This window comes from Ammospiza nelsoni, chromosome Z (assembly GCF_027579445.1).
Source record: "Ammospiza nelsoni isolate bAmmNel1 chromosome Z, bAmmNel1.pri, whole genome shotgun sequence".
Lineage (NCBI taxonomy): Eukaryota > Metazoa > Chordata > Aves > Passeriformes > Passerellidae > Ammospiza > Ammospiza nelsoni.
The window spans coordinates 28,986,347-29,058,435 of record NC_080669.1 but is presented as its reverse complement, the minus strand read 5'-3'; the positions used below and the strand labels follow the sequence as shown (position 1 = coordinate 29,058,435).

Below are 72,089 nucleotides of genomic sequence, written 5' to 3'. Positions count from 1 at the left end.
TGCTTAGTATATAATCTAAACTATATTGTTTCTGGAATATCTGCAATACATTCTGCAGTACCTGTATTACATATGACAGCACAGCATTCCTCGTGGACTGTAGAACTCCAGGTAAATTTTGTACACATGGTAAGTTCTTTGCCAAAACATAAACATGGTCAAATGCGGAGCTGTTTGGGAATGGTTTTGCTGCTTTTTCTTGAGGAAATACAAATGGACGTTGCAGACCAAAATACCTCTTCGATGCAAGATGGATTAAGTAATCAAAGCAGTAGTTCCTTGGTCCAGAAAAGGCAGCTGGTCAGAGCATCTACCTGGGCTTGGTAAGACAGGGTATGAATTCCTGGCCTTGGTCAAGAAGAGCAGGGTAACACCTGGGTTTCTCATATGCCACATTAGTCCTCTCTTTCAGACATCTTTTCTTCCATTTTTCTGCAGAAAAAGAAATCTTGGAAGTCCAAGGCTTTATTTCAGTGTAAATTGTCTATAATCCCAGATTTCAAGATTTTATGGAGTAAAAAAATCTCTGCTGTCTGGGTTTTGTAGAAGATTGTATACTTTCCCTGGGGTAGTATGAAAGTATTTCAGTCTTAGGGCAGAAAAATGGTTTGGAAGGTTTTGTAGGATCAGTTGATTGTTTTATACTGGCTAGAGAACTCCCAGATTTATTGGTCTGAATTGCTTTCACACTGATGAGTCAGTCTTTTCAACGCTTCACCTTGAGATTGGAGTTTAGAGAACAATTTGTAGTTCCTTTCAAGGTGGCAAGTGTCCCAAGGAATGACAGTTGAGAGTTCACTGGAAATAAAATAATTTTAATTATTCAAAACAATTCCAGTCAGTTTCAACCACTCCAGATTTTCAAACTTGTTCCATACACATGCTTTTATATGCAGAAAGTAAATACATTATTTGTATGTGCATAACTTTGGCTCAGAGTACAAACCTCAGGGATCGTATGCAGCTCTGAATACATAGGTTACAAAAAAATTTAATTTCTAAGCTTTTAAGGCTGTATTAACTCCATATTTGTTTCTTCTGCACTTCTGTCTCTCCAGATGTAGAAGCAGAGGAAACAGTCCAGGAGGAGTTTTGATGTCACCTGTCAGTATTAAGTGATTTGAGCTGCAGCCACAAACTCCACAGGTAAAAGTCTGAGGACCTCTATTTGTGGGTTTGGGGCCCAAGAGAAAGTGGGTTTAGCCTAGACAGTGCAAATATATTCTGCAGTACACATTTCTGCTAAGGTTCAGCACAGCACAAGAAAAAAAACCCAAGCAAGATAACATGTAGGATGAACACAGTGAGATGTAAGAGATGCAACTGTCAGCTGCTTAATGAGATTGTTCCATGTACAGTGATATGAAGGAATAAAACTCTATCTGAGCAAAACAGGTGGACTCAGTGCATACCAAATACCTGGCTGCATAATCATTTATCTTGATAGTCTAATGGCCAGAAGGAGTCAAATCCCAAAATGAAATATGAGTAGAACATTTCCAACACTAATGTTCAAGCATTGAATAATGGAAACTGAGAATTGTTTTGAAACTCACTGTGCCTGAAGACTGAAGATCACAGATTCATTCACAAATCATGGAAGAATGGCAGGCTATATCTGCAGCTGTCCTGCAGATATCAACAGGTCTATCTCAATCTCAGCGAAGAAAATTGTTCAAATATTTCAGTTCCCCCAAGAATGCTGGTATTTTTCCTGTATAGTGTGATAAAGGGTTCATTTCTCACACAAGGAATGGACCATTTTTACAAATTCCATACCAAACAAATTTCCAGGAAAACATTTCCCTGATAACAATTCATCTGCTAATTCTGAACGGTGAGATTTGAATTCAAACATTTTTCTGCTCTGTCCTGCAGTGAAATAAACAGACCTTTATAACTTTTTCTTTTAAAACATCCCACATTCCAGCATCTAGAGCAATCATGTGGCCTTTAAGATATTCCCATTTAAGTTTGGTCATCTTTGTTGGTTTCAGCTAGAGTAAAGTTAATTTTCTGCAGAGTGGCCAATGTGGGGCTGGTTTGGATTTGTGTTGAGCACAGGATTGATAACACAGAGAGGATTTTGCTATTGCTGAGCAGCACTTAGAGCAGAGGCCTTGTCTGCTTTTCACACTGCCTTGCTGGCAAGGACATTGGGGGTGCAAGGGAGGCTGAGGGAAGACACAGCCAGGACAGGTGACCCCAACTGACCAAGGGGTTTTCCAGACCATATGGATCATGCTCAGGATGTGAAGTGGGGGAAGAAGGAGGAATGGAGGGACATTTGGTGTGATGGTGTCTGTCTTCCCAAGTAACCATTACATGTGATGGGGCCCTGCTCTGCTGGAGATGGCTGAATAGCTCCCAGCCCATAAGAAGCAGGGAGTTAATTCCATGTTTTGCTTTGGTTGTGTGCAGAGCTTTTGCTTCCCCTATTTAGGTGTCTTTATCTCAACCCATGAGTTTTCTGCCCTTTACCCCTCTGGTTCTCTCCCCAGCCTTGTTGGTGGAGGAGTTAGTGAGTGGCAGCATGGGCCTGCGTTGCTGGCTCGGGTTAAACCATGGCAACTTCAAATTCTCACATGTACTTTCTATCCTGGAGTGAGTTCCATTTAATATTTTCTTGTTAGAAGCACTTTATTTGGTACAGATAGTTATTGAATTGAGATGAGATTTCAACTTGAGTGCTGTATAAGAAGTACTGTTACCTCTTTTCTTGTAATTTTAATACAAGACTACATCCAATGGACTTTCTGAAAGTTCAGCCACACCTGCTAAAGCCCCATTAAAATGCATTTTGTCAAAATGCATTTTGTCAAAAATACTCATAACCAATTCACACTTTCATTAAGGGGTGCCTCACAAAGGTGTCTAAGATGCATGATGGGAGCCAGACTTGACATGGAGAGAAAATACCAGAGGAAAAAAGGACTCTCAGATATTCAGCAAGGTATTCTCTGATTCCATCTTTTCTATTTTCCACTTAAAAGATGGGGTCAAAAATGTGGAGACTTTTTTTCCCTTCAGTGCCTTGCAGACATACTTAGGTATTGCTGATTGCTTCTTCTTCAGGAGGTAAAGAAATATGGAAGAGTCCTCTGGGAATAAGTCTCTCTATTCCCTTATGAAAGATAACTATTTGAAACTTTTCACTGAGGGAGAAACTTATATAAGGTATTTCATGGTGATTTTGAAAAGTCATGCTAAGAAATAACAATCCATCTGATATTAGAGATCCATCGCCCTAGAAAAGAAGTAAAAAGGGATTCCTACAGGTCTTTTCCTGATTAGGGTCAAAACCTTAGAAACAAATTAATTATCTAAATCTCTGGCACACACTGCTGAAGTGCAGATTATTTCCTTAGAAATAGTCCATGCTCATTCCCTCAAGTCTTCTTCAAGCTCTAAATTTAGAATATTTTGCAACTATAATGCCACCTTTAAATAAAACTGGAAATTCTAAAAAGAAAATTTGACAGCCAGGAGAGGGAGCATTAGCAGATGTTGAACAGCTCAAAAGCAACATGAAGAACAAATGTGTGATTATACTGGAATTTACACCAAAATATTCCCAAAACAAAAAAAAAAAAAAAAATCCAAGGAACTATGAAAGGCGCCATAAAGGCCAGTAAAAGTTCTTAATTCCTTAGAGACTACTGCAATTTTGTTTTTTCCAATAAAACTCAGAAGTCCAGTTGACCAATATTTGTCAGAAAACATACACAGAAAAATTAGTGTATGGGAAATATTCTCTTATTTTTTCTTCCTCAGGATTCACATTCCTGCACTAAAACGTTATTTTTTCAGCTCTTCTAAGGCTATTTCAAGGCTGATTCTAGAAAGACTATTTTGGCTGAAAGACAGCCATTTCCATACCTATGGGTGACTCTGACTGTAAAAAGAAAAGAGACTCAAGTAAGAAAGACATTTCATTCTTGACTGCACAAGTAAGAAAATGGGGCAAAGAGCTCTGTGTGGATGAACAAGGGACCCCAGTCACTACTCAAGCCTTAAGCAGGAAATACACAGGGGATGGAAGCACTCAGGCCACTTGGAATGAATATAGAGAATTTGCAAAGTGGAAAGCAGATGAGGAATGCAGAATTTAATGTCAAGGATGTCAAAGACAACAAGAAAAGCTTCTTCAAACACATCAACAACAAAAGGAAAACAAAAGATAATGTAGTCCTAAATGGAGGGGGAACCCTGGTAACAGAGGGCACTGGAAAGGCAGATACTGAATGCCTTCTTTGCATCAGTCTTCACTGACACGACCAGAGATCAGGAATCTCTGACACGGGAGATGTCAGGGGCGGGTGGGAGGGAGGAACCCACCCCTGGTGAACTTGATATCCATGGGCTCTAAAGGGATGCATCCCCAAGTGCTGAGAGGGCTGGTGAACACAGTAGCAAGGCCATGCACAATCACCTTTGAAAGGTCATGGCAACCACAGGAGGTGCCTAGGGACTGGAAGAAAGCAAATGGCACCCCAGTCTTCAAAAATGGAAGAAGGAGCCACAGGAACTACCAATCAGTCAGCCTCACTTCAGTCCCTGGAAAGGAGGCAGAGCATCTCATTCCGGAGGCCATCTCTATCCACATGCATGACAAGAAGGTGATCAGGAGCAGGCAGCATGGATTCACCAAAGGTAAATCATGCTTGACCAGCCTGATTGCTTCTAAATGAAACAATTACCTATGTGGAGAGCTGTGGATATTCTCTACCTTGACTCCAGCAAGACTTTCAACACTGTCTCCCACAACATCCTCGGAGGTACACTCAGGAAGTGTGGGCTGGATGAGTGGACAGTGAGGTGGATGGAGGATCACAGAGAGCTGTAACTAGTGGCACAGGATCTAGTTAGGGGTCTATTATAAGTGATGTCCCACAAGATGCCACAGTGGGCCCAACATTGTTTACTTATTCATCAGTGACTTGGATGAAGTGATGCAGTAACATCTCAGCAAGTTCCCTGATGACCCTGAGCTGGGAACAGTGGCTGATAATCCAGAGGGATGTGCAGCTCTTCGGAGGGACCATAACAGGCCGGAGAGCCAGGCAGAGAAGAATTATCTGAAATTCGACAAAGATAAATGCAGGGTCCTGCACTGGGGAGGAACAACACCAGGCACCAGCACAGGCTGGGGGTGACCTGCTGGGAAGCAGCTCTGTGGAGAAGGACCTGGGGGTCCTGGTGGACAACAAGCTGTCCATGAGCCAGCAGTGTGCCCTGGGGGCCAAGAAGGCCAATGGCATCCTGGAGGGCATCAGGATGATCTTTGCCAGCAGGTCAGGAGAGGTGATTCTGGCCCTCTGCTGTGCCCTGGTGAGGCACATCTGGAGTGCTGTGTCCAGTTCTGGGCTCCTCAGTACAAGAGAGACAAGGAGGTCCTGGAGGGGGTTCAGTGCAAGGCTAGGAGGATAAATTATTGGACTCGGGAGCATCTCTCTTATGAGGAAAGACTGAGGCAGCTGTTCAGCCTTGAGAAGAGATGACTGAGAGGGGAGCTGATCAGTGTCTGTGAGTATCTGAAGGGAGGGTGTGAAGAGGATGGAGCTGGGTTCTGCTCTGTGGTGCTGTGCAATAGGATGAGAGGCAATGGGCACAAACTGGTCCACAGGAAGTTCCACCTGGAAACAAGGAAGAGTGTTACTGTGCATGTTACAAAGTACAGGTTGGATGTACTGGATGTACTGGTACGGAGAGGATGTGGAGTCTCCCTCTCTGCAGATACTCGAGAACAATCTGGACACAGTCCTGTTCCTTGTGCTCTAGGATGGCCCTGCTTGAGCATGGAGACTGGACCGGATGGCCAACTGTGGTGCCTCTCAGCATGTCTCATTCTGTGATTGTTGTAATCTCAACAAAACCCAGTTCCAGGGTACCAGGTTGAAAGCCTTCCGCAAAGGTGAATTGTGACCAAACCATGAGAACCAATGGTATTTCCAAATGAAGGGAAGTATTCAACAGCAATGTGCCTAAGGAAATTCACAGTGGGAAAAAAATGTTAGATGTGTATGTCCTAATAATTAAAGTTAAAACACTAATTAGAAATCACTCCAATTTTCTTACTAATAGGAAGGAAGGGAGGGAGTAAATTATTATCACTAATAGAGGTATTAAGAATTAAGGCTGATCTCCTGTTTTTTCCTTGATGAGAGATAAAGGCTGACTGCTGCTCTTAAGGTCTTACTTGGTTGCCAGAACTGGAATTCATACACACATCATGGATAAGAAAGCAGGCTCTGCCAACAGCTGCTTGGAGTAGGTGTCTCCAGAGACCCAAGTGATCATGATCTATCCCTAACATATATCTGGCTGCCATTGTGGCCATAGAAGGCAACAGTGGGATAGATGCTGCTGGAGAAGCTGGCCAGTTACAACACAACCCATGAGGAAAACCCTTGATCTTGCAGATGCCAATTCCTCCACAGGGATAGATCAAGCCCAAAATGCATTTTTCCTGATGACTTCCCAAACCAGCTGCAACTGATTTCCAAACTCATGGGCCTCCAGAAAGAGCACACTAATCAAAATTCACTTTTGGCTTAAATTGTTAGAAAGACAGGATTCTCATATTCTGGAAAATAATTTTTTTTAAAAATCTCCCTCTGGGTTTGTATGTGTTCTCTGTATGTGAAAAATAACACTGAGTTTACTCAAAGCAGAAAGGAAAACACCAGTTTTGTTGTTTCTCACAGCTACAGTAAAAGCTTATTCCTCTAGAAATCAGACACAAAATAATCAATACAAAAAACTGCTGCAGTCTGGAAAATACTGTAGGTTGATGGTTTGGTGAGACATTTATTCACAGGTAAAACAGGCAGTAAAGAAATACAGTTTGAAAAGCTTGCAAATTACTATGTGTAATGCACTGGTCTCTTTGGAAGACAGTATGTTTGGGCCTAGAAAAATCTCAAACATCCCACTGTCATTCTTACAGTGAGTCAAATTACCACTCTTCCTATGCAACCAGCAAGAGCTATTTTCTCTGCTTTGTTTAATTCTGTAGTCAAGTTAATGCCATACAAAGAGCATCTTGTAGAGAAAGTCTGCCTTGGAAAACAGATGGAAAAATATTTATGTGCTTTGTATTAATAGTTAATATCAGTGGCTGACTGTTTCTTGGTTTTATGATAACATACTCCTCTAAAATAAAAACTACAATAAATGTAGATCTTATCTTAGCACTGCTATTAGCAGCGTGAGAAAATTTCCATTCATTTTTATTATCTTTTCAGTTAACTTGTCTCACATTATTTTAAAGATCCCAGATTGAGTAGAAGAGCACAAACAATAATTAATACTCCTAATCTTTGATGATACTCAGGATGAACCAAGCAGACCTTAATGTAGACAAAAAGAGGTATTTTGCAACTTCTGTCATCCTAGAGATTACAAAAATATCTCATATATCTTGTAAATACTACCAGAAAAACTACCTTGTATATTGTTGAACACAGTTTCTAAATTCAACACAAAAATCTTTTTTCACTAGAGGAAAGAAAAGAATGTTTTCCCTATCTAAATGAGAAAACTGCAAGGGAAAAAGGGACAGGTTATTCTTTATATTGTCGTAAAATTCACATCACTGTGATCAAATTCATTCCTGATTTCACTAAGCTCTCAAGAGGGATGAATGTGGCAAATGTGACAGTTTAAAAATTATCTTCCAATAGAAATATTTAAAAAATTAATCTTCCCTCTAAAAAAAACCGACAAGATCAAAAGCAAAACAATTACTACTTTTGCATTGCAAAAACAGAGAGTTATTCATAGCTATAATAAAACCCAAAATACATCAATACTTAAAAATCTATGAAATTTTATATTTCAAGGTGAATTCTACATTGCTCTCATTTTTCTACATCTCATGCATTAGAAGGAACAATATAGAACATTCATCTGGAACAGATAAAGATGTACACTGACCAGCAGGATCCCTTAATATATATTCACATCTTTGTTCAAGTTAATGACTTTGAGAGTTTAAGAGTTTGATAAAATATTGTTTGCACAAAATTTATACTTCAATAAATAATTAGGCAAATAGGTATGACCTCTGGTATTCAATTTCAAATGTGAATGCTTGCCTGAATTTTTCCAGGCACAAATGTGAATGCATGCCTGAATTTTTCCAGTAGAGAACTGACCCTCAAAAATAAGTGTACCAAGTATTTTGTAACCATTAATTTCATATCTTTTCACAATTACAAACTTAATTGGAATTATGAGAAGTATAAAATATCTCCTCACTTGTTCCCAGATAAATCAGTCCCATCGGCACCACTGACTTGCAAAACACAAATATTAATTTAAAACAAGGGCTTCTGAGAACCTAATTTCCACAGTAACCCTTAACTAATTACAGAAAATCCTTGCCAGAGCAATAGTGCAAGAAAAAAATAAAATAATACCACCACCAAAAACAACATAAAAAACCCATAAAAACAGGAAACCATTTTCAGTCATAAATTAATTTACTTTTGATCATTTCAATGCATTCAGCAAATAAATTTTAAGCAGTAATACAGGTGCAAACAACTAATAAATATGAAATAATGAAGCCCTTCCAGGCCTTCAAAAAATTTTGCTGACAAAGTCCACATTTCTAGAGGAGATAAAGGGGGGTTTCCATCCTTATCAATGTATAATTGCATCTTTACCCTAGCTATGTGAAAAAATGTTGAGCCCTCATCCCACCATTTGTTTTTTTCAGAATTTCACCTCAGGACGGCCAGGAAGCCCAGGTCCCCAGATGGCTTGTCACAACGGAAAAGCTATGAATAGACTAATGTTTTATTAACTTTGGGGTTGTGTTATGCAAGGCTATCAGCCCCTAAAACAGGATGCCTTTGCCACAGAATCCAGCCCAGGAACCAGACTTAAATCAATGCAAAGGATCTTATGAATTCAGCAATTTTCTACCCTTGAGGGAGGCCACAGAAGAAAAAGTCCTCTTAGAAGCTGTTATCATCTCTCGCATAGGACCCATCATTCAAGCCAAAATGTTGAAAATTCTAAGAGAGAAATTGTTGCCTGGTGTTTCCCCTGCTCTCCACACACTCGGTGGACACAGCTTCAAGAGAAGCCGCTCCTGCACGCTGCAGGCTTGTGCTCATGCCTTCATCATTACTCACACGTGACGACAGCAAAGGTGCTGGAAATCCTGGCCCTTACATTTAATAATAAAGTTGGTTCACCTGGGCTGTGCAGTCCACACTCTCAGTCTGCTGACACAGAGTTTATAATTAAGCTGTGCTATAAAGATTGGCAGCTCAGTAAAATACATCCTGTCCGCACACTGCCCAGATGACAGGCTCTCTTCTTTATCCCACATGTTACACTATGTGGAAATGTATGTTTGAAAGTGCAATCAATACCAGTCCTTTAAAATTTAGCCCTAATAGGGAGTGTTATAGCAAAAAAAAAAAAAAAAAATCAGAAGATAATGACATATTAAATCTTATCTCAGAACTGTAGAGTAGTGGTATTATTCATGAGAAATTTTAGAGCAGAAGGGCAGAAGGAAATAATGAAAGTTACTGCTGTGTTCCCAGATCCTATACCATGGTACAGGCCATGAACCTAAGGGCTCACTTTAATTAAACAACATCAAAAAAAACTTAAATCCCAAACAAATTGAACAGAAAACACACTGTACCACCTACTATCTTGTTCCACAACTTTATTGCCATTGGTGACAATGGCACCAATGGTCTTCATTTTAAATCTGAATACATCTAAATTCAACTCCCAAAACTTGGTTCTTCTTTTATAACTTCAGTCTCTTCTTCTCATATATTTCTTAGAAGACATCTGTCCTTTCTCAGATATCTGTAAATTACAATTCTTTCTCTTTCTCTTTTACCTGCCATATATTTTCTGGAATCTCTCAATTTACAGCAAACTTGTTCTTTTCTTGACTCTTCACTGAATTTTCTCAAACCTAACAACTCCTATTTTGAATTTTGCACACTCATAAAAGATCCAACATTCTGAAAAGAATTGCTCTAGAGCTAAATACAAAAGTAACCTATCTTCTGGTTTTCTTTTCATATATCTCTGATATACACTGCAGTTTAGTTAAAATAATTAGGGATATACAATCAAAGTTGTCAGTACTAATAAGAGACAGAATCAGGATAAAGTGTACTTCATGGGCAGTACTAAAATGATGATTTACACTCTAGACAATAACTTGTTAATTTTCAAGCATCACAGATATTGGTGAAAAGACAGTGGGCCAAGAAAAAAATTTAAAATCATCTCAGTACTTTAGACTCTTGGTTTTTTGGGGGAGAATGGCTGTGTTTGAAGTTTTTTTTGGGTTTTGTAGAATTACTCTTACTAAGGAAAGAATAAATCAGCTATTCTCAAAAGTTCTCTATTTTTAATATGCTATCACTCACAACCTTTTTAAGATACTGATGCACTGTAATAGTGATGAAGAAAATCCTGCTGTATTGCATGCATGTGTGCTCAGCTGCAAGTGAGAAATAAAATAATCCTTAGAAATGCAAAAACACAGAGAAAGTATTAAGTAATCTTAGATTTGAACAGATTATAAAATAAATAAAATGGAAACTGGATAGTCATACCTGAAGACATAATTTAAAATTTCCAATTTTTTTTAGCTGGTAAGTTTTCTGGATCAAATCAAGAAAATTACATTTTCTAATTCTCATATTTTCATGTTCCAAACGGAAAGAACAAGAAGAAAATTCTTATTTCTTTTGCAGGCACAGCAAACAGTTTAATTGCAAATGAAACTTTTTAAATAAGATTTGATATTGCTAAAATCTACTCAGAAACTGATCAGGTGCAGTGAAGCAGAGTGTGGAAATGATAAGACCATCTGAACCAATTACATTTCACAGAAATGACAACCACTAACATAATTTTGTGCCTTGGAACCAGTTTGCTTACATAACTTATGCCTACTGTTGAGGTCTGTATTTCAATAAAGCAAATGTGCAAATGGCATGATTCCTGTTAGAACAGAGTCCTCCATCAAGTTAAATAGCTGCACAACACACTAAAATCCAGATAGCTATCATTCAACATCATTCTTGCATCTGTCTAAATTCTTGTTGCAGTAAACAAGATAAAAAGGGGAAGTGGTTCAGAAATAAACAACCTTTCTTGTTTTTATTCCATTTGTTGGCCTTTCCAAGACAATGTCTACAATAAACATCATCATTAATCATCATCATCCTTACAGTTAAAAAACCCTGACTAACTCCAGAGATATTATAGAAATAGAACTATACTATAATGTGGACTTCTCTGAGAACAGCATGTGTAGACAACACGTTCTTTCTACAATTTTGATAACTTTTTAAATTAAAAGATCCCTTATTGCCACCCTTCCATTCTTCTTTTTTTCCTCAAGAAAGCCAGATGAACATCCACAAAATAATGGAGAACTACAATTAATGTCAAAACAGTAACAGACACTTGTAATTAATCAATGCAACAGCATTCAACAGTTAATCACCATAAATTCCACCCATTTTGTTGTGCCTGTTGGCCCAGCTCTTTGCCAAAATTGAGCACGTCATTTTTGCTAAGATACTTCCAGCAAATTCCTCATTCTTTCAGGAACCTCTCAGAACAAAATCTTTTCATGAACTCTCTGATAAGCTGTCATGCTACTACCATTTCAGAGAAGGTGCTGCCTTAGGGACCTGGCAGAGGAGAGAAAATAGAAATTCAAAATATTAATTTAGCATTAGTAATCTATTTTGCAGCTGCAGTGATCTCAGGAGAAGTAAACTAGAAAACATAGGGTATCAAAGGATGACTAGATTTGCCATTTTATGATGATATAAAATTCCTCTAGCCTGTAATAGCAATTTCTGCCCAGCACACTACTTTAAGAATGTAATTTAGCAACATGTTGTTTAGACTTGATCTCTTCTGTGGTCTGTTCCATGGGAGCAGAACGTTTTAACTTCAAAAACCCTGGAGTATGTGTCTCAGCTTTAAGTGCTGCTATAGTTTGAGATCATTAGCACAGATTTTTTGGACACAGCCAGAAAAAAAATATAAACAAATCCCAGCATCTAGAAATTGAGAAGATTTTTACGTCAGGTGTCCTGGTGTCAGAAAAATCTTTGTAATTACTATAAGTTAAGCCCATATTAAATGTTAGAAAACAGAGTTATGTTATATTAGTAAGAAGGCTTTTCTATGACTTCACTAAAAAGCTTCCCTCCTTTTAATGAATGCTCATGCAGGAAGAAAAGCATACTTTTCATAATTTGAGCTCCAGTTTGTTCCTTTGTTTCTCAGTGAGGACTACCAAAAATTAATCCAGCACAGAAAGATATGGACTGACTTAACAGTCTCCTAATTTCCTAATGCCTAAACATTTCATTAACCTTTCTAAAGGCAACAGTTTCTCCTAAGAGAGAAGGCATGTTTCAGATAAAAGATAAAAGGACAGAGGGAGTCCATGATCGAAGAAAGAGTTTTCATATTAAAGACTGGTTGGCAGGTATCAAAATCAAAACCCAAGAAATATGGAAGTAATTAAATACCACAACCTCAGTCTTCTTGCTAGCATTCCAATTGTAGCCAAGCTCCACTAGGCAAATCACTGGGTGGAAGTCACTTTTTATTTTCAGATAAAAGCTTGCTATGTCTAATGCACAGCTGTACTTTTCACATATCTATTCCCTCTGAAGGTAGCAATTTTCCTAAAGCAGGGAATATTCATGTGTAGAGGAGTCCTTTAGTAGATGACTTCTACTAAAGTCACTGAGGCCCAGATTTCCCCCTGTATTAAGAGGGTGCTGGGCCACCACTTTGGACTAGCAAAGAATTGCGCTCTATGAAATTATTGGCCCTTTATGCTGAACTTATTCCATGCTGAAGCTGAACTTCAAGACATCCTTCTTCTTCACCTCTGCCTTCTAAATGCCTCTGTTTAAATGACTCTATTATTTTTCCTTTTAACATTTCTTTCTTCACCAGGGCCTTGTTCTTTACTTATTTCTCAAGTTATCAAATGGCAGCAGTGACTACAGTAAGAAAAGGAAATAAAAGCCCTGCACAAGACTATATTCTAACTGGACAAATGACAAACAATATGTTCCAAAATCTTACAGATATAAAAATCTCAAAACTCTTCACGCAATAAATGTACATGAAATCATTTCTGACACAAGCATGATTTCTCTTCCATAATCCTCTCAGAATTGAAAGCAGGCATTTATATCACCTTTCTGTTCCCCAGTGTGGCCTTTTCCAGGACAAAATATATTACTTTACAGTGCAAAATACTAAGACCGTTTTTTGTTTGTTTGTTTGTTCGTTTGTCTGTTTGTTTTTAAATCCATTTGCCCAAGTGCTTCATTCATTTACATTTTCTTTTCATATTGGGAAATAATAGATTGTGACCACTGCATTTCATACATGTGTGAGACCACCTACTTACAAGAAAGAGATCTGGCAGCAACGAAAGAGTAGAGTGAATAAAGGGTGTGTATCTGGTGCATGAGCACAGAAATGCAGCCAGCTTGTCCTGCCGTTGGTAGCCACCCTCAGTACACTATTTTGATTGTTTGTCTCCCTTGATTAATAGCCAAAGGAGACATGAAATTATGCCTTAGGAAGCAAAGGATAGTACATAGGCCTTTGAATGTGGGGGAAAGGCACTTGAAATAAGTGCAATGAAGGACACCTACACTGGGGTTTCAAAGAGCTGACAGCACTGTCCAGGCTATTTGCAGATCATTATATAAGCTTCATTTTCAACAGCCTGGATGGTCTGAGGTAAGTGAAAGACATTTAAAATCAAAATTAAAACTAAAAACACTGAATCAGAGAAACAAAAGAAATCCTATAAGAAAAGGTTATTACTTTAGAAACTATTTCTGTCCACTGCCCTTCCTATTTTCTTGCTAATCTACACTGGAGCCTGAGTGGTGAAATATTCAGAAGCGCCCAGCCCCACTGAAATCCATTTTCTTTTTATATTTTTAAAATTAAAGGTCTTGAGTCAAACCATGATGTATTATGCAATGAATCTGTAACAGGAAGAGCTGTATAACATTGCCAGCTAGTGGTCACTTGGCTTCAGAGCACAATAACTCAATTCTAGCACAGTTTAAATATTTTTGAAATGTAATAAAACCTTTTATAGTTGTAGCTTAAGGAAATGACAAATAAATTGCAAACATATTTCAGTACCTTAGCCATCAGAACATAAAATTCTGCATGAAGGTAACATTTAGTTCATGAATATGCTAGTTCTTCATTTAGGTTTAGTTTTCTAGTAGAAAATTACATGAAATTTTTAAGTTCATTTCAGCACTGATTCCAATGGTACAGGAAACTATATGATATTTTCATTAATGTTGTTTAACTTTACTATGTCATCTCTGAGCTGTATCTTCTAACACCTGGATAATAATATGGTTTTGGGTTTTTTACAATTGTTGCTGCTAAAGACTGTTTATTCATTAGAAGTGAAGCCTTACAAAAGCACAGGCATCAGCAAAACAAACATGTAATGGATACAAAAGAGACTAAGAAAATTCAGGAACCTGCATTTATAATGAGGCATGCATTTATAATAATTATACTAAAAATATTAATGATGCATTTTTCTGAATGCTCTCTGTAATCTAAGGTTTAGATTCAAACAAGCTGTTTTTATGAAGATATAAAGCTACATGAACACCAAGTAATGAATAATACACAGTAAGAGGAGAGAAAGAACGGATCCTAACATGAATGTTGTGTCCTGCAAAAACATATACACTTAAATGTTTCTATAGATATCTTCAATAGCTACAGTACATTTGCAAAAATTAAGTCAGCTGGCATTTGTGTGTCAGTACGTAAAGGTCATAGAGCAGAATATACATTCTGGAATGCAACATCTCCTTCAGATTAACGTAAGAAAAAATGGAAATTTTAGGGAATTATAAAAGAAATTAAAGGCAAGCCTAGGATGGTGTAAACAATTATCACCAAAGTGTTCTTATTAAGACATTGTTGGTCTTAATATGTTAAAGGTTTTACCTATGTCATCATTTGAAGCCAGTTTTAAAATTGCACTTTTCACACTTGGATCACAATTGGGAGCAATCATCCCCTTGCGAGAAATCTGTTAATTCATCCTGCCCTGCAGACAGATCTATTGTGTGGATTTCATTCCAGAGCTGGCTGTGGTTTGGGACCCACACAGTTCCGAATGGGAGCACACCATGCTCACACTGGCAGCATGCATCAGGGGAACCAACCTGGTTTTGCCTGTAAAGGACTGGGCAAACATAATCTAAAATCAATCTATTTAAGGTCCTTCTAGCCTCAGGACATCATTCTGCAAAGATTTACATGCCCATTTAATTGTATTTTGACCTCAGCAGGACTAGCCATGGATAAGTACAAGCATGGCAGGCGGCTTTACAAATGACTCTGGGAGTTGGGATAATTCTGAGGTGTGACCTGAGATACTGAGTTTGAGGGCCAAGTCCTCATAGTCTGAAAAATTGCACTGCCATTAAAATCCATGTGAGGATTATCCCTAGAGGAACAGATCTTTCAACAAAGGCGGAGAGCTACCAAAGAGGCCTTACTCAGAATCCTTTAAAATTATCCGCTACAATGGAAGACCTAATTTAGAACATTTTTTTAAAAAGAAAAAAAGAAAGTGAATTTTACCTTTTAATCTGAAAGAGGGCTTAAAAAATGCAAAAGAAAATTTGTTCCCTTTAGGCTAAATCCACACCAGCTATTTCAGAGCAGTTTGGAAGCCCTTCCCTTAGCCCACTCTACTGAAGAGTTTGCTTACACGGGATGGTTTTCCTGTACACTGGACAAATGCCTTGGGCATTGCAATTAGTTCCTCTTTCACAGTAAAGCCTAGTCAGCCTTTAAACATTTCATCTTTAGATATCTCCAAACTACCTGTGTGGTGGAGACTTTTAGCATAGGGGACCAAGCTAGACGTAACTCAGAGTAAATCCCTTGAAAAATAAGTGTAAACAAAACCAGAAGTCCAGAACAAGCTTCCAAATACCAGTCCCTTCCTGATGTACCATATGATCTCCTAATTAAGATATAAAAATAGGTATTGGGTCAACAAAGTCTCCTCCTTCCAGAAATTACTAGTATCAAAACGCATACATATGATTTATTATTTTTTAATATACTTAAAACTTTTGCTGATGTATACTTCCCTTTTGTACAGAAAGTAGCATTCCTAAATCTTCTCTAATGCAGTTGCACAGCTGGATCATCTGCCTGAGATAAAGGAAAGACATTAAAACCAAACTCTCAAAGAACTAGCATTGCCAGCAATGCAAGAAATGGTCCTCTGACAGACTTCCTTCTTGGTAGCACCACTTGCCTTTGACAACACAAAGCAAAGTCCTCTGCAGTCATCATCCACTCTGCTAAAATGCCAACAGCCATGGCAAGGCTTTTAACTATATTTATGAGAGGTCAGTGTAGCAAAACTCAATGCAAGATGTTACAGAAGAGGGAGGCAATTTCATTAAAGAAAATTATCTCAAATACACTGTGCATGCAGCTGCATTCTCTGAAGTACCAAGGTATGGTTTCTCTTTTTCTTTTACAGGCTGGGACAGATGGACAGTAGCCCTGCCCAGAAGGGCTTGGGGGTGCTGGTGGGTGAGAGGCTGGACATGAGCCAGCCATGGGCACTCCCAGCCCAGAGAGCCAAACGTGTCCTGGGCTGCATCCAGAGCAGCGTGGGCAGCAGGGGAGGGAGGGGATTCTGCCCCTCTGCTCTGCTCTGGGGAGAGCCCACCTGGAACCTGCATCCAGCTCTGGGGTCCCAGAGGACAGAACAGGTCTCACAAGAAGGACAGGGACCTGTTGGAGTAAGTCCAGAGGAGGCCATCAAGTTGATCAGAGGGATGGAGCACCTCTCCTGTGAGGAAAGGCTGAGAAATTTTGGGTTGTTCAATCTGGAGAGGAGAAGGCTTCAGAGTAACTGACTTGCAGCCTTTCAGTACCTGACGGGAGCCTTAAAAGAAAGATGGAAAGGGACTATTTACAAGGGCGTGCAGTGACAGGACAAGGGGGAATGGTTTCAAACTGAAAGACAGCAGGTTTAGATTAAACACTAGGAAGAAATTCGAGGGGAGTGGTGAGCACTGGAACAGGTTGTCCACAAAAGATGTGGATGCCCCATCCTTGGAAGTGTTCAAGGCCCGGTTGGATGAAGCTCTGAGCAATCTGACTCAGTGAAAATGTCCCTGCCCATGGTAGGCAGGTTGGAATTAGATGATCTTTAATGTCCCACTCAAGCCATTACATGGTTCTACAGTTCTGTGACACCTAAGCAGCCTGGTAAGAATCCCTTGGGCTCAGCATGTGTGAGAGTCTTGCCAAATTTTTCCTCATCTGCCTCAAGATCATCATTGGGGGACCACTAAAGAGAAGACCCCATTGTCTGAAATTGCTGGCTCAGAAGGAGAAAGTCACACGCCAACAAGGCCCTGAGACCTGAGAGCATTGCTAAGTTATTGTTTTCACAGGTGTGTTTGCTGTATGCTAAGAAGGGGCACCGTGCCCCGTTTGCAACAATAGCAGCTCTGGAAGCTGTCCCACCTCTCAGCCTGGCAGGACTTCTCCTGAGTTTCAGGTGGTCTCTCCCACAGAAGATCCTCACCTGTTTTACAACCACCGTGACAGACAGACTGAGATGCATGAAGCTTCTCCATCAAGGACTGAGACGTGAAACCCCCATATGAAAAGGCCTCTCTCCTCCTTCCAAGGACTGGGACTGAACCCCCCAATCCTGGGAGGTGTGTGTGGGAGAGGGAAGCTGACCAAAGCAAGATGGATGTTCCAGGTGTGAGCATTAGACCACAAAGACTGGCTCTCACCCACCACTGAGAACACAGACTGTGTGTACCCTTTCCAAACACCATTCCCTCCTTCCCCCATCAAAAAAGAGTATAATTAGAGTCCAGATGGACTACACCTCTGAGATCTCCCAGACGTAACAGGCGGATCCTCAACTGGACTGGACTAATGGACTACGTCTCTACGTTTGGTAGCTATCCCTTTCTCTCTCTCTCTTTCTCTATCTTTTTCTCTTCCTTAATCCTGCTATCACATTTTGCTGTGGTCATTTCAATAAAGGCGCATTTGTTTTGATTATTACTGCATATCCCCTGTGCCGTGTTGGTTTTTTGCACCCTGAGATCAAATCCACGAACCATCACGAAATCCGTTAGTAAGGACGGATCGTGACACCATGGAGCACCAACACTTTTCTCTACACAACTCTCATACATTTTGGATTTCTTTTGGATTGACTCCTGCACACTGACTGGGCCATGTGCTAAACATATCCTATTGCTCCACTACTGGAGCAAATGCCCAAGACTTGTGGTTCTTTTCATTTCCTCTAGGAACATTTTGTGGCTCCAGATCTCTCAATTTGCCAGCAATAATATTGCAGGTTTTCCCTTCTTGCTATCTGTGTTGGCTTTGTACAGCCTGCTTTTTTGGTAGCGGGGGGGACACAGAGGTGGGTACTTTGACAAGCTGCTGGAATGTCCAACAGAGCCAGTCCCTGGTGGCTCCAAAGTTGGGTGTGCTGTTGGCCAAGGCTGAGCCAGTTATAAATGGCAGTAAGGCCTCTGTGATAACATACTTAAGAAGAAATCAAAACACAGTTGGTGGAACAGTTTTAGTTGTGAGCAGAAAAAAGCAGAGTGAGAACACGTGAGAGGAACAGCCCTGCAGACCCCAAGGTCACTGAAGAAGAGGCAGGAGGTGCTCCAGGCACAGAGCTGGCATTCCCCTGCCACCTGTAGTGCAGCCCATGGTGAAGTGAAGCAGCTGTGCCCCTGCAGCCCATGGAAGTCCATGGGGATGCTGAGATCCACCCACAGCCCATGGAGGAGCCCCAGGCTGGAGCAGGTGGATGCTAAAGGAAGCTGTGACCCCGTGAGAGAACCGTGGAGAGAGGGGCCCTGCTCCCCTGCTATAGCAGCCTCTCCTTGAGGGACTGTACCCCGTGGAAGAGTGCCCCAGGCTGCAGCAGTTTTGGGAGGACTGTGTGTCCATGGGAGGGACTCACATGGCAGCAGGTCACAGAGAGCTGCTGCCCTTGAGAGGGACTCACATCAGAGAAGTTCAAGGAGAACTGTCTCCTGTGGGAGGGACCCCACGGTGCAACTGGGGAATGACTCCTCCCCCTGAGCAGCAGGATAAACCATGGTTGATGAATTTACCATAATCCCCATTCCCCGTCCTCTGGTACCACTGGGGTAAGGAGGTAGAGCTTGGGAAGGAGGGAGGGGTGGGGAGAAGGTGTTTTCAAGAGCTTTTTTTACTTCTCATTATCCAGCTCTGATTGTGTTAGTAATAAATTCACTTTATGTCTCTAATTTGAGACTGTTTTGCCCTGATGATATTTGATGAGAGACTTCTCCTGGTCCTTATGTCAATTCATGAACCCTTTGTTACATTTCTCTCCCCTGTCCAGAGGCAGAGAGGAGTGAGCAAGCAACTTTTGTGGGTGCCTGGCATCCAGCCAATGTAGACTCATAACACTGTCATGGAATATGAATGAAAAACTATATACAGCATTCTGCATCAACTAACACATACCATACCCCTGGCTCAGCTGTTTCTAAGGTTTTAATACATTCTTCTGTTAATGCTTCAGTTACACCATTCTTAATATTTTTGGTATAAACATCTATACATTCTCTAAGTTAATTATCTTTGTATCCATTTGTTTTTCAATAATGGGGCATGTGCTAAATATCTAGCCATCTAACCTCACAGAGGCATGACTCCTTCTGTGCCTGACTGCTTTCAGTTGCAAGTTTATTTAACACAACAGCTGACTCTTGCCAAAGGTATTCTGATATTTACAACATTTAATTATAAAACAGGAGTCTATTCTACTTGCCACCACCTGCTTCAGCAAACACATTTCTACTGCACAGAGGGTGAGTATTTTTGGATATTATTTAATTAAATTCTTTTTCAAGATTGTGCAGGTGAGGATTTTTATTCTATCCACAGGATGCATTAATGAAACTGATCTCAGATGTCACAATCTTTCAAAGAGACAACAAGGTACTTTCAAAGAGACAACAAAGACTTTTCACTTCCTCAGTATGTCTGTCCTGGGGGTTGTCTTATTTAGCATTAGCACCACAGTTTGCTCTCAGTTGGTAAAGGTTTTTGTGGTCCTTCAAGTTTAATGGTGATGCCAGATATAATTTTATCAGATAGTTCAGTATCTTTTTGATATAACACTGCTGTTCTATCGTCTAAAAAAGCTGACAAGGTCTCAGACTGACATCGAAGAGGCATGTATGATGTTTTACCCAAGTATTTGAAGCTCAGTGCCTTAAGGCACTTTCTAACTCAAATACCACTCTAGGGATTCTGGATGAATGTACTACTTCCTCAGCTAAGATTTTCTTCTATGACTAATTTCTCTTAGGAATAAAGTGGTACTATCTTTTTACAATGACACCTGCACCTTACAGTACTCTTGAGACCACGACGTGAAAGCAGACACTGTGAAAACAAAAGCCAAGATTTTCTGGTATTTTTTGCTGCTAACAGTAGGCTTTCTAGACATCTGCAACTAGCAGTGACAGACACTTTCACTCCCTCCTGCCAATGGCATTATCACCGCAACCTTAGGCAGTAAAGAAACAATGCAGTCAAGTCTTAAGTGATCAGCACATTCAATGCTCTAAATAGAACTGCTGTGTCAGCCTTCCCTTAGACTTTTAGGTGTTTTTTTATGCAGGACAAAAGCTACACAAGACAGCATCAAACTAACATTCCTTTGATAACAAGCATGTGAACGCTCCAATTAAAGCATGGGTGTTTGCTGCTAAACCTGTCATGTGCCAAAAGCTACAAACCTCAAAATTTGCATGGACAGGAAAGAATTGTCATCTAAGGGTGAAAACAATATTGCATCATGAACAAATAAATAAAAGACATTTTTGAAGTACTGTAGTTAAGAAATTGTATCCTACTGGAATTAGTTGCAAAATGGACACTTGAGACTTGCGGCATCTTCCATCTTAAAGCAGCCTTCCATCTTAAAGAACAAGTTATCTAAAGGTGTAAGTTTTCCTCTGTTTCCTGTAAGCTTGTGGCACACAGTATCAGAGGAAAATGGGTATGTCAGATGGGGATGAATTGTCTTCTTTGAAGGCCATTTCTCAGTTTTCACAGATCAAGTTTGCTGTAAAGATTTTCTTATTAGCTTTTGATTCATAGGTATAAATTCAAATGTCTAGGTATATTTCAGATATAACCTTCGCCAAAATCATCGATCAGTGTCATGTCAAAAATATTTCCATTCAAAGCTAGGTCTGCATGGAAAACACCTTTTATCAAAATGATATTAATAAAACTTTCTGCAACCAATGTTAATTTTTTGCGTCACTTTATACAGATAAACCTTGCTTACCTCATGAGGTTTTTTATCAGGTTTGAAAATTCAGTTGGTTAGAAAATCATGCTGTCTTCTTTCCTTCTCTTTCTTCAGTAATACCATGCTTTCTCAAATGCACTTTTAATACACTTAATTATCCTATCTGCACTCTGCTCTAGATAGCTTAGCATTTCTTGTAATCATGCAAGAAATACAATAACATAAGCCAAAACTCTTAGGTTGAGTCTGGAGCCTTTGCAAATAGGGAAAAAAATTTAAACAGAATTTTAAAAATTTACCTAGAAAGGTATACATCTTCACTGTTCCATTTTTATTGCTCTTTCTCCAAATGTGACTATGTTTAACACTGAATAAAGCCAAATAAATTCAAATATATTTACCAAGGGCTCCTTCCATAAACTTAGAGATGAGCTTTTACTTTTGTGTATTTTGTAATAAAGTAAAAGACCTCAACCAACTGCTTGAGGCAACTGTGCAGAACTTTTTAATATGATTGCTACATGGTAGCTTGATGTATTTTTCCCCCTAGAGATGGAAGAAATAGGGCAAATGAGTTGTTTTTACTACCTTCAGTTATTACCTGGAGTCATGAGTTGTTTTTCCTTTTGACAGACGCTGTAATGTCAAGGTGGAACCAAGCCCACCCTTGGCGAGGCTCTATCCTAGGAAAGTGTTTTGTTCATAATAGGCTGCCTGACAGTCTGACCTTTATCACATTTTTCTTTCCTGTCACCTTCAGGAAGGGCAGCTGTGGTGCTGTTGATGTATTTCATACACAGACAAACAATTTCAGAATTATTCTAAAACTCTAAAAATTAAGTTCTTCTCTTGATCTTGCAACATCATCTGGTTTTTGCAATTTGTACTAAAAATAAGGAAAAAATCTGAATTTATTTTTGATTACTTGGTTCCAGGATCATTAAGAGTTTCTAGTGCTGTGTATTTCCCAAGGTGCTTTCCCAAACATGCCTTCATGTCTGAAAAATGAAAGCTAACTCATTGGTAGGGAGAGCTTACTTCTTGAGGAAAAATTGAAATCTATTGTCCAAGAAGATTAAATCCTTAACCACTCAGTAAGACTCACAAATTATCAACTCTGCAAACAGCTTTTTCCTCTAAGGATTGCACAGAGGCCTGCAACATCTCTCCGAGGTCAAAATGTGTGTCTGACAAGGATATGCAGAATGCAATTCACTTCAGGTGGCATAATCTAGTGAATATTTATATTTCTTAATCTTCCCTTCCAGTTTTATTTTTCTTTCAGTGTTAAAAAAATATATAAAGTATACCTTTTGAATGCATCTTTAAATATTGTACCTAAAATATGCTACTATTCTTCTTAAATACATGTTTTGAACTTTCTGGAACCACTAGATGCACTGAAATAACACAAAGCATAGTAGGAGTAGGTAGCTGGGCAAGTTTGATGTCTCAGCTATTTATAAGCCAATTACAGATGATGGCAATGATGAAAAAAATACATTTTGTTTATTATGTAGGCATAAAGAAGTAAGACAGCAACAAAAAGCTACTTTTGGTCTTTAAGCAACAAGGAAGGGTGCTTAGACCTGCACGTGTAACTTTTTTCTTCAGTGCTTAACACTTCAGTCTGTAACTAAAACGATTTTGTCATGTTTTGCTTTTTTCCCTTCACTGCTTTTCAGAGGATATTTGAACCACTACACTGAGAAACAGCATTAAGTTACCAAAAATGGCACCTGCATCTGATAAAGCAGACGCCCCCATATATGATTAAGTTTCTCTTACTTAAAGAGAACTCATCAGGACTTCCAGAAAAGACTGCAGTAAAAGACTACATTTTGACTTGCTTCAAAGTGTAAAATATGCTTAAAAATACTCTTCATCAAAACAGGAGGAGGAGAAGGGAAAAAAAAATAATTGCCTTTAAAACTTCCTTTCAAACAGATTTTCTGGACAAAACAATAAAACCACTGCAAAGTTTTCAAGATCAACACTTTCCACATGTGTAGAAAAGTACTTTGTCATGAATAATGTTGCCTGCCTGTAATTCACCAACAGCTTTTCTTGCATCATCACCAAATAAGGTCCTGATTAGCAGATTTTTGCCTACATTCAGATGATCAGAGCTAGCAGCACAGTTTTCTTTACAGCCTGTTTCTTAACACAATTATATTGACACATAAGCATTAAGGTGTACATCAAGCATCAGTCAAGGGACACTTCAGATACAAGCAATTTTCTGAAATCCATAAGCCTAAGCTCTCACTGGGGTATGCAATCAGAAGTGGCCATTTTTTCATGTCAACCGAAAAAAGGACTATAAAAAATATTGACTTCCAAACTGCTAGCACATAATGCAGTCAATTGCACTTAAATCATGCAGCTCTGTACTTCCCAGAGATTCAGCTGGTGACGCAGCATTTACTTTCAAATTAAGGAAAGATTTTAACACATTTGCTTTAAGGTGCCAGTGCTGAAAATGCAATATGTAAAGGCACTTTTACAGCAACAGAAAATGGACTGCAAGGGCAGCAGAGTAGCAATGCTAGGCCTGGGACTGTACCCTGAACCATGCCTATCTTCCATTCTCTTACTGCAGTGTTCTTTCAGAGAACAGAGCAAGACTACTCTTTTTAGACAATGGGAGGAGACAGCACCTTCTTTTCTGTACGACTTGTTCAAGAAAAATTGTCTAGGAAATAAACTGATTTAATTTAGTTACACATGCTGGATTCAAGATTTTACTCTTAGATCAATCTCACCACTAAGCTCCTGAAATGGAACCCATGAGACAGCATGCCACTAAACAGAGGACTAGAAGTCATGCTCAGTCTCCTCAATCACATAAAAATAGGCTATTCTGCGGATCTACTCGTCCTGCTTCACCAACTTTTTCAGGTTGACCAGGAAGGGTCTCAGGTTAGCCATCCTGTGAGTGAAAGCTTTTGGACCAGAACAGAAAAGCATGACCAAAAATTTTAAACAACTCTTAAAATCAAATTCTCTTCTTGTTAGGAGACATAATGATGCCAGTATATATATAACAGATTGCTTAACATGCCTGTTAAAGCAATCTAAGTATTAAGTTTATTTATCACAGGTTTTATGATGATCTTCTAGTTATTATAATCAAAATACAGTAGCATGTTTTCACAATAAATGCACACACACAACAGAGCAAAATCTCTGAGGACAGAAGTTCCCCAAGTATAGTTTGCCAGATCTTTGTACTGTTAATTCATAATGTCTTTCCCTGCTTTTTTGGTTTGTTTTTGTTTTGGTCTTTTTTGGGGTTTTTTGTTTGTTTGTTAGGTTGTTTTTTTTTTTTTGCAGTGGGGGGGGGGGGGACTGTATTTGTTTTCTTCTGAAAACAAAATAAAAAAAAAAAAAAAACCAAGGAAAAACAAAGGTAAATTTTATCAGAACAACTAGAACTTTGTTTCTCTGGATCAAAAGCACAGCCCCACACACAGATCAGCAGCTGCCCCAAAGAAGCATGCCCATTACTACACTGAGGAAGTGAAGAACTCTTATTGCATGTTGTTACATTGCAATAAAATATGCTCTGGAGCAATGGTCTCCCACATAGACATTAAGCACACCTCAGGGGTACAAGGAGGAAAGCTTTAGTTAAAGGTATTTTATTTACCAACTAAAAGTATTAAGAATTACAACTTTACTAATATATAACATATCTTGACACTGCACTCTCATCTGTGGGTATGCCCGACAGTCAAGGCAGACAGAACACAAGGTACCCTTGGGGAAGACTGGGTGTTTCACAATGCAGAAGGGAGTTGACAGTGATACCCCCACTCCTTCTTTCATTTTCAGTGTATTGACATTTACATGTGCTCAGTAAAGCACATCGGTAGACTGTATTACCTATCTGCAACTAAACTAACTCTCACAAAATTACCTGGTCTCTCAAAAACGGTCTGGAAAAAAAACCAATGCAGATCGAAGGTAACACAAATGATACAAGCACAAACAGACAAGTTCCAGAGGTGATACTTCTGCTTCTAGTCCAAGTCCTTCATCAACCACTTTGCATGGTAATATCACCGACAATGTAGTTGATTTGAGAAAAAGTTGGTCAAAAAAACTGAAAACAGTCAAAGTAAGTACTTGAAATACAAATCTACTAGTGCTATTTCTAACAATGAATGTCTTTTTAAGTGTATATTGTACCTTTAGGCATTAGCTAACAATCGTACAGAGCCACAAGGATTAACAGGGCATTTACAAATTAGCCATCCAGGACATGAAGAACAACCTTTGTAAGTTTTTTCAGCCATGTTTGATGTCCTGTGATATTCAATGCATTATTTCACAGATTTCACAGAAAACACTCTGAAGTTTGAAGAAGAATGCCAAAGACTTGAAGAAACAAATATTAGAACAAGTTATGGGTTGTGGGAGATTTGAAAGTAGAAGTGCTCCTATCCTGTCTCAGTTTAAGATACTTGCTAGATTTTTTTACATTATTAAGCACATAAAGAACAACTTTTTAGTCCCTGATAAAAAGATGTAATAGAAATAGCAGCTGCTCACCAGTAAAGTGTTCCTTTATTTAAAGTTCTGTTTTGTGAAAAAACTGTACAAATGTAACCACTGATGAAGTGGCTGCTTTGAATAGAAACCCTTAGAAAAAAGGGATCTAAGGATAAGGTTACAGCAAGAGTGAAATTTATTCACTGGATCACTCATGTGCAAGCTGGTGTGGCAAAAAAACTGGAGACAAAAGCACACAAAGTCCTACAATGTCATCAGTGTGGTAATTGTATAAAAACAAGACCTTTCAATATTAGAATCTTTACAGTACTTTGGAAATAGATGGGGAGTTATCATGAAAGTCTTTTATGCTACAGGGGTTCACTGGTTATCCCATGTGAAACTTACATTTTTCTTCCATGGAAAGTAAAGCAGTTGCTCCACATCTCCTGACCTTTTCTGTGACAAAAAGGGCCTGCCAGTACTATGCCAATATTTTTGAAAAATAAAAACATTCAAGGTATCTCTTCAAGATAAAGGTATTGTTCTAACAATAAGCAAGAAAAATTTCCTTTTAAAATAAAGGTATTTTATGGAGGGAGCATTTTGAAAACAGATGTTTGGAAGTGTTTCCATCATCATGCAATTTTGTTGCAAAAAGAACCGCAGAAGTTTCAGCCATAAAAACCTCTACTATTTGTACACTTCTATAGGGAAGTAACTTTCTAGCCCATTTAAAAAAATCTTCCAGAGGGAAGTTTTTTAATCAATTTGTAAACACAAAAATTCAAGACCTTTCAATTAGTTTGCAAATCCAACTGACTGACATCAGGGAAAATGGAAACTTCCTAGTTGAGCATTAACCTGAATATTAATACACCTTTGCATAGTGGGCAGGACAGGAAAAAAAGGATCATGATTTCGTAAGCACAGCCTTCAACACACTTTCCATTTGGATAAATATCTTTGTGAGGTATCTATTTCAGTAATGACAGATACTAGAAACAGATATTAAATACATATTGAAGTTTAAAATAAAGATAAATTAACTTAGAACCAAATCTTAAAATCTCTGTACCACCATGTTGAACAAAAATTCCTAAAAACAATGAGGCATCAGGTATTTCTGAGCATCATTAACTAATTTGCTACTGGGAACAGAAAAATACTTTACCACTACTCATAAAAATATTTGAAAATTGTTTATCTCATCTATAACTTACCTTTTTACATTTTTATTGTGTACTTAATTAGCAGAGTAGTACATATAATAATTTATATAGAGTAAGGGTGTGTGCTTAAAATATTTTTTTTGTATCCAGGTCTGGATTCCCCATCACAGGAAACCATAGAGCTGTTGGAGTGAAGAGGCCACAAAGACTACTGAAGGACTGGAGCACCTCTCCTGTGAAGACACGCTGAGAGTTGGGGTTGTTTGGGGTTGTTCAGGGTTGTTCAGGCAGCAGAAAAGAAGGCTCTGGGGTGAGCCCTTCAATATACAAAAAAGGCTTTTAGGATAGGAGGCAGCTTTTCACCAAGGTATGTAGCAACAGGACAAAGAGTAAGAGTTTTAAAATGAGAAGAGTAAAGTTTAGTTTGAACAAAGGGAAGAAAATCTCTGCAATAAAGGGTGGTGAGGCACTGTCACAGGTTGCCCAGAGAAGCTGTGGATAATTAATTCCTAGAAGTCCTGGATATGTTCAAGGTCAGGTTGGATAGGGTGGCTCTGAGCAACCTGCTCTAGTGAAAGATGTCCCTGTCCCACAACCTTTAAAGGTCCCTTCTGACCATTCTGTGATTTTGAGATTCTACTTCAAAAATCCAATCCATTGCAGGGATACTATAAGCAGTAATACATTTGACAACTGCTACTTTTAACACTAATATATCTGTATTCTATTCCATAGATCAAGTTTACGACATTCTAAGCTGGGATCATGCAAAACTTACCCAACTGCAGTCTGGCCTGCAGCAAAAAAAGATTATCCTGCATAAAAGCCCAAGCTTCAACTACAAGAAATTCAAGAATACAAGAAAAATTGAATTTTCTACGTAAGTTTCCTCAGAACAAGCTATTAATTCTGCAGTAGTGTTCAGATCAGAAATTATTCTCAGTGTTTTTTGTACTTTCATTCTCCGCTTCTCCACCCCAGTGGATAACATGTCAGGAACCCATGGAACGTCTAAGCAAAGCATGCTTTTCACCACTCTTGGTAACACAAACACAACACAACAGAACAGGAATCTAGGTACTGTCATCCAAGACTAGGATAAACCCACTTCTGCTCTGAAGCAGCCAAGGCACAACAGTGAACTTGGAAAAACAGACACGTAGTCACAAAACCTAGAAAGCTTGGTATTTATATTTATTATGCATTAGGAAGCTTATTAACTTAAAAACCAACCTGCATAAGTACAAAAGGTTTCTTATCTGTGCTCAACATGGAAAAAGTTTCAAAATATATATTTTTAAAATTTGTTCAGTCAATACACAAGCCTTTTAAAAAAACTGTATAACTGTCTGTACCCTCATTACATTTATAAATACATGATTTACACAGCACCCCATCTGGAAAAATTAAAACTCCTTACAAATATCTACATATATTGTATACATATAAAACATTCATAGGAGTACTTCATCAAAGTTAGGTTTAATAGTCCATTTACACTGCAGCAAAATACATATAAATCTCTGTGTTCTTCATAAAATGTCTCTAAAAATTAGCACATTTGTTATAATTCATCACTCCTTTGAAGCATCTTTTAGAAAAAAAAGATATTCATATATCTATGATATTCAGCAGGTAAGACAGTGATATGAAGGCTGAATATGACTAATAACTGAACACTAAGAAGCAGTTAAGGCAGCGGTCAAAGGAATTAATAGGAAAAATTAGTTTATATGGCAGATAAAGTGACAAAATGCAGTACATACATATATGTTTTGATGTAAAGTACTTGGGCACCCACTCAGAATTGTCTATTTCTGACACTGCTCATTCTAATATTAAAATATATTTTTTTATAAGCAAAATATTAATGGGACCTGGCTCTTCAGTGCCATCTGGATGTGTTTTAACTGCACATAACTGATTATTGCAGAATGTGGCTTTAAGGTTTCTGCATGACCTTCATTTATGGCTAATTACTATCCTGTGTGATCACACACATTCACAATTCTGCCATCTCATTTACATCACTGCTTTCTGGTAACTACTGGAGTTCTTGCTAGTAAATAATACTTGAGAATTTCATTGATAACCACTATCTCAGGTACCAAAACTATATAGAGATCAGTGCCTCCCATGCTATGAAGACTACATATGGCATAGATGCAGACAAAAAGGCGTAAGAAATGTAAAGCAACCTATTGTAGTGATGGCTGAAATTGTTCTGACTCAAACCTGTTTATTTTGCATTAATTTGCAATTTTGGGAACTAAACATTCAAACTTTAAAAAAAAAAATCTGTCTCTGTATTCAGATTTCTACCCAATATCAGAATTTGACACAGCATTTGCAGTCCAATACTGGGTAGAATCACACCAGCTTGTGACCTGCTGTTCTAAAAAACCACTCCTGCATGCATGACATCAACCTCAGGTAGCATACAGCAAGTGACCTCCTGTCACAGCTGCCTTCTCCTGAAAGGCAGGATACTCTGTACCTCCCATCAAGCTTCCAGAACCACAATTCAGTGCATGAATTTGTTCCATCGGCCCCTCAGAATTTAGCCTTCATACAGTGCTATCCTGCAGCAATGGTTCAATGTCCTCTTCGTTACTTTGGTCTAGGTTGTTACTCTGACTACTGCTGATGCTGTTGCTGTGTTTTTTGGTACTGCTGGCTTTGTTCTCAGGAATAAATAAGGCAACTAAAAAAGCCAGGAGAACAATGCATGCTCCAATCAGGAAGGCGGGACCAGGAACGATCGCTCTCTACAGGAAAAGAAGCATAATAAAGAATTCATGTTTCAGACACTGACTTCCGCATTATGAACTACACCACTAAGGCAGGAGATCATGAGAGACACATTTATGGGGACTATAAAATTTTTGCAAACAGGTTCATATGTGCACTTTAAAGTGAATTTTCTACATCTAAAATCCCCACAAATTCCTCACCTGATCTCCACACTGATTGAAAAATGAAAAACACATAAAATTTTCAATTGAAAGTATGATTGTCTAGATAATGAAACAGATGTTGACTTGATGCTTTTTTGTAATTTATTTTTTTGCTTTAGGCAACATGCTTGTTAAATCAACAAGACTCCTCTGAAGATTAATAGAATAAGATTTCAACATCCACAAGTACAAGTCTCAATAACCTTAGCTTCACTTTTCCATGGCTGAGATATCTAGAATCAAGTTAGTCAAATAAACAAGCATCCCAAAAAAAAATCAATATATGGGTGAGCAAAATAACAGTGAGACCATTCTCACTGCAGACACATGTTACTCATGTATGACAACTCAGTATTTGGAGTTATTGTCTGTTGCTTCTAAGCAGTTTATTTTAAAGTTCAAAAACAAAACTTATCCACATTTCAAAACCCTAACTAAAAACAAACACCAGAAAGGTTTTAACACAAATTTTAATCAGCCAGGTTTGATGGCAAACCTCTACAAAATAAAAATGTCAGCAATCCAGCTTTTCTTTAATCTTTAGCAACTTTTCTGTATCTGTGTAAACTAAAACTAGATAAAACCAAAAGTGAAGCTTGTCAATCCTGTGTACTTTTATTCTACCAAATTAAATGTAGGAAGTTCTTCTCAACAAAAGTGGGAAAATACCTGAACATAAGTATACAGTAACCAGGTATTTCCCTTGCCTCAATTCTTGTTACAATCAGAGGCCTAAATTTTCAGCTGATGGTCCGCACATATAAACAAATCAAAAATATATTTTGATGATATTAAATCTTCAAGAGGTGCTACACACACAAATACTCAAAGAAGAAATGAACTTCCACAAATTAATACACCCTCATTTGCAGTATAACAGCTAATTCATCTGAGCAGCTTTTGAGTATTAACCACATAATTGGGGTTTCACTGAGAGGAGTGAAAATCTTTCAAAAGCTGCCCTTTGTCATTGCATTGCCAAGTGTTATTATTACTCTCCAACACATCTGACAACTCCCCTGTTTGCTGTAATATGTGGAAAATCATAATGATGCAACTTCACTCAAACTTTAGTTCCAGTAAATTTACATCAAGATAAGTTACCTGGCACTGTTACAATACCGAAACTAATGCTGCTGCTACTGTAAATCTAAGTATTTACGATCACGTTTAAATTATCTTAATCTGAATTATTAAATAAACCTGAAAAGTGAGAATTAAGAATAAGAACATCTTGTTCTTAAACAACTTAATTCTCACTTTCCAGGTTTATTAAATAACTAAGATTTTAAATCAACCAAAAAGACAGATTTCTGGCACAATGAATTCTACACAGGAAACTCCACACCAAATTTTGAACTAACCTTATTACTGGGATTCTGCTGTGTTTCAGTTTCAGAAGTGTTATCAGGTAGGAATTCATTGAATTCCACATGGAAGACAAAGAAAATAAGGCCATACAGTGCTGGTCCCAGGCCATTGCACAGTCCTCTTACTCCAGTTATTATTCCTTGGACAACACCTAATGAGGAAAAAAAAACAGTAGGATTATCTTTTTTTAAGCAAGGAAGAAATGCTCAGAGCCAAGAGCTCTGAGTGCATTCTAATAATTGTTCCAAAATAGAGCATATCATAATTATTTCTACATTCTAAGATGTAAGAAGTTTATTGAAGACAAATCTGTTGGATTCAAATAATCCTCTGCACACCATAGTCCTGTCACTATACTTGCAGATTACTTGAAGAATTATTATTTTTATTATTGGATAATATTTCGTTATTATGATAAAGAAATTTATGTGTAGGTTTAATTTTTAATATTAGAGTTCTTCCACACTCACCCAAAGTCTGCAATGAAGACAGCGAAGATAGCATTTAAATGTGGATCCCATTAAATTTATTTTCAAGTGAAATTTAGAGTAATGTACCTAAGTGTTAAGAATTGTGATTGGGAAAATACGCACAAATTGTGACCAGTTTTTATTTAAATACCAAGTAACCTATTCAGGGCAGTAAATTAAGTATACAGCAGTAAATTCACAATACTTGACTGACTGCACTTTTATAATGGATTCTTTTTAAAGCTTGATTAATCAAAGTGCTATAGGTATACTTCTGTTTTGATTTCATTAAGTAATTGTGGCAACAGTGCAAAAAGTGTTTTTATGATATTAACTTCACATAATAAGAGTCTAAAAATTATATTTGACAATATTAATAATCTGCTTCATCCTTAAGGCAGTAACTTGTAAAATGGGAGGAAAAGAAAACATGCAAAAAAAGTTTTTACTTCACAGGTTGATGATATGAAAGTTTAAAATCTTCATGCCACTAGGTGGCAAAACCTCAGTCTTGAAAGCCTTAGCTATTAACACCAGTTTCCTCTATGTAAAATCAAAGTTCAATTGCTTCTGTCAGCTTAACTAAACCAGTAATTTCTTGATGTAAACAGAAGTCTTTAAAAATCTTTAAATGTCTCAAAAAAATGGGAGAGAGGGGAATAATTACAAAAACCCATGTAAAATACCATCTTTTGCATCCTAAAACAGAAATCCACCTCCTGGAACAGTATCTCCTTGGTAATTCTCAGATTTCCTGCATTTACCTACTTCATGTTGTACAAAGCTAAAGTGTAACTGATACTCAAAATTTATATGTAAGCATTTTTTAAAGAGAATACTAAATTCAAGTTCGAGAACAATACGAAGTCTTTTTACCAGTGTTCTAATTTGTGATGACTTCTCATTTCACTTTAAAGGAAGAGTAATTTCTGACTGTACATTGCTTTTCATATCAAAAACAGTAAATTCTGTGTTTTCTCAGTTTAATTGGTTATGTTGGCATCCTTTTCTATTCCTGGAAAATCTGAAGTATTGTATCAAATAGGGCCAACTTTTCTACAAAAAAAAAAAAAAAAAAACTTCTTTCCTACATTTATTTCAATCTGGTAAAATGTGTAATTAAAAAGGTAGTATTGTTACATTAATCCTCACTGTTTATTAGAGAATACTGCATATAATAAAAGGAAGAGAAAAAAAGAGAATGTTTTTGTTGCCTTCATAGTGCTTTTACAGAAAGAAAGACAAGACGTACCTAATCAGAAATTATGTCTTTTACAATGTAAATATGATACATTTGTGCACTTCCTTCCTCCCTACATGGACTAGCAGACTTCCACAGGTACTACCAAGTGAAAACACACAAAGATAACTTGAAAAGTACACCTAGGTAACTCTTCTGCTTTCTAGAGAAAAAACCAGTCTGATGCAAAAACAGCAATTTACCAAATACTCACCTTGTTGATCTGCCTCTGCATTTCGTGAAACCAGAGCACTTATTGCTGGAAATGTAATGCTTGACATCGCTGCTACAGCTCCCGCTGCCCACATCATCCTGTGTTAAATACATAATTTGAATTAAAAATGACACTGCCCTTATAATTACTCCCCACACTCCCACAAGAGCACCCTTATTTCATTCCTTTCAAAATATACATACTAAAACACCTAAAGAACTGGAAATTATCTGGTTATCTTCCTGCTCCCTTCTCATATATTATTCTGAACTTGCTGAAAGAGAAGCACATTGGATTTGATTTTATCCTAGCAGAGAAAAAAAACAGGAATGGGAGGGAAGCAGGCTTTCCTCTCCAAACATTGTACAAAGGAACAATTTCCCAGGGTGTCCCAGAGAGACAACTGACTAGGAAGTACTCTTGATAAATGACAAGCACTCCTCCCTCTCAGTAGGACACACTTTGTAAAGAGTAAGATTTTCTAGCTTATGGTTCCAATTGTCTCTACTTAAAGACAGAAGAAACTCTAGACAGTTTCCAACAGAAGAAACTGTAGATAGTTTCTAAGACCGATGATAGTTGGAGTAAGAAGATATGTTACAAAAACAAGTATAGGTCCAATACCTAATGGGTAAAATAGATCTAGTGGAATTACTAGACAGAACATGCTACTTATTAGCTTGTGAGTTTAAGAAAAAGTTTTAACCACATTCATAGACTTAGTACTCAGTGGAACAAAATGTTGCAAAGACTCCCTTTTCAAAAGGGCTGTAAGTACACAAAATTCTATCATTCCAACATATGCAAAACACAGACCAAATTTTGGTAGAGTAATGAAAATGGGAATACTTAAGTCACAGAACATTCAAACACCCATGACAACAAAAGTAGAATTTGTCGGGGGAAAGAAAAAACCTTTCAGCTCCTTAACAAGTGTCTACATAGCAAAACGCACACTTACCAAGACTGAGATCCAAAACCATACCAAGTCAGCTGAAAGATCTGAAAGCCAAGACCAAGGAGAACTGTGTTTTTGTTCCCTATAGTTCTCATCAAGATACTGAGAAACAAAGTCTGCAAGAGAAATAAGTTCAACCAAAAGTTGTTTTAAAAAGTCAGACTTGCTAAAGTAATTTCTCCCATGCAAAGTAATTCAGAGGACCTTTCAAATGATGAGAAAATTCACATTTGTCCTCTTTCTCCTCCTGTATTAAGCCCAAAATACAGACAAGTCATTTCAACATTTAATGTACAGATATTCTTAACACTTAAAGGGTTACTACTTTGGGACATCCAGAACCATCTGTACTACCTTCTCTATGTATATTAGATGACAGTGTCTATTTCCAATGCAAACAGGCTTTCATTTTCACCTCTACAAGCCCTATTGTATTACAGAATACAGCACTCCACAAAATAAAAGCAGTTACCAAGCAAAGACAGTGCAGGCTGGACACAACTTGAATTTACCAGTATTTACAAATACTAGAGAAAAAAAAGACTGCTAGCTCAGAAGAAAGTAAACTCCTTAGGTCAGCTGAATTATTTTGCAAATTTACATTTAAACTTACAAGTAAATCCTGCTGCTTTGTCACCTTCATCACATACACTGAAATTTGGCCAATTCCAAGGCACCATTAATTACATTTTCTACTGACTCTTTACATAACTGACATGACCTTTTCATTTGCACATGAAAGCTAATCCTAATCAAAGATCAGTATTTCCATTTTTTAGAAGTGTTACTGCTGAGGGGAAAGGAGATCCCAATTCAGATACAAGACACTCAGGGCAAGAAGCAGACACTTCCTAGTAAAGCAAAGTCCACATGGACAACTTGATTCAATTAATGGACCACACACTTTTCTTTAACAGGAGAAACTCAGCAATGCTTCAGTAAAAATACAGAGAAAAGGAACCAGGACTGCAGAGCAGAATACACTTCCTCTCTTCTCTTCCTGATTGTCTGTCTGAGATGATTTTCCCACAGCAGCTCTCACTGGTCTCACTGGTGGGTAGCTGGAAAGGTGTTGTTAACACACCAGTGCTTTGGCTACTGCTGAGCAGCGCTGGCACAGCATCAGCGCTGTCTCTCAACATTCCCCCCATATCAGCAGACTGGGAATGGGTAAGATCCTGGGAGGGGACAAAACTTGGCACACTGACCCAAACTGACAAAAGGGATAACTCATCCCATACGGTATCAGCTCAGATACAAAAGCTAGAAAAGGAGGAGGAATGGGGCATTTGTTATTTATGATGTTTACTTTTCAGGGCAACTGCTACGTGTGTGGAAGTCCTGCTTCCCAGGAAGTGGCTCAACACTGCTAGCTCATGGGAGGCAGAAAATAAACGCTTTTTTCCCCCCTGTTTGTGCACCTAAAGGTAGCTTATTAAAGCAAAAGTTATCTCCTAAGAGTTGTTTTTTACCTTAATTTTTCTTCCCTGTCTGTCTGGAAAGGGGAGTGCTGGAGCAGCTTGGTGGGTATTTGTCATCCAGCCAAGGACAACTACTCACCCTAGCTTTCTTGTTTCTCATTTCTAGTTTGAATGCTACATAGAAAAAATACAGTAATTCTACCCTCAGTTCTTTCTTACCCAACATGCCAACACAAATCAGTATTTATGAAGCAAAGATTATGTCAATAAGCCTAGATTACTAAGCTGTACTCTTCAAAAAGCTCAAAAATCAAAAGATTTTCCTCATTTTAACACTGAAAATTATAAACCAGAAGGAAAACCATCTTAAAGATTTTTAGAAAAATACTGGTCAGCATAAAGTATGACTGGCAGATGTGAGTGCACACAATAGCCTCAGAAAAAACCACAGCACAAAGATTAAAATAATTTCTTGAATTGCTAAGGAAGGCCACAACTGACACTAGGAAAACTGGTAAACATTGATGAATGTGTTGTTTACATCAAAACAGTAAGACCTTCGTTCAGCTAAGAATGGCAGCAAGGGTACAACATACTCTATATGCCATTCCTCCTCTTGTCATCAGAACAGGAAGACAAACTGCATCCATAAAGATAACAAAGATCGCATAATAAAAACCTGGATTTACAAAAGACATAAAGGATTTGTTGAAAAATCAGCTCACTGTCGCCAGTTAAGAAATATGACAAGAAGATAACAAGGCCTCACAGCTCCTCAGCCTCCAAGCGGAGCCTAAGTCACCCTGGAAAGACTGCCTGTATGCAAGTTTGATAGCACAAACCAACTGAGCAGGTGCAAGTAGCATGACTTTTATTTAAAATAAGGCACTTCCCTTTCAGAATGCCTTGCATTTAGTAACAAATTTCCTGTATTGTTTTAATAATTTTAAGTCAGAGTTCCAATGAATTTACTGATCCAAGTCAAGCAAATTTTATCTTTCTGATATCCAGATCCAGTATTACTAAGGAAAGCTTATACAAAGTAAGAAATTTACATGGACTGTATCACGAATACAACATTTAGTGAATGCAAGATACGCTGACATTAGAGCAGGTAAAAAGTTTTTAGATGAGCTTAAATGGAGCATTAAGAAACAGAGCTTACCTGAGCTATTATGGACAGAATGCCCACCACAGCTATAAATGCCGCAATGCTAACAGATCCAAAGCCTATAACCTGTAGAGAAGCAGAAATTGTGTGAAACAAATGCCAAACACAATCCAGGACAATTAGTAGCAGGGAATATCTTTTCAATGAAAACACTCATCCCTGCTTATACTCTAGATTTATACAGGATCCATTCAGGAAGTGTCCACTTTCAAGAATGATCCCTAACTTGACTCTTTGCCAAGAAAATTATAAAGGGGAAAAAAAAAACTGCCTTAAAAAAAGGAGACAAAAGAAGTCATAGATCTGGAAACTAAAGTTCTCTATCCCTCCCCAAAACACAGCTGGTCTTTGACAGGCAAGATCCCACTTCAAGACAGACTCAGAAACTGCTGTACTAAATGAGAACAAAGGCCTGCTTAAGGTAAACACGTGCTTAAAATACTGCAGGGTTTATGCATCAGGAGTCAAGTGTTACTCAGTTTTTGGCTTAGCAAATCACCCGGCTTTTAATCTTAAAGTTTTACTTTTTGGCAGAAAGCAGGCCTCTAAGCAAAGCCTATCACAACAAAGAAGTCATAGGGAATACTTATTTAAACATCCTTAGTAAGATGCGAAGAGATCAACATTTACCTGTCTCAAGTACAGAAAGAAACTAGAATACTGGCCAGCCTCAGGCAGATATGAGAATAACACTGTAATGCAGATTGGGAGAACTGTAGGGTCTTTTCTAACCTTTTTCAGAGACTGTAAAACAAAAGAACAAGGCAGGTATTAAAACATAGTACAAAGCCTATGAAAGTGTAAAGAAAGAAGGTATATTCCCTTTTTTTGCATGCATATACATCAAAACAATTACACATGGACTCTGTTAAGCTGCTGAACATTAAGTCACAAACAATCTCTTTATATACAGTTTGGGGAACTCAATTCTTCAGTAAAGTTTCCATCGAGATTTTTGTAGCTACTGTTCAGTACCAAGTCAAAACTACTCCCCAAAAACAGCATTACATAATTTTAATAACTAATGTCTTCTAATGGACCTCCACAGTAATTATTTGTTTTGAAAGATACTAGCAAATAATATACATTTCTTACACTTGTTCACCAATTATAATTATAATTAATTACTTTAAGGAACAAATAAATTGCGGAAAACAAATTCTGTAACTGCAGTCTTTCGAGCATGCCATTCATCTCTCAATATTCACAACCAGTTCCCAGCAGGACAGATCTTGAGAAGAAAAATCACTTCTTCCTTTCTTAAGATATCAAGGTGTAATGAAAACATAAAATAACTGAGTACGTGTGGGTGAGTGAAGTCACTACAAAGACTGCATGGTATGTTTTAGCCCTTCCTATATATGCCTACAAAAAGATCAGGCTTTATAGATCCAATCTCTATTAGAAATAAATCATACATAACCAAAAGTGGAAATCAAGAGTGCAGAGAGATACTGCCAAAAGTACAGTCATAAAGTGAGTATGTAAAAACTTAAAATATTGGTGCATAAGAATTCAGCATTTCTGTTCGCAATAAAGTAGAGCACCTAAGTTAGAAAGTTAAAGTATTGTACCATTGGATTTCACACCAAACATTATTTTCAAATCTAGAATTATTTCATCCACAAAGTTTGGTTTGATTTTGATTTTTAAATGCAGTTAGATCTTTATGGGCAAGAACAGAGAACGGAAACTACGGCATACCCAACAGTCAAGCTACCAGTAAGGCTGGAGACTTCTCAAGCTTACAAACTGAAACGAATAATTATTACTTATCAATCACCAAATATTTAGTAACAACTTATTGAAGTGCATCTTACTGCAAAAGGATCTGCCTGTTCCCATGATATAGAAGATCCCCATGAAGCAGGTCTTATTTTTTCCGGCAGAGATTCTGGTACAGCTAGCAGGATGAAAAAGATGTCCATGACAGCCACCAACGTGGCCACCAGTACAACCAGACTATCCCCGTAGCTGGCAGACAGGTATGCTCCAATGGCAGGACTAGTCACCAAACTTGCCGCAAAGGTGGCAGATACCTATGCACAACAGTTTACAAACCCATCAAAGTGGTTACTCTCCCATTACAGAAAAAGGAAGTAACTTGCTCACCACCCCTCTCTAGAAGTGTCATTGAAAAAACACCCAAGTAGAAATTCAAGTAAAAAACCCAAACCCAACAAAAAAGTAAATAAACCACATAATATTTACAACAATAAGTATGGGTCCCAAATACAGTCTCTACTGCCTTCTCAACAGCACACCATACTAGACAGGATTTGCACTCCAAGATCAGGTTTGGCTCAAAGGAAAATGGCTCTTACCTTCAAACAGACTAAAACCTTTATTTTATTTTCTAATTAGGAATTTGAAGTGATTTCACTGAAAAAGTTGTCAGTACATTTAAATGCCTGCCTAAAAGAAGTTTAAAAGCTAAGGACATCTATCAATAGACCTCCAAAATGTAAAGTAATATGGATATTAGGAAAGCACACTAAGCAGGAATTATATTACCTCTGAATGGACTAGTTTGTACTAACCAAGTTATTTTCCTCATCTTTTGATCATGAAGAAGGATCATATCTAAGTTATTAAAAATACTGTTTTATGCATTTTCATTCCTTCTTACCATTCCAACATTAGAAAAGGCCATTTTATACCAAAAAGAAGTCATATGAACTATATATGCAACTTAGAGGTGATGGAAAACTATTGCTAAATTATATTACTTGCATTTTCTTTAACATTTAATGTTCTGTTTGCAAAAGTTAAAGACATTCTTTCTTACACATGCCCTGTATGCAAGTTGTCAAATTTTAATTCTGCTCCCATGAGCACGCAGCACTCTGTTCACTGTGTGAACACTAATCCAGCGTTCTGAACTGTGGTACACTTCTTTATCAAACTCTTTAATCGGGAAACAATCTGTACATCAAAACTTCAATATGAAGGTCATAATCTGACCTTTTACCCCAAACTGAGCATATCTTACCAGTCCGTAGGCTGTAGTTCTTTTATGCTCTTCTGTTACATCAGCTACATAGGCAAATATTACAGAAAAGGTAACAGAAAATATTCCACATACTGAAATCATAGCGAAGTACCACCTAATAATTTAAAAGCAACAATTAGAAAATTTGAACTAAGATCTCTTGCTTTTTATCTTACTAATAAGCAAGTTTGTGTTTAAGTCTAGGAGGAGGGTTCCTTGAAAACTAACACAGAACTTTACTGGAGATGAATGAATGACTGCACAGTCTCACTTAAATACTGGAAAACAGCATTTAAATTATTTTATATTCTTCTGTTTACTATACATCAGCCTAAAAGAAGAAGTGGTCCTTTGAGGACATGGTACCCATAGATTTTTACCCTCTCGAGTTCAAGCTACGAAAAATTAACTATCTTAGAAGTTATTTCATCAGCCAGTTAAGGAATAAACTATCAGACATATAATACTGTGGAACCTGAATTCTGAATGCATTCAGACTGTAAACAAAATTCTTTTGTAATTCTTCCAATTACAGTAAATGCAACTAAAGTCGTAACTGAGCAGTACTAACTTGGTTTCAAAGTACTAGTCAAACAGGTAAAAGATCTCACTAGCAACAATTACAATTTCTTTAGCAAATAAATGATAAGGTTCATTTAGCTTTAAAAAAACTTTATTACTGTCAGTCATTAAGGGAAAAAATTAACAGCTGGTCTTAAAATAGTTAGATGGGATTGTCAAATCCTTGAAAGAAATGCTTTATACTTGTATGAATATAGTTCATATTCCATTATTTCTACTTTTAGGACACACAGTTTGAATACATCTTGAACAGAAAAAGAATAATGCAATTATGTCTTGAAAGGAAAGCTGCTTTCTTCTTATCTTCTTGTCCCCTTCCCATTTCCCCAGACATCTCTGAATATCTGCTGTCCTGACAAGACTTTGTACCACTTACCATGGGCTTATTCGCATTAATGGAATTGGGACACAGGTGAAGAAAACTGTAAGAAGAAGAAAATATTTTCTTCCCCAAGCATCTGAGAGAGCACCTATTAGTGGAGCACTGAGAAATGACAAAAAACCCTGAGACAGAAGAAAAACAATTAGTACATCTGCAGCTACATTTCCAAGGCTCATTTTACAATATAAGAAGAGAATAAAATAGATAACTGAAAATTGACATGATTTGTTCTGTAGTCTAGTTTTCTGTGATTCTGAGGTTTTATGTTTCAAATCAAACTTGAGTGAATTTTAAAAACAAGAAAAAAGAGACAGTATATGTTTTTTCAAGTACCATTTGATTCAATATAGAAGTAATACAGACTCCAAAATCTTTAACATCTCCAAAATACAGTCTAGTTCCACAAAAGACATTATCTTAAACTCTATCAAGAGACTCAGTGCTAGATTTCAAACCCAAGTTGCCCTCTAATTTGGACTGTCCTAGGAGAGAGCTTTGGGTAACATAACTGCTCTCTGAACAAATTCAACAGCTTAAATTAAATTAAACACTTACTGCTTTATACTACATATTCATCCTGTACAGTACATCTGTAAATAGCAAGAACTATTAAGATCATTTGAGCAGGCCTGGCAACTTGAGATCATGCGACACCATAATGAGATTCCTGTGGTAAAGGTCAGACTCACATGTCCAGTAAAAACAGAAAAAATTAACTAAGCATCAAATACTAGATTTTTCCAGAATTTCATGAAGTCCTAGAATCTAGGCCTCATATCCATTTTATTACACAGGAGAATTAAAATAGGAAAGGATTTCACAGGTTTGTTAATTGGGGAATAGTTCCTCCTAATTAGTACATTCTTCATTTATCAATCCAATTGCGCCCTAAGTCCAAACATTAGTAAATGCATGGTTCTGTAAGCACCTTAATACCCTGGAAGCCTACTCCGGCTAACTTTAGCTTACCTCTCTTATTCAAATGTAATCACACAAGTTTAACATATGCATACAGACTTGCTATACTAAGAAACTGCTCTGTCAAATCCTTACAAACAAACCTGATTTTCAACATTTTCAGTAAGTAGACTGAGAGCAAAAGCTGTAAAGCCAGACTACCAGATCCTTGGAAAGTTACATGTCTTACTCAATTGAAATTACATTTTCTGTTCCTTAGAATCAGATTTCAGTGCCACATGAACTAACATGTTTTGCTGTCAAAAACATTTCCAATGTTTCACAAACAAAGTTTTAAAGAAAAAAGACACAGAAGTACAAGATCTCCCTAGCCTTTGATCTCCAGTTTATTAGACCTATTCATTACATTACAGCACTTTTCTACAGGCATGCTCGGCACAAAATCTATGGGGAACCCTCTATTTACTACTTTTAATACATAGTTACATTGCAGAGCGAGAGAAAAACTTAAAACAGGAAGAGGAACATGAGCTTTGTTTGCCTATGAGAACAATGAGAAGATAACTTCCTCTTTCAGTCTTAGACAAACATCCCAAGTGCACTGTGTTCCGCCAGCTCACCATGAAAGACAGCAAGACCAGCAAGCTGATCCTAAGGATGTTGTGTTCTTACAGCTAAAAGCAGTGCTTTAGATTTGTTACCTGACATAGAGAAAAATAATTTCTGAGTGCTACAAATTATCTTAGTCATAAGTTTGAGCAAGGGCTTTGCAGCCTCTCAGCAAAAGAGTTATGAAAGATAAGACTTTACATTAGTTATGCTATAAAACTCTTGCAAGCTTTTTTGCGGCCACAATTCAGCATAATCACTGTGGGAATGCAGTGGTCTAAGTAAGCTATAAATTGCCCTGAATATCTTGAATATCACAGAATGTTCAAGATCTGATTAAAAAAATAGGACCAGGAAATAAACAAACCTGATGAAAATTAGCTCTTATGCAGCATTTTAAGACAAAATCACAATGATCAAATGCTTCATTTTCTATCTCAATGGTATGATCATGATTGCATTCAGTTTCCTCTGATATAAATCATTTAACATTAGGAAGCAGACAACAAAAACGTAGCTTTATTTTCAGACAGATCCTTATCAAAATTGCAAATAGCTACAAGTGGAACCTATTCAAATGAAAGGAATTTAAATTTCTGAGAAACATTCCACTTCTCTCAAGATACTGCCACTTCCGCAGCAAAACTTGAATTCAGCCCAAGAAACAACCACTACAGTAAAAAAATGATTCAAGAATTAACTACATTCTCAGTGTTTTGTTATGTTCTTATGGAAAATGTAGTTGAGACAAGTCAAACACACAGAATACTTAGGTCAGAGGTTTAAAAAACATCTTACCTTAACACCTTGAATAAGTCCATTCATTAAAAATGTATGACTGGGAAATGTTTCATGTAAGACCTGAAGGAAGGGGGGAAAAAAAAGCACCATTTTAATTATGAGAGACAGGAGAGAGTTGATTCCAAGTTTAAACTTGATTTGTAAAACAGGATAGCTCTATGAGAACTTGTTAGAAAAAAAGGATCTTATCCCAAAAAAAAAAAAACCAAACAAAAAAAAAACCCCAAAAAACCTGGAACAACAAGAATCAAAGCATCTTCTACCTCTTTTTTGTTTTCACAAGAAAATGTAAACAAGATTTAATATGTATTTATCAGCATAAGTTCCTATGCTGGCAAAGACTGTAATGCACAGACAGTTGGTTTGGGACACTGCTCAAAAAGAGGATCAATGTAAGCAAAAACCATCTCCAGGCAGTACAAATTATAAAATTTTTATGTAGCTGCTTCATTTAAAAGGTTGACTGTCAATATTTAAGAGTGAAAATATTTAAGAGTGAAAATATGACTGTCAATATTTAAGAGTGAAAATGAGATTCTGCTAAATTACATTGACACAGAAAAAATAGTGCTATATTCACAACTGAACACACAGCAGCTATTAAATAGCCATACAGTTAAAAACACTTCCAATTAGTAAGTACATGCTTACAAATACCAGCAAGAGTTCTGAGTGTTTAAATACAGCTACGAATTCATGTAAGGTGCTTTATCAGCAGTCCTAATTCAAGGACAAGAATGTTAATCTATGCTAAACAGATTTACCATAAATATGCAAGAGAGTTAAGGGGCCTCACAGGTGCTATCACATTGACTAAAAAAAAAAAATTATTGTGATGTTCAAAACATATATGCACAAAAATTCAGATTCAAACAAAACTCACATTCATTTGCACCTGATATTTATAGCTAAGTGCCACCAATTACAAAAATTACTTATATGTATACTGAGAAAGGGTCACTGAAAAGTATTAGCATCATTTCTATAGGAAGACTCAGATTCTCAAATCATAGGTTTAATCAAAGTGGTGGTTCTCTTACTAATTACTGGTCAAATAATTCTCCTTATTTACATCACTTTTCCCTCCTGCCATCATTCTTTGATTAGGTATTTAAAACAATTTTTCACCTGTTAGAACACTGATTTTATGAACTGAGGAAAAAAAAGATCAGAACTCAAATTACAGATCTAAAAGTAGATACCTTCAAAGTTAAAGAAAAACAAAACAAAACAAACAAAAATAGGAAACTCAGAGAGTCAAATCTAATTACCTGTGAGCTGTTTTCTAGTATTTTTTCCTGAGAGGTAACCCTTGCTGATACTAAGTTCAAGTTTTTTGATATTAATTTGTTACTTTATAGACAAGAGAAGTTGACAAACTGGTAGAGGGAACTGCTTTATTTCAGTTCTACCAATAGATACATATTCAAAATATATATATATATATATATATAGAAGAGAGAACATGTCATTAAGTAATTAATATTGCTTATGGTAACTTACTAACACCGGTTACAAGTCCATAAATAAAAAAAAATGTCCATAACCTCTGGGCAGTCTTTGACTAGAATAGCCTTTGTGTGCTTTACAAAGACTTTAAATCTTTTCTTCTCCAAGTATAGTGTCATGAAACTAACAGTACAGTTTTGCTGACAGATGTCAAAAGAAGTGAAAAAGCAATTTAAAATTTAACTTTAAATAATCTCAGCCATCAAACAATTTATTTTCATAGTATGCAACATTTTCTTAGACTAAAAGTGGACAATGACCTACAGAATCATGGAAAAAACCACAAAAAATTGAATAACCATGAGCTTTGATCAACAGGCCAGACATTATCATTTCTGCCCTTCCTACCTGAAGGAAGGAAGGAACCTGCTTGAGCAGAAGTAGGCAGCTGGCAGATCAAAGGCTGAACATTGCTGATATCACTCTCTACATTATATCTAGTACTGCTAGCTCATAAGCAGGCCAATGTAAGCTACCAGAGGTACATCACAAGACAGGTGCAAAGTATCAAACCAGACTTGAAATTATATAAACCACACAGCAGCCATTCAGTGTTTACAAAGCGGACTACAAATAAAGATGATTACCTTCAACTATGGACCTATTCCAGTTGGAGTATACTACTGGGCAACTATTGAATACACAGTTCTATTAAAATTTGTGGAGGTTTACAGATCTGTAAGAATCATGATTTGCATATTTATCCTTTTAAATGAGAAGTGCCAAACTTGGACAAGTTGAAATTGAGCACTTTGCTTAAGAAAAAAAAGCAAAGAAAAAGGAAATACAAGAAAGACCACCCAGTAAGCTTCCCTATATTTTGACAGCAGCAAGACAGGATGAGAGGACAGTCATTTTGTGAGACAACAGCTTTATGAAAATGTGTCAACTGTTTATGTGAACTTCTTTTATTACTAAGTAATGTTACGAAGTCCAGCAACAGCCTTTAGAAAAGTTAGGCAAATACATTCCAAGAGTTATGTACATCATCTTACTTGGAGTTTGGAGAAGGAAAAAAATTAACTCTTTCAATCATACAAAACTTTTTTTGCCATGTTTTCAAAGTGGTCTCAAGTATAAGGCAATGAAAACCTGGACAAGTAGAGGCAGACCTTCTGCAATTGCCCACAGGCAGGCCCCACTAAAATGAACGAGATCCATGCCTTCAAATTAAATGCTTCATATCCTATTACCAAACACTCAAATTATCTGTTCACCTAGAAAATAACCAGAACATAATAAATACTTATGAAATCCATTTCTTACATGAATGCCTTTGCACTTGAAGTTACAGGCTGACTAAACAGTCAGCCCATGGGAATATACATAGTTAATGAAGGGTTGCATAGTTTATTCAGTTGTTACAAGAGGAAGATTAACTAAACTATGAAGTCTTGAAAAAGCCAGAATTTCCAGAGATACTTTAATCAATAGATAAACTGGTGTTAGTCTAAAAGGCAAATAAGAGTTAAAGAGCAGTACAGCAGAATTAATTTATTTTTCTTTATCTTCTAGTCTTTCAGCAGTCCAGCTCTCAGCTGCTTAGACTTCTGGAATTGAGGTAATGAGATATGCATTAATATAAAGCAAATTAAATCCAAAATCCCTAGAAATTAGCAAATTAACATTTGTCAATACCAAGGCAACAGCTGATGAACAATACTTACTGCTAGCATTGGAGTTGTCAAGAGCCCCCAGGCAAAGAATTCCAGGAATATGACCACCACTGCATGGTAAACACTCGGCCGACCAATACCTTGTTGCTAAAAAAAAAAAAAGAACAAATGCAGTGGTTGTACACATCCACTTCATTACATGCGCAAATATCTCTTACAAACATGTTTTGAGCATAACCACTTTTCAGCATGACCTACTAACCAAGCCCTTGGGAACAACAATAAGCCAAACAAGGGAGGAGAAATTGTTTTGTATTACAAAACAATTAAAGATCTCCAGGGAACTTCAAGTTTGTTCCCTTGAACACCTGCTGACTGAAAAGAATTATTGGCCCTATTCCTGACATTGTCCTGTACTGCTCCCACCTCCAACAAGTCTTTAGGCTTTCTCCCACTTGAGCATTATTCACAACCCTTCCATGACAAGGTGACAAATGGTATACCTCTCCCTGCTTCCTCCACAAGTGACAAGACACATCCACTCCATTAAAATCACAGCACTGCTTCAACAAAACCATGACAATGTACATAATCAGAACAGCAACAATTTTTGTATTCGAAAATGCCAAAGTATGAGACAATAAGGAGCTGCTTATGTCATCTGTACAACTGTTTTCTACTGATTGCTGACCTACTGATTCTATGCTTGTGTCTCCAAATACAGACTTCAGACTGTGGAACGATTCTACTGGTCAACAAGCAACTCCGGAAAGAATTAGCTAACTATCAAAGTACTCATGACTTTGTGAAACTGCTGCCATTCAAGATCAAAGGACTTGATCCCAGATGAGATTAATGAAACCTTTTTATTTAGATAAAATGGGCAGAACCCTTGGGAAAGGTGCATTTAACCAGAACTGCTGTTTGCTTGCTTTCTTCCTGAAAGAGATTTAAGCAGAGGTGCTGAACAATTGAGTGGGCTTCACTGCAGTGACAGCAATTGTTGACAAGAGGAGACTGACAGACATCATTTAGCTAGAGTTCTGAAAGCCTTCAACACAGCTCCCTGTGACACCCTTACCTCCAAATAGGAGACACATGGATTTGAAGTGTGAACCATCTGGTGGATAAGGAACTGGCTGGATGGATGCAGCCAGAGAGTTGCGGCTCTGTGTTCAGGTGGAGGCTGGTGACGAGTGATGTCCCTCAGGGCTCTAATGTGGGACGAGTGGTCTTCAATACCTTCACTCCTGACACAGACAGTGGGATAGAGTGCAGCTCCAGCAAGACTGCAGATGACACAAAGCTGTGCAGTACAGCTGACACAATGGAAGGGCAGGCTGCCATCCACAGAAAGTGGGACGAACCTCAGAATTGGGTTCACAAGAATCTCATTAAGTAAAATAGGTCTGGGTGCCAGGCGCTGCACCTGGGTCAGGGCAATCCCAGACATGAACACAGACTGGGAGAAGAATGAGAGAGGAGCCCTGAGGTGGACTTGGAGGTTATTGTGGATGAAAAGTTGGACATAAGCCAGCAAAATGCACTCACAGCCTAGAGGGCCAACCACATTGTGGGCTGCGTTAAAACAGGAGTAGCCAGCAAGTGAAGGGAGAGGATTTTTGATCTTCTACTCTGCTCTCACGAGACCCCACCTGTAACACTGTGTCCAGCTCTGGAGCCATCGATACAGGCAGGACATGGATCTGTTACCGTGGGTCGGAGGAGGCCACAAAGTTATCAGAAGGCTGGAGCATCTCTCCTATGAAGACAGGCTGGGAGTGCTGGGGTTGCTTAGCCTCCAAGAAGAGAAGAGAAGAGAAGGCTCCAGGGAGACCTCTGTGGCCTCTCACTGCTTGAAGGGGTCTTTTGAAAAAGAGTGACTTTTAAAAAAGGAACAGTGACTTTTTATTGGGGAGAATGTGATAGGAGAAGGGGGATGGTTTAAAAAGAAAAAAGGAGAGATTTAGATTAGATTGAGGAAGAAATTCTTCACTCAACAAACAGTGAGGCACTGCATCAAGTTCTTGGAAGAGTTAAAAGGTGGCTGGATGGAACCCTGAATAATTTCCCTAGTGGATGGAATCTTCTCCACTGGTGGAGGGGTTGGAATTAGACGATCTTCAAGGTTCCTTCCAATCAAAAACATTCCATGATGTTTTAATCTCTGACTACCCCTTGGCACAGTAACTGTTTTACATAGTTTTTGTGTTCCAAAATTATTCTTTGCCTTTCTCCTAGCAACTGTCCTGCAGAAGACTGTTTTTCAGTGTTTCCAGCGAATCCAAGGCCATTTCACTCCAACAGAAGAGTGCAATTTAATAATGCAGAATTCAGTTAAAGGGACACTACCCAGTGATAAATATCAAATAAAATATGATAAATATCTGACTCATTTCAGCAAGTGGACACCAGGGTGAGCATGAAACTCAGGATCTTGCACTGAACACAAAAAAAAGTCAAGACAACCTATGATGAAGGTAGAGTACAGACAACTTTGGTGTTTCTCCCCTGCTCAAAAACTTTTGATCTAATTGGTAGAAATCACATGTTTTGAAAATGCTTGCATTACAAGATTCATTTAACCTAACTATAGTAAAAACTGTGAAGAAATTCCTAGTGTTTAAACAGTAAATGCATAGATCTGTAATAATTTTTAGATCCATCAGTTTATCAAAACCTGCAGCAGCAGTGTATTCTAGCTAGTAAGATTCAATGTATTTTCTACATTGCAGCTTGCTTCCAAGCATGACAAATTAAAGAAAACAATTCTCTTTCTCCTGGGAAACAATATCATAGATCAAAGATTATCTCTGGAAGGCTTTCAAGGGTTATTTATATGCAATTTTTAATTTCTAAATAGCAAAGACTCCAAAGGCTATGGGGGTAAAAAAAATATCCTCCTCATATAAGAGGTCTTTAAGTACTCCTATATAAGGTAATAGGATAATAATTTCATGGATATTTTTTTTGCCAAGATGTCTGCCTGTCAGACTAGCACTTAACACTACAATGAAGTCTGAAGACCCCTTCCACAGCAGTTTCCTCTGAAAAAAGCAAATTTTACAGCAGAGTAGGTAAGGGATGCCCCTGCCTCCACTTTACTTCCCTCTCAACTTTATACTGCTAAGTATGTTGCTGCATCATTAATATCTGGTCTGCATTTGGCAAACATTTTTAATGCCATGAAAAATGAAGTTTTGGAGTGTTTGGAGTTTTTTAATAGTGTTTTTGTTACACACAAATTTGATCTTATATATTTTAGTAGAAAAATGATGTACATACACTCAAAGACAAGCATGGAGATTAAAACAGTCTGCAAATCATTTCTGGCAGCATCACACAGCTTACAGTTAGCTGCACCGACCTACCAAAAAAACAGAAAACACCACAGCCTTTTGGATTCAAGCCATGACCTGAAAAACTAAAATTCAGATCTTGAAAGGAACATGTACCTGTTAAAAATAAGATAAGCATTCTATGTCAAATATACTAGCACTACCAATATATGATCCACTTTAACTATAGTTGATTATTTTATTTCCATTTTCTTTACAGCATCCTAAATATGTAGATTAATTAAAAATCTTGTGCCTATAGTTGATTATTTTCTTTGAGTTTTCTTTACAGTGTCCTAAATATGTAGATTAATTAAAAATCTTGTGCTAAGGGCTGCATTGGAAAATTAAGATCATGAAACCAGGAAAGTTTACTGACATAATCAAATGGACTGATGAAGACAAGTTACTTCTCAATGTTCATCTTTACTGTAGCTCCCAAAAACTCTATCACAGAGGCTTCCAATTTTTAATCAAGCATCAACTTACTTTTTCAGAAACCAAAATAGTTTATGATTGATCATGTACACAGCCTGGTCCACACATTTAAAAAAAAAAATCAATGAAAACTCTTTACTCAGTTCAAAATCTAAGAGTTTTCTAAAAACATTTCACACTTGCCTTTTTCATAAAGCTGTATCAGAACTACTGGGTGAGGTTCATTTCTGCATTGAGAAAACACCCTGCAATAAAACTTCATTAAATTTACACAAAGAACTTTTGAGTATGTAAAAAATGGTCATAAACCTTGAAGCACAGGACCTTTAGGCTTCTTGAATAAACAGCATTGGAATAACCTACTGAACTCCTTATGATTAAAAGGATTTTTAAAGGATTTGAGAAATAGTGCAGATATGGTCAACATAGAAGTTGCATGCCTCATTCACTGCCCTCAAAACTGGAAGTGTTTTAAGTGTCCTCAGAAAAGCCTTAAAATTGTTAAGGGCTTATTTTTTACTCACATGAGTAGAAAATACTTTTCTACTTAATGTGACGGAACCGTGTGTGGGCTGCGAAACTATGTATGAACATTATAACAGCCTTCAAATGCAGCTGTTTGTCAAGGTTTTACACTTGCACAATCATTCATGAGCAAAACATTACTTCATCTCAAATGCTTAACAATACAAGTTTTAGGCCATCACTGTAAAATCTGAAGCTCTGAAAGTTCTAACAAAACATCTGTTATTTCTCCAGTTTTACATTTTGCTCCTTCAATGCCTCTTTTCACTGCCCAATTCTAAAAAAATCATTTTTCTCTTCTGCCTTTCTTGGAGTCAGAGTAAATCTGAAACTTCATTTGAAGGAAGCTGGGATAACTACTGGGAGGTAGTACAATCTTTTTGCAAAGCTAAACAGCTGTTGAACATTCATAAATCCATGAAAGAATGTAAAAATGATAAATTCAGTTGGTAATAATTGCTCATAGACAAGGAGGAGGAAAATGCATTCTAGTATTAGTAACAATACCTTATCTAAGACATTCTGAAGAACGGCTAATACAATTCACCCTAAAATACTCTGCAGCAAAATGCAAGCTTATAGCCAGTCCTAGATCTGCAGAGCAAACTAAGAACAGGCAATATTTATTATTCATACAGTTTTTACACAACTACTTATCTGTTAATTCAAATCTATAATGTAATAATTAAAATTACTTGAATGCCTCCTAAAGCATCTTAACATCGATTTCAAAAATGCCTGTTTATTTTTCTGAAGAAATATGCTTTTTTCAGAACAAAATCACTTGCCACTATTCAAATCCTGAAGTCATCCAGAGCACCTTTTCAAATTTTTTCTATTTTGATGAGGGCCACACAGTGCTGCTAGGCAAATTAAGCAAAAGTTTCAACTGGATAAATAGGCTGTTTTTCCTCTCATAAGGGTGAAGCAGCAGAGCTGGACAAGAAAGGTTTGTTTCAATATATACACCTGGAAAAGCCCTGGGCAACCTTCTCAGGTCTCACTGCTGATCCTGTCCTGAAGAGGAAGGTATCTCCCTAAAGTACCTTTCCAGTAACATAATCCTATTATCTTTCAGGCAGATAACAACCAAACTCAAACTGAACTTCTGAATTGCCAACCACAGGAATTTGTTTTTGTCCCCCTACACCACCCCCTTGGAAATTCCTTCCCACCGAGTGCTAGGGTCCCTCAGGAGAGTCCACTAGTTGCTTGTTCTATTTGCAGTACAGACAAACCTTTGCAAAGAGCACTCACTGTCCTACAATAGGTCAAACAACATTCAAATTAATTAGTATGAGTTTAATTAATTTTTTTTCTAAGTGCCTACAGAAACATTTTCCACTACAAAAATTAACTGATTCAAAGAGTCATTTTTTATACTTCCATCTGCACTGCAGTCCACTATGTCAATTCTGGTATCTTCAAGAGGAAAAGAACTGAATTAACAGAATCAGTAAAATACTCCAAGAAACATGCTTTCATGTATCAATCATTTAGATTTTGAAGTTCATGACAAATTATAAAATTCATTCCCTTTACACACTTATCTTCATTACTATTTCATTAGTTTCCCCCAAAATACAACCATTTCAAACGCAAACTTCTCCTGGTACGTCTCACTACAAGACTATTTAATCATTTTAGCTTATTCTTGAACAAGTATTATGCCACCAATCCATCTCACTTCACGATGGATTCTCCTTCTTCCACACGTTACCCAGATAGAGACAAACATGCAATATCCCCAGAAAACTTTCTAGTGACTCTTTTCTTTAATTTTCAAACAGAAGCATTTTGGATCCACCTTAATTCCAACTGTTCACCAGAAATGCTCTACTTGCTGGAATTTTTGCTGGCAAAAATTCAATGCAAAAATACACAGAACACAAATGAAAGTACTTTCCAATCCAGTACAGCATTTTAGGTACACCTTGTGAGCTGCAATATAAATCATAACTAATTCAGATTATACACTGTCCAAACTTGTATTTCAGTTGCAAAACAAACACTTTAAGCAGATCTGTATCTGGACTGGAAGATCATAACAGACTTTCTTAACAGAAAGCTAGACTAGATCATATTGCACAGGTCTAGAATATCAGAACAACAATTCATTCAAAATGGACAAGCCAGTGAAGATTTTGCAAAGAGAAATTGTGTTCCTGGAGTTCTCAAAAGCACATGTATAGATAAGGCAGATCACACCAATAAGCTTTCCAAAAATTCAGTAAGAACACTCAAAGATACTCACTAAAGGCTCTTCAAACAAGCAAACTTTCCACAGGAATCAAAAAGAAAAGAAAAGCAAACACACACATAGGGAAAACAAACAAACAAACAAAAAAAAAACCCTCCAATCCACAAAAAACTCCAAAACACGCACAAAAAAACCCCAGGACAACCCAAAAAAAAAAAAAAATAAACTGACTGCAATCTGTTCATACAGCACAGTGACATTACCGGATGACTCCTACTGCTCTGTCCTAGTGCCTACATTGGTCAACGCATTCAGAAGTGAGCTGTAAAAAAGGATGAAAGTGAAGTGACGAAGGTCACTGACAAAAAGCAATTCACTTTGGAAGAGTTATAGGGCAATGAGGGCAATGGCAAAGAACAACAAAAGTTTGTGGAATGTATAGAACAAATTAAATGGCAGATGGAAATTAATGTATATTACTTTAAGCAATGCAAACAAGAAGAAACAATTTTAATTCCACATATAAGATGATTACAACATAGGAATGTGATCCTGGAAAAAAAAGAATTCAATGAAAGAAATGAGTCTAGCATTCAGAAGTGGCTTACTAACACATGTTCAAAAGAACTTCCTCTGTTAGGAAAAAGATTATCACTATATTACTGCATTAACATGTGACGTGCCTGCCTAGCTAATCCTCTTCTTCTGATGTTCTGACCATTTTTAATAGCTCTATATAAAGATCCTCCTCTTATCCTATGACTGTTTCGTTCAGAAGCTTTAAGCAATATTCATTGTTGAATAATCTATTTTACAGAAGCACAAGAGGCCCACAGAAAGAAAAGGAACACTACCAAAGATATGGTGGAATACTGAAGCAGCTTCCTCCAAACTGCAATAAAAATATTTGTAGAAAGGTTAAATGTGATTCATTGAACTGGGACCGACATGATACGAAGGGTGTTAAAAAAATTTGCCACCACTTCCCTACACTAAAATACAAGAAAATAAGTAGCACTTCACACAATCTATTCTTAAGGTCTAAAATGTCATGCCATACTGTATTTCCTGCTGGGAACACATTCCTGTTTCAGTTTAGACTGGACAAGTTTAGAAGCAGGAATATTTTAAGGCACATAAAGCATGAAGATCACTTCTGGTTCAGTCTTCATTGCTGAAGCCACTGAGGTAGGAAGATCACCCAAGAAAACAACTGCCATACATCCTGCCACATTCTGAAAGCTCCGCTCTAGACAGCACCTCATTGCTTCATTAAAATACTTCATACAGAAGTAACATATAACTAGCATATTACACTACAGCAAGTTGGAAGCCAATTTATCTGTTTAAGTTTTCTTTGTAAAACTTAGAAATATGTACAATACTGAGAAATTCCTCTAAAAAGCCCTGGCTGCTTAGTTAATACACATGCTTCTCCATAGTGCAGATAGTTACTCTAAGTCCTTGTGCAGCAGGCAAGGTTAGGATCTTTATGACTAATTATATAACTATTACTTGATAATTTAGGTTTTTACTGATCTAGCCTACAGTGCTTTACTTGGAATGCAACAACATCCAAACTGATAGAATCCAAAGCATCACTAACAGTAGACTTGTAACAGCAGAAGCGCCCTCTCAGCAAAAATATAAACCAGAATGATTTGTTTTTAAACAGAACAGCTAAACATTCCTGGTAACAGTTCAGACTTTATGTCAATCTGATAGGATGGGAAGATTCAGAATTACACTGGCAATCTTGAGAATGTAATATCATTCATCTCTAATCATTCAGATTTAACAGTAAAAAATAACCTGTGTGGGAGAAAACAGTGCTCCACAAAGGACTTAACACACAAACTCACAAATGAACTACTAAAAACTATGTTTTTACCACCAGCAATATAATTTAAATTGTACAAGCAAGAAATTTAAGAAACCAGCTTACTGAGTTCAGACCTGTTTCAGTAAAGTCTCATAATATTAAATCATGATGCCTTAGTTTTACTGTGCTGTATTTTTTATGCAGTATAAAAAAGAAAACTGCTAACACTAAGGGCAAGAATATATAATTCTTTGGGCACATATAGTTGTGCTTCACTGTGTAAAGCAATATAAAATTTAAATAATAAAGGCTGGCAAAATTCCAAGATGTACAGTTCAGAATGTTTATATTATCTTTCCAAAATATATAAAGGTCTTGGTCTTCATAATAGTGGTGACATTTTGCAGTGTCCAAGAACATGAAACTAACATCTGATTAATTCTCAAAGAGGTACAGATGTGTGGCTTTTTATTTCATACTCTATTTAGGATTTCTCCCACAAAAGCACTTTATTTAGACAGTATGACACTATTTTGCTGAAAAGTTTCCTTAGTGTGACATTTTATTCAATAGGTTGAAATGAAGTGTGCAGTGCAATTATTCTGAATGCCGTGCTAAGCTTTATACTACCAGCATTCATAATTCATATATAACAAGATTGCACAAGAGATAACAAAATGTCCCATGGCATCATTTACTTAAATTTCTGAGGCTCACTGAAGTCATGGTAATACAGCCAAGAAAAATAATTTAATTCCATTGGAATTTAGTTAAACATACTGTTGTTTAACTATTATTAAGTTTTAGGTAGTAACTCAATTCATAAGTCATTTGTTCAGCATTTGTATTTCAGCTCTTCAATTCAGTGAAGCCAATGCATTCAGCAAGGTGAGGTTAGTTACAGCTACATCCAAAACCAGAAGCTTCTTACACCCAAGATGAAGAGATAAAAGGAGAAAAACTTGCACAATCTGACAGACTTTGTCTTACTGATCTGATACAAAAAAAGAGTAAAAATAAAAATGCAAAATTAAGACATTCTTCAGAGACCAAAGAAGCACCTCACAAAAAATTCACGTCTGGATTTATTTCTTCAGCAGCAGTCCAAGCAGCAAGCTTCCTCTTCCAAACGCCTGGGATGCACTCCCACTGAAATCAAGCAGATCTCTGCGCCTACATCTAAAGTCATGACCCAACCCCTCATATTTTACTGTGAATACGCTCTTTCAATAAAATCTAGGCAGAGAGAGTTGTAGCAATATGACAACCATGTGAGAATCACAGGGAGGTGCAGGATCTGCAATTACAAAACAGACTGTTCAGCCAGGAACAGATGCAGACCCTAACATGATGTAACTGCACTACCGAGATAAGGCTAGAGCCCCATACGGTCTGTATCTTATGAGATGCTTTACAGGATCACAAAGTCTTCCAAGGACACAATTAAGAGGGATGGGACAAAAAACACACTCAGAAAACCAAACCTCAGATCATTTTACAAAATTAAGAATTTATGTCATTTTGAAGCTAAATTTTCAAACTTACAGAAGAGCATATATTAAGTACTCAAAAGCATTTTTTAACACTTAATCCAACTTTATCAGATCCATTCATTAATTAAAAAATGGGTTAGTGCCTTTGTCAGTTATAGATTTCATTTCCATTTGAGTTTTACTTTTCAAAATTAGAGAAAAAAGAAAATCACTTCTTTCATTTCTTTTTAAATTTCCCTACCTGTACCTTCCATTTTCTAGCCTCTGTTCATACATCAAAAAATTCAACTATTTTTCTTCTATATAGTTAGGAGATCAATCCTCTGTTTCTTTCACCACATCTTCTGAGCTAATAAAACTGAAACTTTCTGTTTCTTAACTACAACATTAACTTTTCAAAACTCTTTCAGACATAGTTGTGTAGTCTAACTTCAGATTCCATATACACTAGACTCTTTAATGACACAAATCTGAACTGCAATTCTACCATACAGCAGACACCAGCTGCACTTCTTGAAGAGTCCAACCTGCTTTTTGAAGGGCATAACCACTTCTAAAAGACAACTGAAAGACTCAAATACAGAAGTGGTACACCATAAGAAGTGTGAAGCTATCATTTTGGAATTAACTTACATAAAAGAGATTACTTTACTAATGAATTCCACAGAACATTTTTCTACATCTTCATTAATCATCTACTAAAAGCACCTTAAGCTCTTCATCAAATACAAGTAAGGCAGAAAGAATGTATGTGTATCAAACAGATGGTTTCAAGATTTTTTTTTAATCATCTTCAGCTGTAACTACAATATCACATTAATGCTACACTGTTAATGTACTAAATATAACAGCTAAAAATACTTCTTCACCTTCACATAAAACAGCCCACTATCTTCTCTCTGACAGCACAGATGCTTATCTGTGGGAGGACAGGTAACACACAAAGGAGATGCTGACTCCCTAACACAAGCCTAACACTGTTTTATAACTTTTGGCACATGCAAAGCTTTCAGCACACCCAACTTTGTGAGCAAAATACCAAATTATTCAGGTACACATGAACATAAATATACCTCAAGAAAAGTTATTAACAGCTTGCAATTCAGATGCAAAAAAAAAAAATGTATGTGATTTCAATCTGCTGAAAAAGATTCACCATGGTAAGGCATTGCCTTGTTTTGCACCGGTACCCTTTTAAAAACTGCTCGCCAGAATCACCTGTTTTATTACTTTGCGCCTTCCCCTGAGTTCTTCTACTCCATCTTGACCGCTGGGTTAACTCCAACAAACCAGGATGAGTTCTATCGCCTCAGCCAGTTCCATCCTGCCCGAAACACCCGTCATCTACTGCAGAAAGCTCAAAGGATGTGACCTCTGAGCTGGTTTTAAGGCACCTTGTGAGCACACTGACGTACTTAGAGAAAGGCTTAAGCCTTTTTCTTCAGAAAGCAATTAGGCACGGCTACCACACGTACAAACGCAACTTTGCTGCGAGGGCACGGATCACTCACTCCCTCCCAGCTCCTCTCGTCGCACAAGATCTCAGCGCCCAGTGTGAAGAGACGAAACAGAAAGCACAGCCACCTACAGAAACTGCATACGGTAACCCCGTGGGTAAGGTTCAATACGGAGCACCTTCAAGAGCTCTTAAGGAAAACTTAAGTTTTACCTTCCTGGCACCTCGGATTCATACATTTTAAAAGAAAACTTATTTACAGCCACCTTCTCACAGGTGCTGTTACGCAGGTTACTCCGCCCGGGATAAAACTCCTAAAGAATGTAGCGAGGCTGTCAGGGTCGGGCAGGGCAAGGTAGGGCAGGGCGGACTCGAAGAACCCGCCGCACCTCAACTTCCACAAGGCATCCAGGGGCGGGACGCTCCAGGAAACACCTCGGCAGGCAGCTGAAGGGGAGCTGTCCCTCACGGCCGGGCCGGGCGCTGATACCCACGGGCCGCCCGGCCCAGCCCGTAACGCACGGCCGCGCTCAGCGCCGGCAGGAACCGCACGCAGCCGCAGCCGCAGCCTCCGCCACCGCGGCGGAGCCCCCGCTCCCACCGTGCACTCACCGCGCCACCGCCGCCCGCCGTCAGGCCGACCCTCTTGCCCAGCATGATGCAGCCGCCCCACCTGGCGCCGTCGCCGCCCTCCCACGACGGCAGCTGCGACGACGACGCCGGTGGCGGCGGCTCCTCCTCCTCCTTCTTTGCCGCCCGGTCCCGGGCTGGCGGCGGCTCCGGCTCCGGCTCGGGGCTCATGTCGCTCCCACCATGGCCCCTCCCGGAGCGGCCGGGCCGGGCCGGGCCCGCGGCGGCTGCAGGGGCCGCCTCCGCCGGGCTCACGTGACCGCGCGCCCCGCCCCTCGCGCCGAACCGCCCCCGCCCCTGAGGCGGATTCGAACGGCGGCGCGCGCGGCAGCCAGCTTCCCCCCGGGAATCCGGGTGGGCGGGGCGGGAAGGGGCTCCCGAGGCCATCGAGCCTGAGCCACGACCGACCTCCACCCCGTCACCGGGACCATGGCACTGAGTGCCACATCCAGCCTTCCCTTAAACCCCCTCAGGGTCCATGACTCCACCACTTCCCTGGGCAGCCCATTCCAATGTCCAGTCACTCGTTTCTGTGAAGAATTCTTCCTAATGTCCAGCCTAAATGTCCCGGCACAGCTTAAGCCCGTGTCCTCTTGACCTGTCACTGGCTGCGGGGGGAAAGAGGCCGGTCCCCACGTGGCTACACGCTCCTTCCAGGTGGTTATGGAGAGTGATAAGGTCACCCCTGAGCCTCCTTTCCTCCAGGCTAAACACCCCCAGCTCCCTCAGCCAGTAACAGGTAACTGTGAACTAAATGGATGCACGAAATTATTTTTGTTATTATACAGAGATTAGTAAATCAACATATTTTCTTTACATTTCCTTGCCAGCCCAAGCCAATTGCGTGTAGAATTTGATGCTTGCTTTCCACTTTTTTTTTAGTAGCCTAGAAGCTCTTACAAAACTTTTCATTCCTTCAAAAATAGTCACCATGAAATATAACAATATTTTTGCTCTTTTCAAGACTTAACCATTTTTCTACTGGCTTGAAAGGCAAGGGATTTTTCCCTGTACAGTTTTCAGTGTTTGTTTTTGTTGTTGGTTTGTTTTGGTTTTTGTATTGAGGCTTCCAAGGGATGAGAAGCTTTTAAATTCAGATTCCTCAGTCAGAAAGGTATGAATTTATAAGCTTGATGTATCAGCAAGAAACCTGTCTACCATGTAAGGTTCATGTAAAATAAATTACTTAAATTCATAATTGTATTTTTAAAAATTCACCATTAAAAAATTTACATATATAAGTGAAGTATTTAATCCACTTTATATACAAACCACTATTAAATGAACAGCTGTAATGACTTTTGATCTGGGCTCAACTGACCCGTCAACTACTTTATGTCCTTATTGCATACAGAATGTAAAGTTAGAACAGTTTTGTTCACACGCTGAGCTACATATATAATCCTTATTAGGAGCTGGTTATCCGAATAAGTGGTAACAAGGCAAAGAATAAATACTGAGTTTGTGAAGAGATGTTACTAGTACAGCTCCTCCCAGTTCTGTGCCCTATGCTTTTTAGAGTATTCTTAGCAATATTTTTAAGCTATCTGGAGGGGTCATTAATAACAAAGACAGAGTTTATTAGAGAGTGCTATTCAGATTAATCAAAACTATAAAGTAGAAATACATTATAGAAATACAATGAACATGAGTGACTGTTGAAATGTCAGCTGAAAGTGTTGGTAAGTGAAGATAGGTCCTCCTGGGGAAAAGAATTCTGAGTAGTCATTGGGTTTGTAGACTTCTAAGTCTACTTCTACTTCAAAAAGGTACTAGAAACTGCACAGATAGTTTTCTGAGATAATTCTGATATCTGGCAGTAGCTAGTTGCTTGCTAAGAGAAAATAAAAAATATTCTCTGAAATTTAAAACTCTATCTCAGCTTAGGTACCTGCAAGTTTTTTGTATTTTAATCTATTTTTTTGGAGTTAATGGAGTTAAATTGCCTGTTTTATTGAAGAAAAAATATGAACCACATCTAATAGAGTTTTTTCACATAGTTTAGTGAGGTTTTGTGAAGTGTGAAACACCTGTAACACTGTTTGAACAAAGTATTTCTAAGCCAAAGAATGAAGTCCCAGATCAACAACACTGATTGAAGGTGAATCATATGTTGATCTCAATAAATCATGGCCAAGAGTATCCCAAGGAGGATGCCCTTGGGATGGCTGGATGCCTGAGATGCTGTCCCTGCATTCATCCATGCCATGCCGCCCTGTGCTGCTCTCTCCCACTGGCACTGCTGGTGCTCGGAGCAGTCATCTCCAGGCTCTGGCACAGAGCTGGCAGCCAGGCACTGCTGCTCTTGTGGACCTCAGGTGCCAACAAACACCCTGCACACAGCCCGAGTGCCCTCCTGAACAGGGAGCACTGCTGCTGTCATGGCAGCAGGGCCTTAACTCCGAGGGGCTGGATGGCACTGAGGGCTCTGCCCAAGGAGTGGTAGATATGGTGTATAGCCAGCGTTGGAGTGCACGGTGCTGCTGGCCTGAGCTGGATGCTGTTCTGTGGGACAGCTGGGCCAGGCTTCCCCTTGCTGGGGCAATGCTCAACTCCTGGATGTGGCTGGGTCATCCTTTGTGTCCTTGCGACCATCCACAGCAGGGATATGCTCTGAGGGTTGCTACTGCCTCTCTGTGGGAGACAGAACTGAATTGAGGCCACTGGGTAATGACTCAAAACATTCCCCATTTGTGGAAACCTGGGAGCTTTGTTGAAGACCAGCTTGAAGATGGAAGAGTTGAGCTTTTGACTGTGTAGTAGCTAACCTCTGATGTGGTAAGACAGAGAGTGACTGAGAGGTTGTGAGTGAGATAGGAAATAATTCTGCCAGGGATGGGGCCTCTTGTCATGCTAAGTTGTCCTCCCTTGCACAAACCACCATCGCCCTCATGCCCCCTGCCTCTCCCCTTACTTTTCCCTCCCCTCCTTCCTCTCTCACCACCCCCACCCACACCTCCCCAAGCACCAGGGACATTCATATGTGGCCTAAGGCTCATATGGCTAATGGGCCATAATGGGCCATAATGGGCTCAACTGCCCTAGCAAGGCAACTGTGCTGTTTTGGACACCCACTTGTCTTGGGCAACTGTGTTTTCTCTGAAGGTGTCAAGGGCACCCAAAGTGTCCAGTGATCCACAAAATGACATGAAGCTCCCTGCCCCAGAGGCAGGCACCTGGGCACCTGGACATCCCACCTGAACCTGACTATAAACGAAATAGATTTTGTGTTCAGCAGATTTTCCTGGGGATTTTTCCCCACCAGTTTTTTGGTACTTCTCCCAGCATCCAACAGACCATTCTGCAACTACCACTTTGACTGAGATTGCTCAGCAACCAAGTCTTGGTGAAAGGCCTATGGGTGGTGAGAGCTTCACACTCTTGTGCTTTCTCTTTCTTTTCCATTGTGCATGTCCTTGGGTGATGTCACATTTTCATATTGCAATGCTTCCTTGTTGTTGTATTACTACAGATAATACTAACCAAAACTGCTATGTACCTGTTTTCCTTTACGACCAAATTGCTCTCTGTTATAAATGGGTAATGAGATGGTTCACTCTCACAATTAAGAGATGAACATTATTTGTATGTTTAAAAAAATTCTACAAATGTATAGTTATGTTATTTGTTTATGTTCTCCCCACAGTCCTCTTTCCTTTCCCACCTTGTGTTGACACTAATCGAGGCATTTAGGAGAGGGAGAGCTTGTTACTAGGAAGCACAGCATGCCAACACCAGACCTCCAGTCAAGTTGTAAGAAAGTGATCTCCACCAATGGATGGCAGAGAAAGAGTTGACTGACAAGACTTTGGGAGGGACCAAGGGTATTAAAAAGTAGAGTACTAATTTTGTCGATGAGCACATGGCTGCTGATCATGTGGTGTTAGGGTTTAATAAATCTTTGAAATTTTAAAAGTGAATATTGTTTCTCACATTCTGTAATAAACCCTACATGAGTGTATTTACAAACACCAATTATTCAGTGGCATTTCACCACAAAGAATCTTCTAACAAGAACTTGGGTTGCCCTTGCCTTCTGCAGCACTTATAACTCTCTCCTAAGGCTTCTGTGCCCTCATCATCTTCATGTTGAAGCACGTCTTGGCCACTGTGGTCTTCCAACACATCTCAGGACACCTGGCTTTTGCTGTAGTATTTCCACCTCTTCAAGGGCACTGGACATTCTTGGTTCTCTTCAGACCTCTCATAGGACAGCTCTTTGTCAATATTGCATTCCAAATCCTCCTCCTCAGCCAAGGTCCCTGGCCCACTTAGAGACATGGGCTTCAACCTGCTCCAGCACCTTCTGCATGCTCTGGATGGTCTCTGTCCCGTCCAGGCCCGTCAGCTCCTGCCGCCGAAGGTCAAGAAATATATTCACCGGGTAGATGAGAATCAAGAGAGAGAGAAATTCTCCAAGAGTTCATCCTGATGTTCTTTACATTGAGGCTGGAATAGCACTTGTAATAACCTGCCCAGAGAGGTCATAGTGTCTCCCTCTCAGGAGACATTCCAAATCCACCTGTATACATTCCTCCATAACCTTCTCTAGGTGGCCCTGCCTTTGCAGGGCAGTTGGACTAGTTGACCTCCAGAGGTCATTTCCAACTATTTTGTGATTCCATGATTTGTATGGTTTGCCTAGCTCCCGCCAACAAATGTGTGCTGGGGACCTGGCAGTGGTGGCCTCTGGGACAGGAGATGATGGGACTGCAGCCACATGGCACTGCAACTGGCCCCAGGAATTGAAAGGCTCATTATCCTTTCCCATGCCATCCCATCTTGTCCTTGGCACTCACCTGCCTGGGTCTGTCATTGAGCTACCAAGACTGTGTCAGGGAGGCAGGCTGTCCTCACCCTCCTGCTTCAGTAGCTCATTCTCCAGACTGTCCTGCTGCCACTGCAGGGTAACTTTGCTCCACTGAGCCCTCTGCCTGGGCCAGGCCCAGCTGCTCCTCTGCAGAGCCTTCATCTGCAGGCTGGGTGATCCTCTGGGAGGCTGGAAACTGCTGTTCTCGTTTCCAAAAGGATCTCCATTATGTCTTTGGCATGCACGGCCACAGACCTGCCAGGGGCATCCAGGGAAGATGCTGTCTGCTGAAGGAACAGCTTTCCCGAGAGGGGGCATCCAAGGGCTCTGGGTTCCTTCAATGTGACAAGCCAGGTCAAGGCCCTAGAGCATCACAGTGGTCTCTGGGCATTGCAGAGCCCTGGCAGCTGACCCCAGCAGCCACTCCCAGTGCAGGTGTTCAACGGCACTAAATCCCAGACACAGTGCCTGATAACAGCACCCAATCCATCAAAACCACCAAAGTTCCGTATTTGTCATTTTCACAGTATGGGAGATAATCTCAAATAGGAAATCATGCTGCCAGCTACTTTTAGAAGTACAGAGGATCAAGGTGAGCATGACCTTTTGCAGTAGAGTGCAGCAGCTGTGCAAATTGGCTGCTGCCATCTTACTTTATGGAGGGGTTTTACCAAACTTATTTGGAGCACCTTTTAAAAAGGTTGGAGTTTTTGTAATGAAATCCTCCATTCTTACATATATTAATCATGAATATCATTAGTTTTAGGCATTGAATGGTTTTGGTTTCAGAAAAAAATTTAACATATATGTAGCCTCCTAAGTGAGAAGACAGGAAATAGAAATCTACAGACCTTGCACTCTTTGAAGAAAGATAGGAAAGCTGATTTACCTGTGATTAGTGGAAATTGCAGCCCACGTAAAATAAGCTTTGCTCTCTCAAAGATTTTCATGCTTGTTTGAGGTACACAGTGCAACTGTGGTCATAGCCAAGTTGAAGATGCTGAGTATGGCCTGTAACTAAGCATGTCCAATTCTTTTGGCATTCATTGAGAGCTATGTGCCTGGCTTCAGCAGACATAAAGTTGCACTGTGATTGGATTCACTGCAGTTGTTTTTGTGAGGTTAAAAGGAGATTCAGATCAAATATTCTCCACTTGAAAGTAGTATTTTTTGGAGGTAGAAATTGGTAACTGTCATGTGGAGCACATGTAAAGAGAAATATGACTTTTTTATTATTTCAATGACATGTTTCTAAAACTTTGTTGGTGGTATGTGTAATATTCATGGAAGAGTTTACAGAACTTTAATACCTGTATTTGGACATTTGCTTGTTGTCACACATCTTTCCTCTTATTTTAATACAGAAAAGAGAGAGAAATCTCCCTTATAATTCAGTTTTTACATTTACATCGGAAACTTCTTACAGTATCTTAATCTTCTGCTTTCAGAGATCTTATGGTGTTACAGGGATCAAAGTAAAGTTGCTGCCTTCAACCTGTGAAATGTCCAAGCAAGACCAGAGAGAATAAAGCAAGGGCAGCACAAGCACCAGGTCAGATTGACCTCTCTCCTCCAGATAAGGACACTAGAACAACATTTTACTCACTCAAAATGAATAGTAGAACAGTACAACCTTTACTCTTATCAAGGATCCCAGAACACAACTGCTTAGCTTTGGAGAAGTCATGCAAAATGCTAGCAGGATGCCAGCTTAGCTCTGTAAGTCTGACAAAGTAGAAGTTATGCAAAAAAAAGCATGTGCTTAAAAGCAAGTGGTAGAGAAACAGCCACCTGAGAAGGACACTGGATGTTGAAGACAGATCCCAGAGAATCGTATAAGAACATCCAATAATAGGTGCGACTACTATGTCAAATAAAGTCAAGGAGGTGAGGATAGCTAATGAATATGTAATCAGTCTGTGTGGTAAAAACTCTGCTCATCCAACACTTGAATGGAGGAAGGATCCCACAGGTGAGCAACATGCTGCAATTAAAAATTCTTGCTTTCTGGTATTTAAAACTGTATTGAAAAATTTCTATCTGGCTGATTTCAGCATCACTGGGAAACTCCTTGTGAGTAGGTGAGGCAATGATGCTATGGCAGCAGGGTGAGCTGTGCTGCTTCAGAGCTGCTGATTCATCCCATCCCATCCCATCCCATCCCATCCCATCCCATCCCATCCCATCCCATCCCATCCCATCCCATCCCATCCCATCCCATTCTTTCTATCCCAGGAGGCTGTGCATAGCTCCTACTGCCGTTTGAGGTGTCCTATGTAAGATGAGCTTATAGTCAGCAAGGGCACAGCCACTGAACTCTTGCAGGCTGGAAGCTGACATGTCTGTGTCTGTGGTTTGCTCTTGGGTTAGATTTTTCAGGTAGGGTTGGTTGCTGTTGTTTTTTTTTATATTGCAGACTAGTCATAAATATACCGATTTACAGTTGTGTTATTAGGAATCTAAGAACTGCATGGATCATTGAGGGGAAACTGTGTTTGACCAAATCTGATAGTCTTCTATGATGACATGGCAGATGGGTTGACAAAGGGAAAGCAGTGGATGTAGTCTGCCTTGACTTCAGCAAAGATTTTTACAGTGTCTTCTCTAACATCCTCATAGGTAAGGCCTTAGACAAAAAATCCAAGAAGTGTCACCTCAACATGAAGAAGAAATTCTTTACATTGAAGCTGGCAGAGTGCTTGGAACAAGTGCTGCCTAAAAGATCATAGTCTCCCTCTCTGGAAACATTCCAAATACAAGAAATACTTGGACGTATTCCTCTGTAACCTTCTCTAGGTGACCCTGCCTCAGGGCATTTGGACTAGATAACATCCAAAGGTCACTTCCAACCTTAACAATTCCATGATTCTGTGCTCAAAAGTGTTTGAAAATGTAAATAGACCTTTTTAAAATAATAGGAATTAGCTAGATAAGAAAGAAGTTGAAAATACTACAGTATGTCATGAATCCATGAAGTCTTTATGCTGTTGTATCCCCATCTCAAAAAAGAAGTAATTAACAAAAGAGTCAGGGAATGGCTTTCATATATGAGAGATAACAGAGGGAAGGGAATGATACAACAGCAGTTATAAAATCCTGACTGGCATGGAGAAAGTGCTGTCATTGCTTGATATTCTGTTAGGAAGGAAAAGGAGGCATTAAATGGGATTATCAAGAAACAAGTTTAAAACCAACAGAAGCAAGTGTTTTTCTAGTCAAATTGCACAGGATATTTTGGTTTAAAATCTACAAATGGTTTAAAAGATAATTATACAAGTTGATAGAGTAAAACTCTTTTAAGAGATGTTAACCAGCACAAAGTTTTCCAAGCCGGTGGCTGCAGAAAGGTGGGGGAGTTTGTCAGAGTTCCTTTGCTGTTGATTGTGTTTTCCACTATTTGCGTAAGTATACGCTGTCTCTGAAAAAGGATAGGTGGAAATTTGATGTAGCTCTACATATCTGCTCTTCAGTTTTAAGTCTCAAGTCTTGACAGTTTTACAGACTCAAAGCCTTTGAAACAGAAACCACAACTGCACTGTCTGACCAGCTTTCCAAGTATGCAGTGGCTGGTCTAAGTAAAGTATAATTGCCCCATTTGTTTCACTGGATGTTCTCTTTTGAAAATTGGTGAGAAATTGTATGTCAGTGCTGATAACCATAATTACTGATCAAATTAATACCAAAGGTTACAGAATCATTTGAATGCAGAAGATGATGTTGTTGGGTCAGCAGAGTTTGTGAAAGCAACCTCTGCAGCTTGTGAGAGTGCTCTGTCTTGGCAGGGTGCTGATGAAGATGGCCTTACTCATTGAACTGTCAATAAAACAACAGGAAGGCTTCTATCAATGGCAAAGTAGAGTGTGCAGGAGTTGGGCCAGCTTATTCTACAGCACAGGCACTTGTCATGGTTTCTGCCCTGAGTCTGAGCTACATGTTACAGTAATGTGATAAACTATAAGTACTAGGGACCAGAAACACCCTCCACACTCTCCGTTCTCTTTATGTCATCATTCCCAGGGAGAGAAGAGTTTAGAACCCATGAGCCATCTTACTCCTCAATTTCTTTGTGTCATTAAAGACATGGAACAAAACCAGTAGAGTATGTTCATACTGCAATTTAGCTGTGAACGCTGCAAGAATTCATTACTGTTTTGGTTAAATTCATCATATCCTAGTCCCCAGCATTCACTACAGTACCATTATGTTCTTTTATGGTCTTGGGTCCCCTTGTGGTTTATTTATTTCAATGACGGAAGACAACTTTGAAATTCATGCAGGTGAGGTACTCTGAGGACCATTGACCAACACTATTCCTACTTTGTACTTTTCTACTAATAATCAAATATCTCATAAACCATGTTTTTTCCACAGTGTTGCACTAAATTTTTTTTAGAGCTTATCCAAATAATACAGTAGATATCTTCCTTCCTGTGCCAACCCTTTGTAATTGATGAGGTAATCATAAAAGTAGCAAAGACAGAATCCTTTAAGGAGAAATCTTGAGAAGTCAAAACCTGAGAATCTCCCACTTTCATTTGGTAGTCCTTGCTAACACAAAATACTCAGAGTAATGAAAAGATCAAATCCTATCAGCTATTAAAAAAAAGTCCCACTAGATGGGGTTATAGCTTCAGAAGGAGACTATTTTCTCATCTAGTTTGAGGAGGAACAATTTTTCTTTGCTTCCTAATTGTTCAAATTGGCAGCATAACCTTGTAAACTTAGAATATATTGTCTTTTTGTTTCCCGTTCACCGGTAGATTGTTTTTGACCTTTCTACATTCAGCACAAACTATAGTAGCTTTATATGAGTAAATTATTGATGTGTTTGGGGCAGTGTTGCCACTGTTCATATATTTAAGTGCCTGAAATTTGTTTCTTTCTTTTCTGTCCTTAATACTGCTTCATTGTCATTTTATCTGCGGCTGTACATCAGTTACAGAAGAAAAAAAATAGCACAAATCATCTTAATTTGGCATTAGGAATGTCATTGGTGCCATACCCTATGAAATGTTTGGAACAGAGGTGTGTTTATTGATTAATTTTTTTGAAAGAAAACTGGTTATCACAGGGATACTGGATATAATTGGGTTTGAATTCTCCTGAAGTCAACATTAAATAATTACACTGAATGTAAGTAATAATTATTCTAATAATTATTACTTACATCCTTTTTACTATTCAGTTTTAAAACAAGTTTCGCAAAAGAGTATTCATCAAATATAGTAAAAACCAAAAGAAAAAATGCATGCGCAAAAATCCAGTGAAAACAAATTGAGGGTAGAAGACAAAATTAATTTTTGACATTGTCTGGTTTGTGATTATTTAAAAACTTACATTAATACTCTTGTACCATATATTTGTTCTTGTTATGCTTAGAACACTTTAATTCCTACATCAGTTTAATTAATATTTATAGGAATGCTTTGCATTTTACACTTTAAGAATGATATAGGAATGTCAAGGGTTATCCTTGTTCTAATTAATTTAATTGAGATAGATTAGTACTACATCATTTCTAGCTACAATTTTTGATACAAAAGATGACAAGTGAAATTTATCTTTTAAAACCACCGGAAGTTAAAAAAGAAGGGGGAAGTGGGCAAGGACAGAAATGCAGGGAAATTAAGAGTAACCTATTGCTAATATCAAATGTTGAGAATTCCAGTAAGGCGCATTGGAAAATCAAGCATCTTTTAAAATTATCTAAAACTTAACAAAATTCTATTTTTGGAAGTGATGTAACATCTCCCTTCCTTAGCCATAGTATGAGTTTTAATTTAGTTCAAATTCTGAGAATGGAATTTCTGACTTTATATTGAACCCATAGTTTGTCAGTCATTACAACAGGAGTGTGAACAACAGGTGTGACAAATGAGAAAGCTATGGGATGAAAAAAGGAGAAATAACAGAGCATGGGGCTTTTTACTTCAGTTTTGCCTCAATGACTCTCAATATTTGAACACTCTCTTTTTCTCCAGCAAAAGAGATTTCCAGCTTGGTAGCTGTCAGGAGTACTGTCATTTACTGTATGAAACCAAAGAAAGCATAATGATAATAGAGTGACAATTTGTTTTCTTCTGAGTTCTTTAGGTGAGATAATTGAGTTCATGAATGTAATTCTGAATATTCTTGCCAAACTTAAAAATACTTTTTTTCCCCAGGATATTCAAAGATGGCATTAGTAAGTGAAAACTGTATTATGGGCTATTAGAGATTGTTGAATACTGAGATACATTATGTTAATTTGTATGGTGCTTGCCAGATATCTTCCAATTTCATGTATGCACTGCGCCATAATTCAGCTGTGATGAAACTTTCATATGTGTTGCTAATTTATTTAACTCATGAATAAGAAATTCAGCTTTTGCTTATATGTTACCTTTTTTTCTTCTCTGTGCTTAATCTTGGAATTAGTTAGAAGTCCCTTTGCAGTTGTTTTGGGTTTTTTTTTACTACAGTTATGGCACAATTAAGGAGTGTGGTTTGTTTAAAACTTTGTTTTGTATCCAAAAATTTACTTGCTTTTACCATTACTCAATTTCACTTGCATTGTGGAATGTGTATATATACACATCCAGAATAAATGTATAAAGTGTTTGTATGGTATTACAGCGACCTGAGTGGGCCACTGCTGGTGAGAGAGAGACGGTGAATCTTGTATCTTGATCAGAAGGCTGAATTTATTAATATATGATATAATACATTATAATTATACTAAAAAGAATATAGAGAGAGGTTTGCAGAGCAGCTAGCTAAGCTGAGAAGAGATAGAAAAGAACCCACAACAAAGTTGTGGCCAAGGACTCAGTCCCCTGGCTTGAACTGGTGATTGGCTCTTAATTATAAACATAGAAAATGAGCCAATCAAGGTGAATCCTATTGCATTCCACAGCAGCTGATAATAATTGTTTACCTTCTCTTCGGGGGCCTCTGGCTCCCGAAGACACAGAAATATGAAAGGAAGGATTTCTGTGGAGAAATGTCTGCAACATCTCACCTTTCTAAATTGTATAAAAATAAAAGAAAAATGCTGATGTGGAATGAACAGGAAATTCCTTCACCTATAAAATATAGGATACTAATAATTCACTAAAACAATCCTACAGTATAAGAAAATTGCAAGAAACAATACAAAGAGAATTCAAGTCCATGCAGCTGAGTTTCAGGAACAGTCCATCAGCTGAAGTTGTTTCTTTTGGACATCTGAGAGTCCTTTTTGGTCCTGAAAACAACTTGCTGCAAAAGGAGTTCCATCAATAGTTATCAAAAACCATTGACAGTCTTAATACAATTTGAAACAATTTGAAACAACTTGAACAATTTTGAAATGTCCTTTCTGGCCTTTCAGTGCTTCAGCGCTTCAGAGCTGCTGCCCTCTTTTTTTTTTTTTTTTTTTTTTTTTGATCGAAAAGCAAAAGAGCAGCAGCCGAGCAGAGCAATGCCAGAGAAGGAAAGGCCCTGGGGGCCCTGGCCCATACTGGACCAGGAACCCCAAAACTGGCTCACACAGGGGGACCCGGACCGGTAGGACAAACCAGAATCCCCAAAAACGTCAAGAGGCCTCGCAGTGGGCCCGGCCCAGGAATTTCCTGAGCCCAGCATCCCAGGCCAAACCCATAAGGAAGGCTCTGCATTCCCGCAGGCCTGAACCTTGCTGCTAGCACAATGGCAGCACGGGTAGTGAGACGCTTCCTTTCCCCTAAACCACTGAGGCATGCCAGCAGCAGGGAAATGGAAGCTGCCCCGAGAATCTTCATCTCGGGTCTGGGAATGTTTGTTTCCCACAGCATCATGGCACCACCCCCACTGGGCTGGGGACCAAAGGCAAAACTTTCGGGAGCCCCCTCCCCCTCGCCGCTAGGGCACAAGAGAGGCGGCGGCCTCCATGGGACAATCCCCGAAAAACCACCCCCCAAACCGCCGAGCTTGAAAGCCGGCAGCCGGACTGCCACAACAGTGAGCTGGCGGGCAGCCCCTGCTCCACTGAAGGAGAGACCAGCCTCCAGGGCGGCTGCTGGGACGTCCGGTGGAAGCAGCGGGGACGGAGCCGGAACCGGGGAGGGAGCCGGAACCGGGGGGGGAACCGCGCTGAGCGTGGGATCAGCCGCGGGCTGCTTCGAGGGTCCCGCAGGTTCAACTCCGTTTTCTGCTGCTGACTCTGGGGTCCTCTGCGGAGGCGCAGTCGCAGTCGCCGTCGCAGTGCAAACCGGCAGCAGCGGAGCTGGGAGAGACAGCGGAACGTCGCCGTTGCTTAGCAACAGGTCAATCGGCGGAAGTGCTGTCTCTTCGGCCTTCTCCGACACAGGCTCTGGCGGGGGCAGGGAGGCCGGTGAAACCGCGGGCGGGACCTCCTGGAGAGGCGGAGACGGGATCTCCTGGAGTGACGGCCCTAGCAGGGCCGTGGAGGAAACCTCGGAGACCGGTGCCGCCCCCATTTCTGAAGGCGGAGTCTGAGAGGCCGGCGCTGGCTTGAGCGGCTGCTCCCATCCCCCCGGAGAGAGAGAAGGGGGGGAAGGAGAACACTCCATCTGAGCATGCTCCGGAGCAAGAGTAAAAAAAACTTCTTCGCGCCGCGACGTTTCGGCCCCCCCCGCCGCGAAGCAGGGGAGGGGAAAAAACCCAAAGTCGTCACCCACCGGGTCTTCTGCCAAGGGTGGTGGAAACGGAGCTTGGCCATAACAATTAGAGATCCACTGAAAACAAGCTGCTCTGCGTTTCAGGACAGGGAAAAGCTTTATAAATGCTGGGTAGATAGAAGGCAACACGCGTCCCTCCAGGTAGACGCACTGGATAATCGAGTCCATGCACTCCCAGACAAAAACATCTAAAGCATATAAGACATCAGCAAAGAACCCAAAAAGCTTTGCCCATCGAAAGAATTCATAGATATCTGTTTTTGACAAAAAGAAACCGTCTTCCCTGCACCAATGTTTCCAGAGGGCTATTATTTTCTCCTCTGAAGGGGAGAATTGAATCTCTTCTGGCAAGGCATGGGTCTGCCATACAAACAGCCACAAGCTACGAAGGGCTGGTTCATCAGGGATAGAAAAGTGAACAGTACCTTTTGAAAGAG

The 72,089-nt window shown here is 38.8% G+C and overlaps 1 protein-coding gene across 1 annotated transcript; it reads right to left on the bottom strand.

Moving 5' to 3' along the window:
- Positions 1-28,260: 28,260 nt before the first annotated feature.
- On the bottom strand, positions 28,261-58,419 carry MFSD14B (major facilitator superfamily domain containing 14B). The gene is made up of 12 exons (XM_059492737.1): positions 58,186-58,419; positions 46,353-46,448; positions 43,174-43,236; positions 40,843-40,970; positions 39,885-39,999; positions 38,713-38,931; positions 37,523-37,636; positions 36,887-36,958; positions 34,304-34,416; positions 33,343-33,440; positions 31,412-31,569; positions 28,261-29,858 (listed from the first exon to the last, which is right to left on the bottom strand). Exons 1-12 carry the CDS (start codon positions 58,372-58,374, stop codon positions 29,658-29,660), a joined length of 1,566 nt encoding a protein of 521 aa, XP_059348720.1. The 5' UTR covers positions 58,375-58,419; the 3' UTR covers positions 28,261-29,657.
- Positions 58,420-72,089: the final 13,670 nt, after the last annotated feature.

Coding starts and splice junctions, on each gene's coding strand:
- MFSD14B (XM_059492737.1), bottom strand. CDS start 58,374: ATGAGCCCCGAGCCGGAGCCGGAGCCGCCGCCAGCCCGGGACCGGGCG. Junction 43,237..46,352: donor TGACAACTCCAATGCTAGCA/GTAAGTATTGTT, acceptor CCCTTCCTTCAG/GTCTTACATGAAACATTTCC. Junction 31,570..33,342: donor TGCAGAGGCAGATCAACAAG/GTGAGTATTTGG, acceptor TTTCCTCATTAG/GTGTTGTCCAAGGAATAATA.